This window comes from Lycium barbarum, chromosome 6, assembly GCF_019175385.1.
Source record: "Lycium barbarum isolate Lr01 chromosome 6, ASM1917538v2, whole genome shotgun sequence".
Lineage (NCBI taxonomy): Eukaryota > Viridiplantae > Streptophyta > Magnoliopsida > Solanales > Solanaceae > Lycium > Lycium barbarum.
In genome coordinates, this window is record NC_083342.1 from 115,887,041 (window position 1) to 115,956,535 (window position 69,495).

General features: G+C 33.6%; 5 protein-coding genes across 13 annotated transcripts; 3 read left to right on the forward strand and 2 right to left on the reverse strand.

Moving 5' to 3' along the window:
* Positions 1-969: 969 nt before the first annotated feature.
* Positions 970-4,508, reverse strand: LOC132645713 (LRR receptor-like serine/threonine-protein kinase GSO1). Its single transcript, XM_060362863.1, has 4 exons — positions 3,952-4,508; positions 3,068-3,328; positions 2,085-2,939; positions 970-1,806 (listed from the first exon to the last, which is right to left on the reverse strand). The coding sequence occupies exons 1-4, from the start codon at positions 4,403-4,405 to the stop codon at positions 1,322-1,324; spliced, it is 2,055 nt and encodes a 684-aa protein (XP_060218846.1). The 5' UTR covers positions 4,406-4,508; the 3' UTR covers positions 970-1,321.
* A 12,952-nt stretch (positions 4,509-17,460) lies between these two features.
* Positions 17,461-19,690, forward strand: LOC132645716 (small ribosomal subunit protein uS15). The gene is made up of 5 exons (XM_060362870.1): positions 17,461-17,598; positions 17,679-17,751; positions 18,461-18,599; positions 18,695-18,881; positions 19,463-19,690. Exons 1-5 carry the CDS (start codon positions 17,576-17,578, stop codon positions 19,494-19,496), a joined length of 456 nt encoding a protein of 151 aa, XP_060218853.1. The 5' UTR covers positions 17,461-17,575; the 3' UTR covers positions 19,497-19,690.
* A 1,275-nt stretch (positions 19,691-20,965) lies between these two features.
* LOC132645717 (uncharacterized) lies at positions 20,966-23,252 on the forward strand. 4 transcript variants are annotated; one of them, XR_009584168.1, is made up of 5 exons: positions 20,966-21,233; positions 21,330-21,437; positions 22,057-22,204; positions 22,496-22,585; positions 23,230-23,252. XR_009584168.1 is itself a non-coding variant. In XM_060362872.1 (4 exons), the coding sequence occupies exons 1-4, from the start codon at positions 21,076-21,078 to the stop codon at positions 22,514-22,516; spliced, it is 435 nt and encodes a 144-aa protein (XP_060218855.1). In that variant the 5' UTR covers positions 20,967-21,075; the 3' UTR covers positions 22,517-23,025. The 4 variants fall into 4 exon arrangements, 1 of the variants encoding a protein (XP_060218855.1); XR_009584167.1 differs by lacking the exon at positions 23,230-23,252 and adding an exon at positions 22,669-23,025; XR_009584166.1 differs by lacking the exon at positions 23,230-23,252 and adding an exon at positions 22,682-23,025 and having other exon boundaries at positions 20,967-21,233.
* A 2,254-nt stretch (positions 23,253-25,506) lies between these two features.
* On the forward strand, positions 25,507-31,053 carry LOC132645714 (uncharacterized). Of its 6 annotated transcripts, none has more exons than XM_060362865.1 (10): positions 25,507-25,576; positions 25,650-25,722; positions 25,922-26,128; positions 26,225-26,332; positions 26,950-27,097; positions 27,389-27,478; positions 28,135-28,189; positions 29,518-29,640; positions 29,984-30,040; positions 30,392-31,053. In XM_060362865.1, the coding sequence occupies exons 3-10, from the start codon at positions 25,971-25,973 to the stop codon at positions 30,514-30,516; spliced, it is 864 nt and encodes a 287-aa protein (XP_060218848.1). In that variant the 5' UTR covers positions 25,507-25,576; positions 25,650-25,722; positions 25,922-25,970; the 3' UTR covers positions 30,517-31,053. The 6 variants fall into 6 exon arrangements, with proteins under 6 accessions (XP_060218848.1, XP_060218849.1, XP_060218850.1 ...); XM_060362866.1 differs by having other exon boundaries at positions 25,512-25,576; positions 25,784-26,128; XM_060362867.1 differs by having other exon boundaries at positions 25,519-25,722; positions 30,372-31,053.
* Positions 31,054-32,897: 1,844 nt separating this feature from the next.
* Positions 32,898-35,179, reverse strand: LOC132645718 (UDP-glucuronate 4-epimerase 3). Its single transcript, XM_060362873.1, has one exon. It carries the CDS (start codon positions 34,703-34,705, stop codon positions 33,395-33,397), a length of 1,311 nt encoding a protein of 436 aa, XP_060218856.1. The 5' UTR covers positions 34,706-35,179; the 3' UTR covers positions 32,898-33,394.
* Between the last annotated feature and the right edge of the window lie 34,316 nt (positions 35,180-69,495).

A 69,495-nucleotide genomic window follows, 5' to 3' on the forward strand; every position in this document is an offset into this window, starting at 1 on the left:
GTCTTGACTGTATTTCCTCATTCTTTTTTGTAAAGAATGAAAACCACATGATGAAGTTTGTGAACTTCAGCCTTGTCCTAAGGTAAGCAAGCATGCTTGGACGATAATTAAAATAGTAAGTGTAGACACAGAAAAGAGTCAAGTCTTGCTGCAATGCTGGTCCAGGGATTGGAGGAGCATTATTGTCCTGTTTGGTTCCAGCCAAAACTTATCAAATTATTTACTTGTTTGGAATTTCTGGCGGTGGAATCAAACGTCAGAAGATCACATGTTCGGATTAGAAGAATTTGGATCTTAGCTCGAGTAAGAAGTTGTTTTGCCATCTTGATTTTGGTTACATCACATTCTGGAGAGTAAGTTGGACCATTCAGGTTTGTCAATTTGAAGTGCTCAAATTGATATGTGTCCAAAATTTATAGCCTAGGATACTCCGTATCATTATGTTCTCTTTCTGTTTTCTTCCATTCCCTTTTTCCTTTTTGAGCTTACTGATGGGGGTAGAAATACTGTTTTATGAAGCACATTTCATATAATTTTGTGATCTCCTAGTTTACTTCTTGTAGACAAGACATACTAAACAACCTGTACCCTCACTAGTTGTTTGGTTGCTGTTGGAGTTATGCAATTAGTTATGTAAGGTTTAGTTATGCAGGATTTAGTTATTCATTTATTATCAGTTATTGCATCTTCTACTCTGCATAAAATATTACATAAAATTTCTCATAACTTATATTACATATAATTAGTTATCTGGGATTGTAGACTAATAAACAAACATTGTACTTGATATGCTGAATTTTATACATATCAACTAAAATGATACCAACCATGTTACTAATTATGTTGATTCTAATGTATGAACAATTCACTTCCTAACCAACAACCAAACGACCCCTCGGTTTTAATTGTTGAAGACCTTTAATTCTGTCGTTAGTAAATACAGAATTGATCGCTGGTTACAAAAGACTGTTCGACAAAATATGATACTATGAAAGTAGTATTCCAATAACAAGAGGTCATTTATGATACTTGTAAAACAGAAATTGAAGTTCTGATACACTAGTTTGCAAGTGGAGAAATCTGCTGAGAATCATGGCTAAGTGACAATAATACAAGAGAACTGATCTCTCAAGGCTATCTACGTCGAGGTGCATTAGTTATAAACTATGTGGAACAGCCGCTGAAATTCACATGCATTGTCCTAAAGCACAAGTCGTGCAGGACCGAAAGGATGGGAAAAGAGTGCCAACTCCTGGCATCAGTAAGCAGTTAGTATCACGCTCCTAATGGTCATTTGGGAATTTGGGTTTTACACGAGCATTCACGACTTGCTGGAGGTCAAGTCATTCAGTTCTTGCATGACGATTTCAATGGTTGGCCTCTGATCTGGTGACTCGTGCGTGCAAAGTAGAGCAACCTTTGCCATCTGAACTGCCTCCGCTTCAACAAAGTTGCCCCAAAGATTCGGGTCAACGAAGTCTTCAAATCTGGACATCTCTGCCCCTTGATGGTTAGAGTTTGTGATTCTACGTCTTCCGGAGAGAATCTGGAATATAATCATGCCAAAGGCGTAGAGATCGCTCTTTTCGGTGAACCTGCCAGTGGTTGTATACTCGGGAGCTAGATAGCCCATTGCAGCACTTTCCTTGAGTGTTGAGAAGACAATGTCATCTGCTAGTAGTTTGTGCAGACCAGACTCTGAGAGCAATGGGTTGTAGTGTTGGTCAACAAGTACTTTTTCAGCTGATATATTTCGATGGACTAGGGCAGGTTTGCCTCCCTTGTTTCCATGCAAGTAATGAATACCTGTTAAACAACACATGAGATTCCGTTATTCAAATAACAAGGACAAGAAAAAGTATTAACCACAAAAGATTATAGGCAGACTGTTATCAAATCCTATAGAAATACTTTCGGGAGGAACACAGAGCTCAAGGATAAAAAAGATTAGTTTATATTCATTCTATCACTTCAAGAGGTAAACCATGTTTATTTCCTTCCATTGCTAAGATCTGATAGAGCATAAATTTGGTTGTCAAAGAGCTATGATGAGAACATGAGACAATAATCAAACAGTAGCTCACCTCTAGCGATGCCTTTGATTATAGAAAGTCTGGTAGACCAATCAAGGGCCTTTCCTTTTCCATCCTTCACGTCAAGGTACTGCAACAAATTTCCATTGGGGACGAAATCATAGATCAGAAAGCATTCTCCCCGACCTTTTGAACAGCAAAAGCCTCTCAACCTCAGAAGATTTTCATGTTTCAATGAAGTCAAGAGCTTTAGTCCCTTGAGAAATTCAGTTTCATCAGACTTGCAGCTAGTCTTGGAAATGCACTTAATAGCAACAATAGACCCATCCCTCAATGTCCCTTTATAGACGGCTGTGAAATTACTCTTGCCTAACAAATTTGCCTCAGAAAAGTACTTTGTAGCAGACTCAACTTCATCCAAATTGAACATAAAGCTCTCAAATACTTCCTGAGAGAAAGCACTTCCACCTCGGCCTTTGCCCAATGGATCCCAACCATTGGAATACTCCAGGCTGATGAGGGGTGACGCGCTTCTTCTAGAGACTTCCTTCACTTCATTAGTACTGAGTCGCCTATCCGAGGAATCAAGAGTACCTCCAATTTTCTGCTTCCGACGGCGGTACCATGAAAATGTGAAAAGCCCAGTTACTGCTACTGCAACGAAGAGTGCAATAACGCCAACGACCACAACAGTTTGTGATTTTTTGGACTGATTCATTTGCGTTGCTTGCACGTTTGCAGATTCTGGGATGTCTTTTTTGGGGAGACGATTCGAACCAGGTCCAAATGGTTCTGGTCTGTTTTGGTTCAGACTAGATACAGTGCAGAGTTTCAAGGAAGAAAACTCAACTCCACATAAGTCTGGATTGTTTGAGTACTGAAATCCTTCATTCAGTCTCTTTAAGGCTTCAAAAAGACCAAACAGAGAGTTAGTAAACATAGGGATTCATATTTGGGGGAATTAAAAAATCTAAGATTGCTGCATTTCTTAAGCATAGGATTAACGATACTATCAAGCAATCAAATTGAATTACCTAGAGGGACATTGCCAGAGAGGGTATTATTTCTGAGATCAAGAACTTGTAGCTTTGGAGCATCAGCGAGTTTTACTGGAATCGAACCGAAAAGATTATTGAAGCTCAAATCAAGCCTGGTTAACATCTCCAAGTCTCCCAAGCTTGCAGGAATTGCTCCAGTTAACTGATTGACTTGCAAAGCAAGAACACTGAGCTTCTTCAAAGCCCCAAGTTGATTAGGTATGCTTCCAGTCAACTGGTTGTAACATAGTTGCAACACTGTGTAAAATCGGAAAACAAATGAAGCTCAGTTACTTTATTTGAGATTTCACTTAACAAATAAAAAATTGCAGAAAAAGGACAAAGCCACCTAAATAAAGGACTACGAAATTTAAGTTTGCCAGCAAGGTTGGAACTTAAGTTTGCCAGCAAGGTTGGAACTTTCTTCAAGAATTAGCCCATATTGAAGCTCAATTCAATGGGGAGAGTGACTAATTACACAGAAAAGCTAAACATAAAACCAAAGATAGAGGCTTTTTCAAGTGTTTCATGTTCTAATGTAAGTACATAGGAAAAAAAATCACCTCATTAAAGAAACTTCAAGCAACCTCTTTAATATAGACTCATAGTGACAAATGAATAGTAAAAAATCGAAGCTTTTTCAAGAAAAAACATAGGCATTGTCAAATGACTATCAACTAACAGCAAATAATTAGCCTCCAAGAAGCATTGTCACTTCTTAGGCTCTTCATTGAGCTACCCATTTCAGTAAGAGAGCTATAGATCTATTTGGCAAGGTTCAAAAAATTCATTCAAATTAAGTCAATGTTAGGCATAAAGACTTAAGCTTTTTACACCATAACTAGTCAAAACAGCAAAGATAGAGAACAAAAAGAACATACCTTGAAGATTAGACATGTTGCCAACCTCAGTAGGAATAACACCAGATAGATTATTCACATTGAGATACAAATCTGAGAGCTGAGTTAAGTTAGCAATTTCTTTAGGAACAACCCCATGTAGCTTATTGAAGTGCAAGTACAACCCAGACAAGCTATGAAGCTGACCAATCTCAGGTGGTATTTTTCCAGTAAGCTCTTTGCCTTGTAAAGAAATGTTAACAACTTGACCAAACTCATTACAAGCAATACCTTCAAAAGAACCATTGCATGGGTCAGTTGAATTAGCTGACCATGATGAAAGTTTGAGGTTTTTTGGGTCCAAAGAAGCTTTGATAGTCATAAGCAAAGATAAAGGAGTTTTAGTAACAATGGGTTCACAAGAAACTCTTTGTTGTGGGTATGTTAGGATTAAGATGAAAAAGAAAATGGAAGAGAGAAAAGAGAGAGACCCCATTTTTGGTTGGCAAGAAAGTATGTGGGAAAGTTGTTTTTGGTAATAATCAAGAAAGGAGTGTTGGCTTATGGCTTTTGTGTGAAGAAGATATAGAGATATAGCAAGTGTGTGACTAATGAGCAGAAAGAAGAAAACTCCAAGAATCCAATTTGAATCTTGGTAACTGGTGTAACCAGTAACCGGTAACTAGCTAGCTTGGGAAGACTATTATTTTCAATAAAATTTTGTCTAAATTTAAGGAATTACCTCCGCTGTCCTAATTGATGTGTCTGACATTGCGGGAGTCAAGCATCTTAATTTTAAGGGAAATGGTCAAAAATACTCTTTTATTTTGGGAAAAAGTTTAAAAATATCCTTCATTATAACATTGGGTCAAAAATATCCCTTCCGCCATTATAGTTTTCAAATATACTCCTGTTTTAATGGAAATTTTCAAAATAACCCGATTTCATTTTTAAACATGTTCCATTTAAACCGACCCAACTAAATAAAAAGCTCATATTGGTTACCCGCCCCTGTGCCTAGTGGCTCCAGATGTAGGATTCGGAAAGAAGTTGATCGCATATGAACTTTTTATGTAGTTGGATTGAGTTTAAAAATGAAATTAGGTTATTTTGGGAATTTTCATTAAGACAGGGGTATTTGAAAACTTTAATGACGAGAGGGGTATTTTTAACCCAATTTTGTAAAGGAGGATATTTTTAGCCATTTTCCCACAATAGAGGGTCATTTTTGACCTTTTTATAATATGTAACAATTTAAAAGGCATATAAAAATATTACGATTAAAAAAAAAAACTTGTATGCCTCTCGAAATACAAATACAGCCATATAAATTGAGACGGGAGGAATGCATATTTTATTGAAAAGAAAATTTACATTAATAGAAATTAGAGGTAGTGAAATTATATATGAAATTTTTTTAAAGATATTTTGTTGATTTTTTAAATAATAATAGCGTCATGTAAAATAAAATGGAGGAGTATGCTTGAGTATATTTTCCCCTTTTGAGGGATGAGCAAAAGGTTTTGAGTTACTAAGGTTTGGGATTTTATTCATTTTTGTGACTTGTTTTCTAATAGTACTACTACTTAACAAGACAGTCAAAATAATAGAGGACTACTGTCTTCTGAGTTCTGACTAGTTGTAGGTACTACTTCTCATAATTGTAAGTGGTCGTTTGGTAGGTAGTTAAAATTATACTGAAATTATAATTTTGAGATTATTTTATTTCATATTTTGGGATTATTTTATCCCATTTAGGAGATGGGATAAAATAATCTCAGTATAAGTGGAATAAGAAAAGATATCTCAGTTTATACCATAAGATGCATTTTAGATTTTATTTGGTACAAGGTATAAATTTATACCTTCTACCAAACATGGTACAAAAAATTAGTGTTGGGATATACCAGCTTATACCATGCACCAAACGGCCCCTGAGAGATTAGGTTGGTTGGGTTTGAATTTTAAAATTTTGTAGCTATAGGCATTTAATATCTGTGTCATTTTGAAACTTTTGTGCAGTTATTTTTCCAAATCAAGAAATGCTGATCTCAGTCATTTATTTCAAAAAAAAAAAAAAAATTGTATTCCATTTTTTATTAATCTTATGAAAGTATAATAGTTACGGTGCCATTATTTTTTTAGTGAAAACTTCTCTGATAACAAAACAAAAGAAAGGGAATCTTCACAGTGAGATTAAAAAAAGAAGATCTGATATGAAAAAATCAATTAACACGGAAATATACAATGATGGGTTACTTTCACGAATTGCCAAGAAAATACAAAAAGACAAAATATAATTAGTAGTAAATTAATTATGTTCTGTGAACGGAATCACATGGAAAAAATTCTTGTTTTGTCAATAAACTTTAGGTGATAGTCATTTTCATGCGTGGAAGACAGGGTCTGGATACAGAACTCTTTTCCAATGCCTATTTTGTGGGAAAAGAAAAAAGAAAAGAAGTACTAATAATAAGAATCAAACAGAAAAAGGAAGAATGATGAGTAAACATAGAAAAGGACCCATAACAGGAAAAGGCATGGAATTGAATTCACAAGACTCCTGGTCACATCTTAACCAGATATTTTTTCTTACTTTTTTATCTACTGCCACCCATAATGCTCCCCGGTTGTCCAAAGATTTTGAAATTAGAAACTTAAAATTTAAAAATTTGAGTTTTTGAAGTTGTGATTTTTAAAACTTGAAGTTGTGTTTAGATATGCATATTATTTGAAAAAGTTTTGAAGTTTTGTGAGTGAAAGTCCCAAAAACCCAAAACTATGATTCAAAATTTGAAGATAGATTTTCAAATCTGATTTAAAATCTATGGTCAAATAGATATTTGAAGATAAACTTTTAAAATTTGATCCAAAATTTATAGCCAAATGCTAGCTATAAACATGTTACGAGAACTCCCAAAAAAAAAAAAACTGGAGAGGACCTAAAATTTACGACAGTATGTATGTTGCACCATGCTACTTCTATTACAAGCACATGTTAAAGAATTTATTTGTTGTGAATATCGCCAGCATTTGCTCTAAGGTGTCGTTTGGTCATAAATATCAAAAGTAAATTCACTTTTTTTGGAATATTTGAAGTTAGAGTTGTGTTTGGCCATAGTTTTTGAAATTGTAGTTTTTGGTGAAATGTAATTGTAAAAAAGTGGAAAAAGTGGGGAAAAAAATTGAAAAACAAGTTTTTCTTGTTTTTGATATTCCGGAATATAACTTCAAGTTGTATTCCGACTATTTATGGCCAAATGCCCAAAAGTAAAAAAAGTGAAAAAAATCCAAAAAAAAATGAATAATTTTTATGGCCAAACGGCTACTAAAAGTGAATTATTTTTATGGCCAAACGCCCAAAAGTAAAAAAAAAGTGAAAAAAAATCCGAAAAAAAGTGCATAAAGTTTATTTGTTGCATATATCTCCTTAACCAACTCTCAAGTCTCAAATCGTGTAGTTGTATTTCTTTGGAAAAGGAAAATTGTAAATGTTTGTAAGTTAAATTAGTAGAACATCTCTTTAAAAAACACCTTCAATTTATTTTAGAAGGTAGTCCAAGTGTACCACTAATATTTGCGATTTACTTTATATATGTCCTCCATTTATCTTTCTTCTTATAGGAGTTCCCATATTGTCTTTCATTTCAAATATATCTCCCCCACTAATGGTTTTTCACTATGTAAAAAATGATCTAATTTGGTTAATATGATGGAATACAAAAAAGGATATATTTGGACCATTTTCAAGTGTTCAGAGGGTGTTTGAACCTTTTCTATTGTTCAATTACATGTTTCAAATTATTGCAGCGGGTATATATAAATCATTTTAATAGTTTATTAGTAAATTTTGCCTTTTGTATGTCTACGTGGCTTCGACGTGGAAAATGTCCAAGCAAAACTGGAATATCATTAAAGAAGATATATCTAAGATGTAAGATAACCATGAGACTTTTATGAGCTGAAAGATAAACGGAAGATAAATCGCAAAGGTTAAGGGGTAAATCTGAATATTTTCTCTAACAATGGTATATAATGGAACACTATCTAGAAAGCAACGAGAAAAACATAAAGCAAAATGAGAGTTTTTTTCTTTTTTCTTTTCAAGATGGGAGTGATGGATCAGAATTTCACCAAAAGGAGCTAAAGAATGAACTTCCAAGCTACTTTTGTGAAAGTGGAATGGCCAGCAAGTGAGTAGTGATTATCTTTTTGGTTTGGCTTTCACATACAGGTAGCTAGTAAAGAGTGAAAAGGTGCTGCTGGTGTGTGGTGTGTTGTCCTTACCGGAGGCGAATCCAGAATTTAAATTCTAGGAGTTTAACCTTACATTTTTAGGATTGAACTCATTATATTTTTAAAGTTATGGGTTCATATCTACTATTTATTAGAATTTTAATAATTTTTTACACATAAATTTATACTCCGCGTCGAAAGTTATCCCCATTTACTATGCTAGATACGCCACTGGTCCTTACCAAGCACATATTCCACATTTGAAAACTTGTGAATTTTATGTTTACTACTCACATTCATTACTCCATTTCAAATTCTATAACTTTCTCTTTCCTTTTTTTGGTTTCCAATTATGCTACCAGGCTTGTGTTCTTTCAAAAAATTATAACCTTTGGCTCTATAATCATTGTACTGCCCACCAACTTTTTTCATTGGAAGTAGCTGGAGTTCACACTTCATGGTTAAGAGATGGCCAAAACCAACCCCTCCCCCCTTAAAAATCTAGTCGCATATAGTGTTTACATCAAATTATATTAATTTATTATGATTAAGTGAGAAATTATGATAAAAATATATTATTAATTAATTATGATTTAGTGATAGCAGTATCATGTATTTATTAAATTAAACACCGAGTGCAATACAATTTTTCTCTCCTTTCACCTCACCCTCAACACAGCCCATACACAGGGAATTTGTTTGGTTATTGGGAATTTGGGATTATAAAAATTTCAATATAAACTTTGATAATTTTTGTTTTTAATTCAAGTAATACTAATATAATTATATAATGCTGACTGAATGTTGTAATTCGCACACCATATAAAAAATTATAATTCAATAAATAATGCATATCGCTAGTACTAAATAATCCAGGGTTATTATTAATCAATAGTAGAAACTGCGTATTATAATATGATATGTATAAAAAGAATTGTATGTATAATTCAAATCAAATTAAGATGTGACCTGTGACCTTGAGGAAGCACAATAATGGTTATTGCACAGCAACCTCCATTAACTCATTTTTCCTTTTCGTCAGAGAGAAGTGATACTACAGTCCTCTCATGTGGATATTTTCACAGTTGGGAAAATAATGATACCTTTCGGGCCTAAAGAATTTATTTGACAGAGATGCTACCTCTCGTGTCTTGTTTATTTTGGTTGTTGGACAAAACAATATAAATGGGCGAAGATTTCAATTTGTTCGAGTACTATTCATAAATGGTTGATTTTGTTCTATACTAGTACATTTTTATTCATTCATGACACTTTGCTGTTAAGAACTCGTGTGTGTATATATATATATATATATATATATATATATATATATATTTTTTTTATTATTATTATTATTATTATTATTATTATTCTTTGTAATAATTAGGAATTTCAGCTATAAACGGTGAACTTCATAGGTTCAAATTATTCGAGAAAAAAGGGAGTTTCAAAATTACTCTTGTACTAAACTTGTATCATAATTTTAAATTACTCTAAGGTTGGAAGCTCCTTCCGAGGTCAAGAATAAAATTGAAACTATTTTCCTATTAATAAGAGTAATATTAACAAAAATATTTAGCAAAATTGCTTAATGATGCTAAGGTATATTTTATATTATTCCCAATAAAAATCTCCTAGTTGATATCACATTAATAAGTACAATAAAACACTAACTTTTGGATATGAAATAAATAGTCAGGATCCAGTACAATAACGCATGACATCATTTTTTTAAGGGAAAAGTATCAAAAATACCCCTCTACTTTGAAAAAAGGGCTAAAAATATTTTCCGAACTTATTTTGGGTCAAAAAGACCCTTCCCGTCCTTAAAGTTTTCAAATATATCCCTGTCTTGACGGAAATTATCCGCCAAAATAACCCGAAATTATTTTTTAAACCCGCTCCATCATTTAAACACGACCCAACTAAATAATAACCAATAGGATCCCCTTATTCCCCCAATTCCCTCAAACTTCATACCTACGTATTGGGGGAACAAGGGGATCTTATGGGTTATTATTTAGTTGAGTCGGGTTTAAAAAATAATTTCGGGTTATTTTGGCGGATAATTTCCATCAACGCATGGATATATTTGAAAACTTTAAGGACGGGAGGGGTCTTTTTGACCCAAAATAAGTTCGGAAGATATTTTTAGCCCTTTTTCCAAAGTAGAAGGGTATTTTTGACCCTTTTCCCTTTTTTTAATACCTTTTGTGTTTCAATTTATATGTTCTACTTTTATTTTGTAAATTTATTTAAAAGGAATGTTACTTTATATTTAATAACTTTTAAATTCTAATATTTCACATGATATATTTAAAATTACAAAATTCAATTTATTTAATTTTTGTTTTTTTGCATAATATACATATTTTAGTTTAAGATCGTGTAATTCAAAAAATCTAATTTTCATAAGTATTTTCTTTGCACATCTACGAGCAAACATTCCCAAAATCCAAAGGGCAATTTGGCCTTCTTTTGGGGTGGTCTTTAAATTTTGCCCCTCATATTTGAAATCTTTAAAATTTGCCCTTCGCCTAAAACCCATGGGTTCCAGGTTCAAACCCCCACTCAGTCAAACATTTAAAAAACAATCGCAAGGCAGAGTTTAAATTTCGCCATGCCCCCACCGGCATACACTTGTTAAGGAATTACCAAAGTTATGCCGGACCCGGCATACTTATGCCTTATGGGCAGACTTGGCATAAGTATGCCGGATCCGGCATAACTTTGGTAATTCCTTCACAAGTTTATGCCGGATCCGGCATACTTATGGACAAACTATTAGTTAAGCCTTAACTAAAAGTCTTTTCCCAGTTATGCCTTATGGGGCAAACTTTTAGTTAAGGCATAACTAAAAGTATGCCCCATAAGGCATAACTAAAAGTATGCCCCATAAGGCATAACTTTTCCTTAATACATAGATTTTGTTCAATTATTCAGATTTCTTTCACTTATATGGTGCCTTGGCAAAGAATTTGGCACTTTGCTTTGTTACATAATCTTTTGTGTGTGTAAATCTCCCTCCCTTAAAATATCTTACCAACCATAATTCTTGAACGAGAAGTAAGTACAGAGATAAACCTAATGCGAATATATCTTCGTCAAATAAGAAGACAATATAACATAATGATCCATGCGAAGTATTTCTTTTTCAAAAGTTACTTTAAATACACATTGAACTTCAAGTATACTGTGTTAGCTCGGTGCTGGAGTTTTCAGTGCTTATTGTGCTGTTTGAAAACATTGCCAAAGTTATGCCGAACCCGGCATAAACTTGTTAAGGAATTATCAAAGTTATGCCGGACCCGACATACTTATGCCAAGTCTGCCCATAAGGTAGAGTATGTCGGGTCCGACATAACTTTGGTAATTCCTTAACAAATGTATGTCGGGTCCGGCATACACGCGACCCAAATCTTGGCTTGCAATTTTTTTTTTTAATTTATGCTTGAGCGGGGGTTCGAACCCAGAACCTCATGATTTCTGCATAAACGCTCAGGGTTGCAACGCAAAGGACAAAAATTAAAGACCAGCAATATGAGGGGGATAATTTAAAAACCACAAATATGAGGGGCAAAATTTAAAGACCACTCCAACAGAAGGGCAATCCGCGCAAAAAAATGAAATCCATAGAACGCAGCATGAACAGTTCGTACCACAGCCCTTGAGTTTAGTGGCCCAAGTGAGTGGGGATTCATAGCCTCACTTCTAAATGGGCTGAAGAAACCTTAGCCCAATCCTAGTTAATAAACAAGGGGTCATTCGCACAAACATTTTTTTGCACGGATTGTCCTTCTTTTGGGGTGGTCTTTAACTTTTGGCCCTCAAATTAGTGGTCTTTAATTTTAGTCCTTTTCCTAATACTTCGATGTTCTGGGTTCGAACCCCACATCAATAAAAAAAAAAAAAAAAAAAAATCGCCAAGGCAGAATTTTGCCTTCAAACTCGGCCTTGCGATTTTTTTTAAAAACATTTTTACTGAGCGGGAATTTGAACCCGAAACCAAGGGGTTCTAATGAAGGACAAAATTAATGACCACTAATTTAATGGGCAAAAATTAAAGATCACCCCAAAATAAGGGCATTCCTGCGAATTGCCCTTGCACAAACGCCTTATTCGAGTGGTCTTTAATTTTTTTCTCCTCAAATTGTTGGTCTTTAATATTTTCCTTTTGGCACTTTAAGTGGTCGAAAATACCCCTAAGATTCTGGGTTCAATCCCAACAAAGTATATATTAAAAAAATTGCAAGGCAGAATTTCGTAGCAAATTAGGCCTATTCGAGTAAAAGTGATGTAGAATCCCAGCAGAGTAAAGAAAAAAAATCATAAGGCAAGTTATGCCTTAAGGCATAGTTCATATATAGAAGTTATGCCTTAAGAAGACATAACTTTACCCCTTGTTCGGCATAACGTAGTGTCACAACCCAACCCCGTGGGCCGCGACCAGTGCCCGAGCTGGGCACCTATACGTACCCGATACCCCAAATTAGCATATTAACAGAATAATAATATAATAATAATATTAGTGGTCGCTACAGAACTTAGCAGAAAAGCAGACTTGGCACACATAGGCCGATAAGGCCATCACAAAACAGAATATCCCAAACATATGTACAGAACCCACACAGATGTATCCACAGACCTCTACAGAACATATCATAATCATAAGACGGGACAGGGCCCCGTCATACCCTGAACAAAGTACATATCCAGATAGCAGTGACAGACTGTACCAAAAGATGGGCTCTGTAGAAGAGAGCGCCCCAAATAGCAGAAATAGGATCCTAAACGTGTGGATCAGCAAACCTGTCGTCTGTACCTGCGCGGCATGAAAACGCAGCCCCCGAAGAAAGGGGGTCAGTACGAAATATGTACTGAATATGTAGAGCGGAATCACAGAAGTCAAATCATAATGATTACAGAAAATGGGTACAAAATCTAGAGTGTCAAATGCATATTTCCAAATCAGACAGAATGTGTACAGAAACATATGTCATATCATATCCGATCCCTGCCACGGGACTCGGCAGACAAAACGTGGTCACCCTCCCGACACTGGTGCCACAATACATAGGAATCAGAAAAGGGGGCGTGGCCCCGTATCATAAAATGTCATATCAGAATGGCCATAACAGATCAGATCAGAATAGGCGGACATGGCACATCATACTCCACAGACCCATGTACGCGTATACCTGCCCCCTCACATCGGGGCGCGGCGAACAATGCAGAGAATTACGTTTGACAACATATCCTGGCCCGGGCTCAGTGTGGGAAACATTGGGACATCCACGAATGGAGTAGTGAGAGACTAATGCAATTTAAAAATATCATAAATGTTTTCAAAGACTCGATGAAGCGTATCAAAGACAAACCAATCCAATGGAGTCGGACGGAATCATAATAAATGTATTTCGGATATCATAATAAATTACAGAAGTATAACTTTCCCGAAGTCATTCCGAGTGTCAAAATAATTTATAATATTTAACAGAATATTTAAAATAATATTCGTTAAGCGATTAGTAGGGTAATTAAAACAGTTCTTTCAAAAATCGCTTAAAAAGGAAGCTTTAACACATTAGGGGCAAAACCGTAAATAGTGGGCCCGCCTTGGGACAAACAAGGCGGCGGGCTCAAATTGTGCCCTCTAAGCATATAGTATCACCTAAAAAGGTTATACAAACATTCTATGATTTTCTGAATAATTTAGAGCAAAATTGCATAATTTCAGAAAAAAAAAGCGTATCAAAATGGTTCAATTCTACTGAAGGAAAAACTGAAATTTTGTCTTGCGGATTCCGAGGGCCAAGAGGTCCTTCGAGGCCCGGATCCGACCCTAACACACTAGGGGCATGCCAAGGGAAGAATTGGGTTTACTTTACATACCTTTCACGCTCCTTAAGCCTTTCCAATCTCACTTCCCGTTTCGTCGAAAAACTGCAATTGGTCAAGTTTACCAATTGTGAATTATTAATGCCATTATTTCAACTTTAAGCATATTTGGCTACCGAAATTTCGGCAGCACTTCCCCTATACATATGACACCCCGAGAATTCAACTCGGCTATAAATCATCAACAACAACCCAAACGACAACAACAATATCAACAATGAACATTAAAAACACAAATATCCTTCAACTAGTCATTTTTCTCACAAGTTGACATAATCTTCAATTCAACCCAACTTTCAACTAAGATCAATAATTTCATATTCAACAACCATCATGATCATCACCATATAGTTCTAGAAACATTTCATATCGTTTTCCTTAAGATATACACTCGATATACATGATATACAATCTTCCGCCAAAATCATAACTTATGCAAAACATCAAATCTTTGGCATACAACTTCATAACAAGTTTCCAACTTCCAAATTCATCAACCATAATCATAATTCACATCTTAACAACTTCATTTCCATAATATCACAAAATTATTCTAAAGTGACATAATCATCTACATTCCAACTTCAACCAAAATTCATTCAACTTTCATTCCCAATATAATTTCCATCATAACCACAACTAGAATGCAACATAAAATTCAACTCATATATGTATACAACATATATACACCCATGGCTACATATATATATATACATACCCACTTTGCAAACTTCTTTATTTCCATAATTTCTACTCATTTCCACATACCACAACATAAACAAACCTTCATAACATAAGAAAAAGGAATTGATTCTTACCTTTTTCTACAAACTTCTTCACTTGAACAAGTTGTCAACTTGAAGAAATAAGTGCTCCTTCTTCCAAAACAATTACACCAAGTTGTAGAGGACACTTAATTTAGTAGGAATTCAACAAGAAAATAATTTTAGAGGCAAGATTTTGAGGGGTGATTTTTCTATGGCCAAACCCGAAATGCCCTCTTTTTGTTCTTGTTTTTCTCTTGTTTTTCCTCCTATTCTTTCTCTTGAAAGTTCTATGGAATTTGGATGATTAAGTGGTCTTTTATTCATTGACCACATGACTTAATTCCATGGGCTTGGATCCTTTTTATGGACCATGGCCGAATGGCTCCTCACTTGGGCCTGATTTTTTTTTTTTTCATTTTTTTGGGCCAACTCGGTTGGTCCCGAGTTGGGCCTAGCCCACTGACCTTTCGACCTTAAAACGTTCATATCTCCTTGTACCGACGTCACCTGAGAACCCACGACCTATGGATGGAAAGCTAATTCAATTATCTACAACTTCTATTTCAAGGTATTTTCGAAATTCCAAACTTATAATACAGTTTTTGCCCCCCAAAGTCAGGTCACCCGAAAACGTTTTCTTAAAAATATTCGTTTGGAGGGTTTCCACTTTGATTTGGTCCAAGGGTACTTCATGAGTTGTGTTTAACTTTACATATGTGATTCATATGACCTTTCAGATGTTCCAAAAAAAATCTCGGTATGTGGGCCCCACCCCAGCAGATGCTCCGAGGTTCAAAAATACGGGATATAACACTTAGAACTACAGAAGTTATGCCTTATAAAGCCTAACTTGGGACTACAACATAACTATTTTTTTTTTTACTCAGCCGTGGTTCGAATCCATATCCTTGGGATATTTTCGGTCACTTTTTAGGTGAAGGACAAAATTAAAGACCAGTAATTTTAGAGACGAAAATTAAAGACCAGCGCGTTTGAGGGACAATCCGCGCAAAAAACAAATGATAAATAACTGCACTGGGCCGGCCTGACGGGCCTAACAGATTTTCACACATTTTGACACTAGGTCTGCTCCAAGACCAAACTTGTGCATGCAATGTTATTTTGCACCATGATCAATTTTGTCCCTCTATAGTATTTAGAATGAGATAATTTTGTCCTTGTTTTGTTTTTGGCACAAGAGTATCATCGCCTTAGAAGCAACTCACGATTGTCACTAGTATTGAGATCGTTACTATCATCTATGTTGTACGACTATTATCAATATCTATTTCATAAGAAAATCCCTTTAGAATTATTAGTCAGGAATATGGTACTGTGTCCATACGTATTTTGCTAAGATTGTTCAATTCCTATACAACCTATCTCCTATAACAAAATTACTCCCAGTAAAAGATAAGTTCAAGTGGAGCGAAAATTTGGTGTTGATCTATAATTAACTTTTTTGGTCAATACTCGACGTAATTAACACAAAATATAAAAATTCCAAAATTTTCGTTCCAATCAATAATAGGGTAAATCTATAAGACATACAAACTCACATACTTCACAAACAATGTATCTTTTAAGGGAAAATGACATAGGGTACCTAATTAAGATTCTTTATTATAAATATATAGATAGTTTTCCTTATTTACAAAACATAATGATATTTTACGAAACATGACGGATTTTCATATATTTTTCGTTTTTTCTTTCCAGATTTTTTTAAAAAATATATTTTAAAAAAAAAATATTTTTTTAAAAAATATTTTTTTTTTGCCCAAAGGCTTAAAAAATTACCTCAATTTTTTGTGTATGAAATCTGTATGTGTGAGCGAAATTTTTAACATAATTTTCATACGCAAAATTGTGAGCGAAAATTTTAAACCTTGAATATTGTATGAAAGTTGTTACAATGTTGTTGTAGTTGTACTAATTTTCCAGAAACCTAATATGAACTTTATATACAAAAAATGTGAATGAAATTCTAAGTCTTGAGCGAGATACACACATTTCATACCATTCTCATACATAAAATTTTGACCGTAATGTTTAAGCCTTGATCGAGATATACACATTTCACACGTTTTTCATACACAAAATTTGAGCGAACTTTTTAAGCCTTGAGCAAGATATACACATTTCATACACAAATTTGAGCGATTATTTTACGTCTTGAATGTTGTATCAAAGTTATATACAATGTTGTTATAGTTGTATTAATTTTACAGAAATCTAACATGAACTTTATATACAAAAATGTGAGCGAAATTTTAAACCTTGAGCGAGATACAAATTTCATACGGTTTTCATACACACAATTTTGAGCGGATTTTTTAAGCTTTGAACGAGATATATACATTTCATACACTAAATTTTGAGCGAACTTGTTAAGTCTTGAGCGAGATATATACATTTCATACATAAATTTTTGAGCGAAAAAAAAACTAATTTAAAAAAAAAAAAAACAAAAATGTATTAAAAAAAACATGTTTTATATAAGGTTTGTAATGTTATATTTTGTAAATAAAAAACTATATATATATTTTAAACCAAACTATATTCGGCCTCATAACCGTACTTAAAATGATGGGGGTGCAATATGTAATATGGTAAAGATCGAAAATACAATATAAAATAATAAAAGGACCAGAGTGGAAATAAAGAAGGTATATATATATAAAGCGAAAACCCTAAGGCCCTTGCAACCTTGTCATTTTAGAGCTAAGCGGAGCGCGGCAACCAACCAACCCCAAACTGTAACCATGGGTCGTATGCACAGTCGAGGGTTCGTATACTCTTTCCTTCGTCCTTATCCCCCAAACTGCATTTTACTTAAACCTTTTATTTTGTGTTGGTTTGGTGCAGTAAGGGTATTTCAGCTTCTGCTCTTCCATACAAGAGGACTCCACCAAGCTGGTTGAAAATCTCTGCTCCTGATGTAAGCTATATTTTCATCTGATGTTGGGATTGTAATGCTGCCTTGTCTCATTCCTAAATTCTCGATGAACATCACAAAGATTGTATAAAATGATGTATACTTTTGGCTGCTGAACCCTAATAGCTCAGAGTTGATTGATTGATTTGTGTATGTTTAAAGAATTTTGAATAGCCAGTTGACGATTTTGTTATCAGATTGGACCTCAATGCCTAACTAACTATATATACCTAGTGCATCTTTAGCTTGAGTAGTGTGTGGGCGGATTTTAACTACATTTGCCTTTTCTGTCCGACGTCTGTAGTTTTGCATATACTGTTAGGGCTTGTTTGGTTGGTGGGATAAGTGATAGCAAATGCGGGATTATTTTATCCTGCGTTTGCTTATTGGTTAGTATTAACTAGTCCGAGGAACTATTTTGTATTAAAAATGCTGGGATTAGCTATCCCATATAGAAGGTGGGATAGCTAATCCCATTGGGCATCCTTGTCTATCCCAACCCAGTAACCAAACAACTCCTTAAAGATAGACCATGTGCCGGTACCTTGTTTTTGGGGGGTTGTATTTTTTTTTTTCTAAAGTTGCCTATTTTAAGTGGCACCACTTATTTCACTGTTTACAAGATTGGTGTTTGGAGTTACTCTACTCCTGCTATTATGCTCCATTGAAATGTGATCCATTCATTCAGTTTTTCTACTAAATTTTGCTCCAGGTTGAGGATAACATCTGCAAGTTCGCCAAAAAAGGTTTGACACCTTCTCAAATTGGTGTTATTCTTCGTGATTCTCATGGGATTGCTCAGGTGAAGAGTGTCACCGGTAGCAAGATTCTCAGAATTCTGAAAGCTCACGGTACTTGCTTGTCTTTTTGTGTATTTAAGCTGCTCATTGATACTTGTAACTTTTCTAAAATAATGCTTGCTTAACCTATTGGTGTTCCCAATCAGGACTTGCTCCTGAGATTCCAGAGGATCTCTACCACCTTATCAAGAAAGCAGTGGCAATCAGGAAGCATCTTGAGCGAAACAGGAAAGATAAGGATTCCAAGTTTAGATTGATTCTTGTCGAGAGCAGGATCCATCGACTTGCTCGCTACTACAAGAAAACAAAGAAGCTTCCACCAGTCTGGAAATAGTAAGTTCATTCTTGCATATTCTACTTTAGTGGGTAAACTGCTTCTGATTTAATCATCTAGAACACAATTCATTTTTTGTTTTGCATGTTTTAGATGAGTTGCAAGTTAAAATTTTATTTTTGAATTACTTATTTGTCTAGGCATGTTAAATAATTGTCTATAGGGAAATTTACTTGCTAAATCACTTCTAGCTTGAAGACTCTCTGCGGTTCCACCAAACATTTTATGTAGGTCTATGGAATGAAGCGGTGTATTAGCTCTGTGTGGGGACTAGTATTCTTCCAAATAAACTAAGGAGTTTTTTATGCCCTCCTTACACTTTAGCTACTTCATTGGCTTGATGTGCAAAATCAACCAAACTTTGCACTGTAGATTTTTTATTTTCACTGATGAGGTGGAATGTTTTATTTGCACTTCTTTTTGTGCACAATGTGATCCGAGTGTGTTATAGTTGGTTTAGGTTGTATCAGATAAATTACTTTGTCCTTAATAGCCTGCCCCTTGCACTCCTCCTCCCTATTTCGTTTAATTGTACAAAATCTAGATAATTGCAGTACTGATATCAGTTTTTGCCTTGCAGTGAATCTACCACCGCCAGTACTCTTGTGGCTTAGAGAAGATATGTCATGGAATTACTAGTTTCTTGGTCAAGTTCCATCTTCAAATTTATAGACCAAGTTGTTTTTGTATGGCCCAGTTATTTTAATGGAACAAATTTTGTTTTATGAGAGATGATAAGGGAATGTTTCCTGCTTTAAATTGGCTTCTGATTCCCTGATGACTTATGGTATACTTGTGTTTAGCTGCTTGTCAGTTGGATGGTTTGACTTGCTCATTATCATCATTATCATTCGAATTAGTGCAATGTTTGGATGCTCTCTGTGTAGGCATTTGGTATTTGAAATTTATTGGCTACCTAATTTGAATTTACTTCAGTAGCCCTTTAATGGAGGCAGGCGCCTTGGTTGCAAAAGGGTTCAAGTGAACCCACTTTGTAGGAAAATTGCACTATAGATGGTTAAATTTATACATGTATATACAGTAGATATTGAATATTTTGAACCACGTTAGGTAGAATTTTGGCTCCACCACTGAATGGAGTAGTGTTTTTTCTAGCAATAACTTTGTTATCTTATAAACTGTTGGATCACATCCTTTGGTGCCTGCAATGTTTGGAGTCTACTCGCTGTTGGTGCTGATAAAATGGCTAAATTCGTCGACCGACTAAAAACGGGTTGGATAAATGATTCGTTTAAACTGTACCGGATATGAATCAACCCACTTTACCATTAGAAAAAAGAGTGGATATTATAGATATCTTTAAAGCTAGTGAAGAATGCAGCGGCGAGAAAGGGAAGCAGATAAGGAAGTTGATAGAGAGATGAGTGTGGTCAAATTGAATCAAATGACGACTGCGATTGTAACTATGTTTCTGATACAGAGTTTCACTGGAGCTAGCAGTTTAGCTTTAACCAACATTCGACATCCTCTGCAACAAGTCATGGATAATATGGGTGGGTGTCCCGTTTGCCAGCACTGGAGCTGTCAAATATGACCTTAATGTTACGGATCAAATAAGCAAAATAATGAGCAACAAGGTTAAGCGAGTACAGCAGGAAAATTTACTGGAATCGAGAACGGAGAGGACGCCAAAACTAAGAACGTATCTACTTCCCAAACACATAAAGTTAATTCTCAACTGATAAGTAAGTTAACAGGATGAAGTCGATTATCTTCAAAAGCTTAGGAGCCATACTGGAAAGTCCCACCAAAATACAGGTGTCTCAAAGCCCGACGAATAGGCAACGCTAATAGCAAGGCGATGCCATCAAAATACCCCTAAGTCTGTACACCGTAAAAATATATACTTTCTTTTTTAATCTGTTTAAAAAAAATGATATATTTATATATTTAAAAATAATTTAACTTAAAACTTTCTGTTAATGAAATAATTTACAGTCATTTATGAATTATTTTAAATCACAAGCTTCAAAAGTATTTCTTTCATTTTTAAACTTTGTGCCTAGTTAAAATAATTTATGACCATCCATGAATTATAGCTTTATATTCTGACGCAATAGTCGAATGAGTCAGCAGGAGGAGGAAGAACACCTTATTGCTGCTTTGCGTTAGACTTCACCGTTGGGTTTTTATTACGGGTCCGACCCAGAGATCCAATTGGAGCTTGTACCCATGTTCACTTGTATACGACTTGTACGTTGCCGCTTCCTAATTGTTCCTTCACCTCTTTTCACATCCTTCATCTCTTCTTCTTTCCCTTCTTCAATGGAAAACACGGGTGGTTTCCACAAGCCTTCTTCATCCTCTGCCTTTTCTCATTCCAATCCAAGGTAAATAAATAAATAAAAAATCCTCTTTGTTGCCTATGGTTTCTCTGTAAAGTTTCAATCTTTAATTGGAAATTTTTGATTGTGAATCAATGGCAGCGGTGGTAGAGGAAGAGGAAGAGGACTGGACACGAGGGATAATAAGGAAAGATCAGGGGGCCGTGGCGGTGGTGGCAAAGATAAAATTGATGCTCTTGGTAGACTCTTGTATGTATTTCTCCATTTTCCCTTCAGCCTTATTTGATCTTTATTTATTATCTTGCCTATGCTAATCAATCATATTAAACAACGAAATTACTTGTTAAGCTATATGAATTCTATGTTTAGATTTAGCTCTTTTTTTATGCTGCCACAACTTTCCAAATTTATGTGACCCATCATAGTAAAAGAAAATGTAATCAGTCAATCCCAATTAGTTGGCTTTGGCTTTATCAATCCGGTGTGCCTATTTTGCTTTATTTTAGGCCTTCATTGTTCAATCATTCATTAATTCAAAGGTAGATTATTTTGCACTTTAACTAACACGACCCTCGTCTTTTTATCCTGGTTTGGGACTCACAATGCTCATAGCTCATTTGGGGCTTAGCGGGAGTTAATAAATGAAAACGTACCAGTTAGAAAATAATTTCTAGCCATGATGATCGCTAGAAGTGATTAGTTCCAGGCTTCTAGGTAGTAGGCGTATGTACGTATTGAAGTGTTTGGAGATATAGTTCGTCGAGAACCAAGTGTCACTTGCCTTAAACTTTCTAAAGTTATAAAACCCCAAACTTTTTCTAAACTAAAATGATTCTCACGAATATTCGGTAATGTTTTTTATCCTCAGGACACGCATTTTGCGGCACATGGCCTCTGAGCTAAACTTGAATATGAGGAATGATGGGTATGTGAAGGTGCAAGATATGTTAAAGTTAAACTTGAAAACATTTGCAAACGTCCCATTGAGGTCTCACACAATTGATGATGTCAAAGAGGTTAGTTGTGTGAAGCTTCATGCTCCTCTAATTTGTTGCCTCTGTTCTTGTATGATATTGATGAAAAGTCTGATTTGCTTCTTGTTTGGATTGCAAAAGGTTTTCGAATTAATTTAGTTGACAAAGATTGAACCTTCTGATACTAAACGGAAATTTGACAGTGGCTGGCTTTTCATTGTCACAACCCACAATTGAATGAACTTCCTTTCTTTCAATTGAATTGATTGCTCCTTTTTCTCTTATTTGACATTTCTGTTCCATGTAGATGAATTTTTGCTTGCTTTCTTATAGGCAGTACGGAAGGATAACTAGCAAAGAATGGGCCTTTTGGAAGAAAATGGAGAGCTTCTGATACGTGCCAACCAAGGCCATACAGTAAAGGTACTTTTTTCTCCGTAAAGTGGATTAATGTTATTTCCTTGGATATTTCAGATGGAAATTAGTTGGATTAATCTGTCTATAAGTTATGGCATTCAGAGTGGAGGAGCCTCTAGAGGGTACTTCTACTATAGTTGGATGAATTCTGATGAATGAAGAAGTTAATTCTCAACGTAATTGGAAATGAGAAGAGAAAGAGGGGGAGAACGAAAGGCTGGAACGTGAGAGATCGAACATGGATTTTATTCTGTCCGTGCACATTAGTGGAGTTTCTTTTATACCTCTAAGCATATTTCATTTAATGCAAGAAATTACACCCTTATTTTGTCACCTAACCGACGAGACAACAGTAAAGAAACTAAATACATTTAGACATTTAAATATGCATCTTTTCTGCTAGAAATTTGTATTAGCAATGAAACACTATGATGTAATTCTCGGTGCATCTGTGTGTTACTCTTGATTTTAAAATTCCAATTCCCATCTTTTCATCATTGAAAGGCTCATGATGTGCAGACCAATTTGATACGTATTTTGTCCTTGTATGAAAAATGAAAGTAATATTGCAGACATCCAATTGATGATATTCAGCTCACAAGTTAGCAGTACCATTGGTAGCTGAAAAATAATTGTGTGCCACTTTGCAGATAGTTGAAACTGAAAGCTTATTTTTTTTATGCCTGAGCGAGGGTTCGAACCCAGAACTTCATGTATTCGTCCACCTTTCCAAGCAAAAGGAAAAACTTAAATACCACAAATTTGAGGAGTAAAATTTAAAGACCACCCCAAAAGAAGGGCAATCTGCGCAAAAAAATGAACTTTTTTTTTTTGCACGGATTGTCTTCTTTTGAGGTAGTCTTTGACTTTTGGCCCTCAAGTTGGTGGTTTTTAATCTTAGTTCTTCTCCTAATACTTCAATGTTCTGGGTTCGAACCCCACATCAGTAATAAAATTAAAAAAAATAAAATCGCAAGCCAGAATTTTGCCTTCAAATCGGCCTTGCGAATTTTTTTTAAAATTTTTACTGAGCGAGAGTTTGAACCTGAAACCAAAGGGTTCTAACGAAGGACAAAAGTTAAAGACCACCAATTTAATGGGAAAAAACTAAAGACAACCCCCAAAATAAGGGCATTCCTGCGAATTGCCGTTGCATAAAGGCCTTATTCGAGTGGTCTTTAATTTTTTCTCCTCAAATTGCTGGTCTTTAATATTTTCCCTTTGACACTTTAAGTGATCGAAAATATCCCTAAGATTCTGGATTCAATCCCAACAAAGTATATATTAAAAAATAATAACAAGGTAGAATTTCGTAGCAAATTAGTCCTATTCGGGTAAAAGTGATGTAGAATCCCAGCAGAGTAAAGAAAAAAAAATCATAAGGCAAGTTATGCCTTAGGCATAGTTTATATATAGAAGTTATATCTTAAGGAGACATAACTTTACTCCTTGTTCGACCTAACTTTTGCCTTAGGCATAACTGAGAATTACATAAGTTATGCCTTATAAAGCCTAACTTGAGACTGCAACATAACTATTTTTTTTTCACTCAGCCGTGATTCGAATCCATATCCTCGGGATATTTTCGACCACTTTTTAGGTGAAGGATAAAATTAAAAACCAGCAATTTTAGGGACGAAAATTAAAGACCAGCGCGTTTGAAGGACAATCTGTGCAAAAAACAAATTATAAATAACTGCACTGGGCCGGCCTGATGGGCCTAACAGATTTTCACACATTTTGACACTAAGTCTGCTCCAAGACCAAACTTGTGCATGCAATGTTATTTGGGAAAATGACATAGGTACCCACATAAGACTCTTTATTACAAAATATATAGATAATTTTCTTTATTTATGAAATATAATAATATTTTTTCGAAACATGATGGATTTTCATATATTTTTCTTTTTTTCTTTCCAGAAAATATTTTTTTAAAATATAATTTTAAAAAAAATTAAAATTAAAACATTTTTTTAAATAATTTTATATTTTTTATAAAATAATTTTTTTTTGCCCAAAGGCTTAAAAAATTACCTCAATTTTTTTGTATATGAAACCTGTATGTGTGAGCGAAATTTTTAATATAATTTTCATACATAAAACTGTGAGCGAAAATTTTAAACCTTGAATATTGTATGAAAGTTGTTATAATGTTGTTATAGTTGTACTAATTTTCCAGAACCTAATATGAACTTTATATACGAAAAATGTGAATGAAATTCTAAGTCTTGAGCGAGATACACACATTTCGTACCATTCACATACATAAAATTTTGAGTATAATGTTTAAGCCGATCGAGATATACACATTTCATACATTTTTCATACACAAAATTTGAGCAAACTTTTTAAGCATTGAGCAAGATACACACATTTCATATACAAAAATTTGAGCGATTATTTTACGTCTTGAATGTTGTATCAAAGTTATATACAATGTTGTTGTAGTTGTATTAATTTTACAAAAATCTAACATGAACTTTATATACAAAAATGTGAGCGAAATTTTAAGCCTTGAGCGAGATACAAATTTCATACGGTTTTCATACACACAATTGTGAGCGGATATTTTAAGCCTTGAACGAGATATACACATTTTATATATTTTTCATACACTAAATTTTGATCGGACTTTTTAAGTCTTGAGTATACATTTCATACATAAATTTTTGAGCGAAAAAAATAATTAAAAAAAAAACTAATTTATTTTAAAAAAACAAAAAATGTATTAAAAAAAAGCATGTTTGGTATAGGATTTGTAATGTTATATTTTGTAAATAAAAAACTATATATATATTTTAAACCAAACTATATTAGGCAACATGATGGGGGTGCAATATGTAATATCCTAAAGATCCAAAATACAATATAAAATAATAAAAGGACCAGAGTGCAAATAAAGAATCTATATATAAACCGAAAATCCTAAGGCCCTTGCAACCTTAGAGTTTCGCCTAATCGGAGCGCGGCAACCAACCCCAAACTGTAACGAGGGTTCGTATGCTCTTTCCTTCGTCCCCAAACTGCATTTTACTTAAACCTTTTATTTTGTGTTGGTTTGGTGCAGTAAGGGTATTTCAGCTTCTGCTCTTCCATACAAGAGGACTCCACCAAGCTGGTTGAAAATCTCTGCTCCTGATGTAAGCTATATTCCCTTTTTTTTATTTTCATACGTCTAATCTGATTAATTAAACAATGTAGGGATTGTAATGCTGCCTTGTTTGAATCCTAGTGCATCACAGAGACTTTTTGAATAGCCAGTTTCTTCTAATGACGATTTTGTTATCAGATTGGACCTTAATGCCTAACTATATATACCTTATTCCTGGTTTGCATTAGACTTCACCTTACAGGTCCGAAAAAGGGTTCCCAGAGATCCAATGTACCCATGTTCACTTGTATACGACTTGTACGTTGCCGCTTCCTAATTGCTCCTTCACCTCTTTTCACATCAGTCATCTCTTCTTCTTTCCCTTCTTCAATGGAAAACACGGGTGCTTTCCACAAGCCTTCTTCATCCTCTGCCTTTTCTCATTCCAATCCAAGGTAAATAAATAAATAAAAAATCCTCTTTGTTGCCTATGGTTTCTCTGTAAAGTTTCAATCTTTAATTGGAAATTTTTGATTGTGAATCAATGGCAGCGGTGGTAGAGGAAGAGGAAGAGGACTGGACACGAGGGATAATAAGGAAAGATCAGGGGGCCGTGGCGGTGGTGGCAAAGATAAAATTGATGCTCTTGGTAGACTCTTGTATGTATTTCTCCATTTTCCCTTCAGCCTTATTTGATCTTTATTTATTATCTTGCCTATGCTAATCAATCATATTAAACAACGAAATTACTTGTTAAGCTATATGAATTCTATGTTTAGATTTAGCTCTTTTTTTATGCTGCCACAACTTTCCAAATTTATGTGACCCATCATAGTAAAAGAAAATGTAATCAGTCAATCCCAATTAGTTGGCTTTGGCTTTATCAATCCGGTGTGCCTATTTTGCTTTATTTTAGGCCTTCATTGTTCAATCATTCATTAATTCAAAGGTAGATTATTTTGCACTTTAACTAACACGACCCTCGTCTTTTTATCCTGGTTTGGGACTCACAATGCTCATAGCTCATTTGGGGCTTAGCGGGAGTTAATAAATGAAAACGTACCAGTTAGAAAATAATTTCTAGCCATGATGATCGCTAGAAGTGATTAGTTCCAGGCTTCTAGGTAGTAGGCGTATGTACGTATTGAAGTGTTTGGAGATATAGTTCGTCGAGAACCAAGTGTCACTTGCCTTAAACTTTCTGAAGTTATAAAACCCCAAACTTTTTCTAAACTAAAATGATTCACGCATATTCGGTAATGTTTTTTATCCTCAGGACACGCATTTTGCGGCACATGGCCTCTGAGCTAAACTTGAATATGAGGAATGATGGGTATGTGAAGGTACAAGATCTGTTAAAGTTAAACTTGAAAACATTTGCAAACGTCCCATTGAGGTCTCACACAATTGATGATGTCAAAGAGGTTAGTTATGTGAAGCTTCATGCTCCTCTAATTTGTTGCCTCTGTTCTTGTATGATATTGATGAAAAGTCTGATTTGCTTCTTGTTTGGATTGCAAAAGGTTTTCGAATTAATTTAGTTGACAAAGATTGAACCTTCTGATACTAAACGGAAATTTGACAGTGGCTGGCTTTTCATTGTCACAACCCACAATTGAATGAACTCCCTTTCTTTCAATTGAATTGATTGCTCCTTTTTCTCTTATTTGACATTTCTGTTCCATATAGATGAATTTTTGCTTGCTTTCTTATAGGCAGTACGGAAGGATAACAAGCAAAGAATGGGCCTTTTGGAAGAAAATGGAGAGCTTCTGATACGTGCCAACCAAGGCCATACAGTAAAGGTACTTTTTTCTCCGTAAAGTGGATTAATGTTATTTCCTTGGATATTTCAGATGGAAATTAGTTGGATTAATCTGTCTATAAGTTATGGCATTCAGAGTGGAGGAGCCTCTAGAGGGTACTTCTACTATAGTTGGATGAATTCTGATGAATGAAGAAGTTAATTCTCAACGTAATTGGAAATGAGAAGAGAAAGAAGGGGAGAACGAAAGGCTGGAAAGTGAGAGATCGAACATGGATTTTATTCTGTCCGTGCACATTTGAAAGCACATTAGTGGAGTTTCTTTTATACCTCTAAGCATATTTCATTTAATGCAAGCAATTACACCCTTATTTTGTCACCTAACCGACGAGACAACAGTAAAGAAAGTAAATACATTTAGACATTTAAATATGCAACTTTTCTGCTAGAAATTTGTATTAGCAATGAAACACTATGATGTAATTCTCGGTGCATCTGTGTGTTACTCTTGATTTTAAAATTCCAATTCCCATCTTTTCATCATTGAAAGGCTCATGATATGCAGACCAATTTGATACGTATTTTGTCCTTGTATAAAAAATGAAAGTAATATTGCAGACATCCAATTGATGATATTCAGCTCACAAGTTAGCAGTACCATTGGTAGCTGAAAAATATTTGTGTGCCACTTTGCAGATAGTTGAAACTGAAAGCTTATTGAAACCGATCCTTTCAGCTGATGAAGTTCCAGGTAAGATAATTTTGTCCATTTAATGACTTATAAAAAAGAAAAAAAGAAAGAGGAAACATGTTTGGTCATGGCTCGAGTATAGAAAGTGATACTTATATCATAGAACCTTGTCATGTAACTGGTCCTCGGTAACATCTTAGTAACCTATAGCAATTTCATAAGGATCTTAGTAACATGTAGTATTGAAGCTTTGGCTCCTATGTATAATGAATGCCTAAAACGCGTCATAAGCATTGTGGAGAACTTTACTAACAAAATATGGAAGGCGTTATTAAAATATGTCCTGTTGAGAGATGATGCTTTGGGATTGATCTTTTCTGTTGAGAGTCCACTACAAAGCAATACAAATGTACAGGAATTGACAAAGAGGCCTACCTTCTTTTAACTGTGACATCATATCTGTTTTTTCCCCTAGGAAATCTCTATATCTTTTTATCGCCATATGATTGCTCCTCTCTTTACCCAATGCTCTTGATTTCTATGGTTTTTCTTCTTTTAAGATTATCGACGTTCAAGTCAACCTCTAATCATTGATAAGTAGTATCTTTGAGGATTAATTTTGAGAAAAGGAACATATTTGAACTGAATGCTTGTAGCAAGTTGTTGATTATTGTGTCTTTGTAGTGTAAATTTACTCCCGCCGTCTCTGATTTTCACTGGCTTGACAGTCAATTCTTGACCAATTTTGGATCAAAGTTCAACACGGACTGGTTAGGATTTTATAATGTTAGTGACTCAACAATTTTACGGAAATACCACTACCAAGAATTTTCCTTCCTTTGGGTAAAATAGAGTGAATTTGGACATGTTACCAGTTTCAAAAAAAAAAGAAAAAGAAAAAACAAATAGAGTGAATTTGGATCTTTCCTCTCCTCCAACTCAGCTGTCAAAATCTGAAGTTGTCAACAGTTTTCCTGAAAAGATCATGCTTTTCCCGAGTTACTTTTTTGGATAAAGTACTAAAATCTCAGTATTAATGTTAATTACAATGTGTAATATATATTTACAAAAGTTCTGAGTTTCATTTTCAAGTTCTCGCTTTATATACGGTAATACCAATACCAAATTGGATGATATTGACCTCAATAGAAATGTAATGTATGTTCACAAAATTATTCAAGATTCATTTTTAAATTCTCATTTTGAATATTGTAAAACCAAGACAAAAATGGTTGATGTTGACCTCAATTAATAGTTATATATATAAAATGATATCATTTTCTTGTCTAATGCTGAAGAATAATTTTTATATCAAAATCTTCCTGGACCTTTAGAATTTTTCTATCTCTGACTCTGAAGCTGTGGTTTTCATTTGTGGCAATGTGCAGTTTGTGTACATGGCACTTACAAGAAGAATTTGGAATCAATTTTGGAGCATGGGCTCAAACGCATGAAAAGGTTACATGTTCATTTCTCATGTGGCTTGCCAACAGATGGCGAAGTAATTAGTGGTAAGATACCTTATAGGAGCCTGAATCTGTTGCCATCTTCACAATTTACAGATTCGTTGGATTTCATGCTACTGTCATAAATCCACCTACTCTGATTTTTTTCTTCTTCTGGTATGAAAACAGTAGTTGTTCTAGGAGAAACCTAACATGGTGCACTTTTAAGAATCATTTCTTGCAATTTCTTAGATATTTGGCTTTCTGATCTCCATGTGTAAACTTATGGATTATTGTTTATCTTTGACCTTCAGTATCTTCCTCTATCAGCAGAGAACCCTTTCTTTTAGGCACTTCACCCGAACTTCAACATTCTTGGTTGACTAAAATATTCTTTGTTGCTGGACAGGAATGAGGCGAGATGTTAATGTCCTCATCTTTCTTGATGTGAGAAAAGCTTTGGAAGGTAATTGGTTTTGATTTGTCGGATTCTAGTCAAGTTTCTCTAAAGTATTATGACAATCCCAATAAAATGGAACCAATTAAAGTATAAGTTGGATCAAACACATTGGAACTTATAATAGGTTCTCAAGTAAGTAATATCTATGATGAGATATGAGGAGACAACATTCTAACTCTCTTTTCTCGAAGTGAAGTCTTAAGCTTATTTTTGTAGTGTTTCTCGATAAAAAAACTAACCTCAAAATCACAGAAAGTAAAAAGTGTATTTCAGAAGTCGATACATGTGTGAAAGTCATCAAAATTCGAAAACCCTACTTTTTCGTTGTTTCTCACAGTTGGTGTTGCATTGCTTCAGATGGGATGAAGCTTTATATCTCAGAAAACAGAGTTATCTTGACCGAGGGTATTGATGGTGTGGTGCCAGTGAAGTACTTCCAGAAAGTGGAGTCATGGCCAGATAGAAAACCTTTGTCATTATAGAATAGAACGTCACTTTTCACTCTTTTCTTTCCCTTTTGCACCAGTTTTTCTCTTACTCCCATTCGCTACACCGAGCCCTCCATTCCCGGAGGAAAAAGCAAACAGGTTTAGTGCCCTTTGGTATTCTCCATCCTATTTCCCTTTTATCACCATGATGTCCTTAAACTTTTATTGTGATTGGTTCATGATCTAACGCATAATGTTGTGAAGTTGAGTAGTTAAGTTCTACACCACAAAAATGAACTCCAGCTCATCTTGGGTAGAAAGGAAGTTTATATTTACGGTGAAGGGTTCAGAATACTGGCAGGTTGTTCAAATGCTTGTAAACATTGTGATAGAAGAAAAGAACCCTTTCAATCAAAGGCAAGAATAACTGACAAAAGCATCCCACGAGCTGGTTTATCTGTTTTTATTGACGGGAAAAGAGAAGTGCTAATAGAATTCCTGATTGAACTCCCGCAATCTGTGAATGTATGATTACTGTTTGGACATTGTATTATTTCACTATTTAAAATACTCAATTTTAATATTCGCAAATACTATTTTTGATATAAAATACTCAATTTTAATATTCGCAAATACTATAGTGAAATACTAAGTCTTCAGGAATAAGAGGGGTATATTAAGTGATACTGATTTCCACTCACATATCTATTAACTTTCACAAACTTTTCCTTTTTTTTACAAGTGAAGGCTATACCCAAAAACAACTTCCAATCAATTTTGGAAGATCCTTTAACACCTTAGACTTTTATCACTTCTTTTTTAATCTTACATCATACATTATCCAAACGCCTTCGTCTATTAGAATAGGCAGGCAATCAAGCAACAAAATGACACTACCAAAGATCCAAAAGCAGAGTTATTGGGGATAATTACAAAAGGAACTTCAACTACCAGGGTTAGGAATGGCAAGTTGCATAAATCAAATAGATGACAATGCAAATGCTTTGTCAGTTAACCATTTGCAACTGTCAAAAACCTATCCGACAAGTGGCTCCAGAATGGAAACAAGAACTATACATTGTCTATTTTTGAATTAGTCTGCTCAAGCTGAAAATAATATACGCCATTTCATGAGATACTTAAACTAAAAATGGTTAGGCCTAACATTCAAACTGCTCAACGGGAACTAAGTGCATAATTAGACAGGATTTGCAAACTGACAAGAATGATGGCGATGTGAAAGATGCACAAACTTTTCATTGCTACAGATGCCAAAAATGCTGTATGTGATTTGTCTGAAAATGGGTTGAAGCATGAAATCCAAGGAAAGCTCTTGCTACAAGCTCCAAGAGGATCCCAAATATTTGTAAATGCTTAGAAAGAGATTGAAGTATGGGGAGATCTTTCACTCTAGCGTTCAACATGAGATATCTCATGAAATGAAACGGATCAAAACAAAGTGCGGATGAATTCTAATGCAAACGTTAACGTCATGAAAGGACAAAAAGTTTAGCTGAATCCTTCTATTTACTAGAATTTCCAAGGATCAGGTTTGAGGAGGTAAATGGATTACGAATGAGCACATAAGCTTTCACATCCGAGTTCCCAATTCGGAAATTCTCATTTTCTATTTGACAGATAAAAGATCTCAAATTACATTACCGCATCAGCATCTTCGTCCGCCTGTTACAGAGGCCAGAAGTGCAGCTTTCTAGAAGTAAAGTTGATAATACCTATACAGAACTTCTCAAAAACAGCTAATACCTCCAAGAGAAGCACATTCATAGCCATTCGATAGTCTGGTTACTTCTTCAAACTGACTGACAGCCGTAACTATCCAAATAATCAATGGAATGGACATTTTTGTAAAATAAAATGACTTTTAGCGGAAGATAAAGGTCGAAGCTAGTCAGACATGCTTGATGCTACTTCCTCTCTTTCCATTGAAGAGGAGTAAAAATAGGTCCAAGACATAATTTGTATGAGCCATCAACAAGGTTCTGTACAATATCAGCATAAGAAAGATTGTGAAAGTTAAATTCCAGAAAGGATGAGTTGTTCATGGATATAGCACATTTCTTGAGGTATGAGTGTTTGCATGTTACTACTGAAGATTGTCCAAAAAGGGAATCTAAAATGTAATAGGTAGAAGGAGATGAAAGGCAAATTTTGTCTCCTTGATCTTGTACTAACTAGTTTGCTAGTTAAGCGCTAGGGTGTTGCATACTCAAAAGGAATGGAAAAATAGAACCTATAGTAGCTGGAGTGTATCGGGGGTTCTCTTCAGGCATCTTAACTATCTGTTTCTAATGGTGCTTCTTATTCCTTGCCCACCTTTATCGTAAAGAAATACTAACAAACAGGGAAAAGAACAATGGAAATAATCTAATTCTAAACGAGTCTAAATAATCAACTTCCAGTAATAAACCACAAAATACAGAATGACAAAGTACGGAATCTTATTTAACCGCCAAAATAAGAAATATACAACCTCAGCATTCATGTAGAAGGATGATCTCAGAAATGTCCTAACCAAATAAATCTAAGGAAGAAAACCAAATGTGGAACTATCGTGTGCTACTCTTATTAGAAACTTAATGAAGACGATACATCCGCTGTCCATCAATCGGCAGTGGTCTATCAGTCATGAATTCTAAATTGATAAAACTACAACAATTACATTCCAAAAGTAATAAAAGTTGGTTTCAGGTTCCATTTGATACAGATCAAATTGCCCAGGCAAACAATGTGCATCCACCACAAAACTTCATCATATCATCAGGGGGATCTGATGTGCTCCATATATGGCATCATCGATCAAGATTTAGAAAGCAAGAAAGTGGAGGCAACGACCGCAGATGTGTTAAAAAACAATCATAGAATCAAAATGAACAAGAATTGAATGGTCCTACCGCACAATTGAAAGAATGTATCACCGGACACTCTTCTTTCCATTACCATAGTAATTGAGGTACCATCGAACAAATTTCTTCAATCCCGTCTGTAGATCTGTAGTAGGCTTATATCCAAGCTCCTTCTTGGCCGAACTTATATTCGCGTGGGTAAACTGCACATCCCCATTCCTTGGCAACTTCATCACCAATCTCTTTGCCTTCACCTTTAGCAACCTCTCCAAAATGCTGACAAGATTAGAAACTGGCACAGGGGACGTGTTGCCTAAATTAAACACCCGTAGTTGAGCAGGGCCTTTCTTCTTCCCACCACTTCCGGTACTCTTCTCAGCAGTATCCAATGCTGCCAAACAACCCTTCACTATGTCATCGATGTAGGTAAAATCCCTAGCTACCGTGCCATGATTAGCAGCCTCGAATATAGAAATCGACTTTCCCTTCAAGATATCCCTAGTGAAAAAGAAGTAAGCCATATCTGGCCTACCCCACGGTCCATAAACGGTGAAAAATCTCAATCCAGTTAATGAAAGCCCATATATATGATTATATGTATGAGCAATTTCTTCACCTGCTTTTTTAGTTGCAGCATAAAGACTAGCAGGCTGATCTGTCCTATCCCTCTCAGAAAAGGGTACCTTAGTATTCAATCCATAAACAGAACTAGATGATGCCCATACAATAGCAGGTTGAGGATCAACACTTTTGCAAATTTCAAGAACATTAACAAGACCAGCAATATTACTATGCACATAAGAACCAGGATTTTCCATAGCATAACGTACACCAGCCTGTGCAGCTAAATGCATTACATGAGTAAATGGAACAATATCAAAAAGTTTCTTTAAGAGGGTGGCATCATTGATATCACCCTCAACAACATACACACCCGTTCGCTCTAAGAGCGCTTGACGAGCTCTTTTAAGCGAAGGATCATAATAATCATTGAAATTATCTAAACCCAATACACCATCACCACGACGTTTAAGAGCAACTGAAACATGAGTACCTACAAAACCAGCAGCACCAGTAACCAATACAGAAATACCATTACGTGACCTTACTTTAGCTGAAGATTTAATCCTTTTTTCCCAAGCTGGACCACCATAAGAGCTTGTTCTAAGAGATCTTCTTGAAAGATCTGAAGAAACAGGGGATGATGATGAAACTGGTGATCTGTAAAAGAATACAAAGATCAAACCCAAGAAAACAAATGACCAAAATGTGAGCTTGGCTAAGGAAAAATGCATCCTTAGCCTATTGTAAGGTGATTTTTCCATCTTGAATTTTCCTGGGGTTGATGGGATATTGTCAATGTGCTTCATTTGGGACATTAAAACTTGCCAAATCTTGAAGATTTGAGCAATACCCACTTTGGGTATTTCTTGTTTTTTCAAAGGAAATTAAATCACCAAATTCTGTTTTGGATTTTCTTGGAAAATGCTTAGGGTTAGGGTTTGAAAAAAGACTCTTTTTTTTTGTTGTTGTTGGCTTGTAATGAAGGATAGTGGAAATGGAGATAAGAAAGAAAAAGGGGTGGCTAGGAAGGTGGTGATGATGAGGGTATTGGAACTTTAGCGCTATATTTATGGGAATCTTCTGGTTTCTTGGAGGGACTGGTTGTTGTTGGAACAAAATGCTACTAGTAAAAAAAAAAAAAAAACTTTTTTTTCTTTTCTTAATTTTGTGGGTTTTTTTTGCATTTGGTTTTAGAAGAAAAGATTGATGAATGATTAAGATATGGGTGATTGAAAGAGAGAGAGTGTGTATGTGTGGACTATATTTGAGGAGGGAGAAGAATGTGGTTTGAACAATTTAAAAAAGGAATAATGAAGATTGGAGGTGGACTAATAGCTCAGAGGTTGAGTTTTGCGTGGGTGGTGGGGTTGGTAGGTCAAGGACATTGTCAAACAAGACTGTAATTAATGAAAAGGATTAACTTTCAGTGTAAAAACTTTGAGTTAAAAGCTAAAAGAACCCTAATTATCATAACAGTGCAAAAGCTGACAAATAATACTTGTTGCCAAATTGGTAAGTAAAGTATAATTATACTCTTTTTGGGAAGAGTTGGTTTTTGTCTTATTGTGGAGATGGGAGGAGAGAGGTGGGTGGTTATTGCATTGATTGCTGAAATAAAAAATAAAGGCGATGAGGTTAAGGCCTTATTTTCATAAAAGTAAGTTTATTTCATAAAGTTATTTACTTTAAACCAGATTTTAATGAGGGGAGTTACTTGATTTGGGGAAAAACCATTAAGGTTTGGGTGTTTTTGGAAGTGTGAGTAAATAGGGGGTGGTTTGTTGGTGATGCAATGGACGAAATTTTTGGGTTAATTATGAAAGGTTCTTGATTTTTACCCATTTTGGATGGTGGGAGAGATTTGTGGGTATCTAATAATTTATTGAATCTCCTCAATCTATTTATATTTTCTAGTCTTTAACTTCTTTCTGGTTATTTTTGTCGTCGTGATTACTAACAATAATCGATCCAACATATTTGTTATTTTAAAAATGTTGAGAAAAATTAATGTGATGAACGAAGAAGTAGTATTAAATTAAAATCAAAAAATAAAAAATAATTTAATCAAATTATTTATTTAGTTAGTTTCTTAAGGGACGTTCGAAAGACAAAAATAACAATTAAAAAAGATCGGAATTACTTATGTTTTCCTTTATTTACAATAGCACATAAATGTATACTATATCCCGTGAAAGATGTATCGGCTTATTATTCTGACTTAAAATTTGTTTGGTCAAACTTTTAAAATTTTCTTATTTTAAAAATGTGTTTTGTTAAAGTATTTTTCTAACAAATAGTTAGTAATTTGTGTTTGAATAATTCATCTAGAAAACACTTTTACAATTATAGAGCAATAATTTATGTTTGTCAAGGTTCCAAAAGTACTTCTAGGAGAAAAATACCTTTTCAACTTCTAAAAAATAGTTTCTACTACTACTTAAAAATACTTTTTTATCCCTAAAAGCTTGGTCAAACACCTCAAATCTCTAAAATAAGCACTTTTGATTTCGCAAAAGCTTTAGCCAAACACACTATTAGCTTGTATATGGAATTTTTTTAAAGTTTTATTTTGTATATTTTCAAGCAATATCGATATATTATATACGTCATACATATTATTTTTCAATATTAAATACATTTGTGCATTTTTTAAATGGAAGCAGTATCGTATGATATCCTTATAGAAGGGGTTTTCCGCCACTAGTGCAATTATTAGAAATTAAGGAATATCTCAATTCAAGAAGCTTTAATAAAATGGAAGTCTTGAATATTTAATTTAAGACGTAATTCTTTCTCAAAATTCCTTGTATTAGTCCACACGACACATACTGCTAGTTCTTGGCACTATTCGACATGAATCAAAATGTACCAATTATGAGAGTACAACAACGACTTCCTTTTTCGTCTAAGTTAAATTCTTATCATTTTATGTTATATTTTACATGGATCTTTTTTTTTTTTTTTAATTTGTTTATATCAAAGAGAAGTAGATTTTGTAGAAGAATCAAATAGCTAAGAAGTCCTCTTCAGTTTGAATATTTTTACTTAATTTTACCTAATGAAAGCTATATTTTTCTCGACATGAAAGCGTACAACGGCATCCATGTGTAGCTAAAAAGGTACTTGTCGTGCTAAAGGAATTATGACTTGCTTAGAAAAGTTAATGCGTGACAATTATTCATAAGATATTACTTACCTTTTTCAGATTATTTTTTTTCATTATTAGAATGCATATTATTTAAAAAATCACAGTTCCAACTTTATTTTTCGGACAAAATTATGACCTAAAGTGGCACGTTTTTCACCTTTCACGACATTTTTAAAACTTATTTTGCTCTTTTTGTTTTCCTTTTCTTCTAGATATTCGCCTTTTGGGTCAATCAGAAGATTATTTTGGCCACATGCAATTAGATCGTGATGAATCGTATGTATATTACATGGTAAAAACTTATTCGCATTGGATATTTACGTCAAACTAAATAGATGCATGACATGTGTTAGAGTATATATAGCTATCACTTAACCATGATAAGTTAATGTATAGGTTCACTCAATTAAATCACTTAGCTATGAAAAATTAAATTGATTTGGTGTAAACACCCAATACAGATAAGTATTTATCATATTACACTTCTATATTTTTTTTCTTTTTTCTTTTGTGGATTTGTAATAAGCATGTACTTCTCTTGTTAATGAGATATATGCTCCATAGATTTTACTCCGAGAATCAATTGGAGGAACAAAAACTACCCTTTTTTACTCAACAGATAAGTAAGTTTTCGTTCACAACCCACTTTATTGCGACACGGAGGAAAAAAATGTGTCAAATGAGTGATTAGGCCTCGTTTGTCCATAGATATAAAAAAAAAATCATTTTTTTTTGGAATTTTGGAGTTGGAGTTGGAGTTGGCCATAATTTTTGAAATTGTAGTTTTTGGTAAAATGTAGTTGTAAAAAAGTGATTTTTTTTTTGAAAAACAATTTTTTTGAGTTTTTGATATTCCGGAATACAACTTCAAGTTGTATTCGGAATTTTCATGGCCAAACGCTGATTCTGGAAAAAAGTGAAAAAAATTTCGGAATAAAGTGAATAATTTTTATGGTCAAACGGGGGCTAAGTATATGCTTCTCCCACTAATGCATTTTTTGGGACCCATTGATATGGACAAATAAAGGTAGGTTTCTTGTCTATTGATTTTTCATATCCTTCCACATGGCATTTGTTCTCTAAAAATGCTAAAGCAAAAAACAACATCAGAGGCAATGACACTCTATTTTTACATGGGTACAATCTAGTATGTATCTATGGAAAAAGACAAACAAAATTTTATCCCAGAATAGGGTAAGGGAAGTCCTTTGATGAGATTTAGACTACAGCTCCATTAAATATAGTGAACAATTTGAACATTATAAACTCAAAATTTTAAAATTGTTAACATCAAATAGAAAGAAGTTAGCTTTTATAACATTGATCAAATCCTCATTTTTCTCCTAAACGCTAATGTTTGCTTCTTTACTTTCTTTCTCTTGATCCGAAAAAATAGACCAATTATTTTAAGTTAATTGGTGCAAGCTCCATTAAATATTTGCACAATTTGAATCATATCGAATCTATTGTATACATTCTTACAATGCATTCTTCTAGAGATTGTTTTCACAACTCGAATATGACCTTCTATTCTCACAACAACTCCTTACTATTCCACCAAAACTTTCCTTTCGTCATGTTAAAGGTGATAAGGATCCATACTTTGCATCTACCCTAAAAGTGTGGAGGTATAAAAAAAAATGAGGGTGAGGTGATGAGTTAATGCAAATGCCAAAAAAAGAGACAAAGTCATGTGAAAGTTCACATAAGTCTGCTCGTAATAAGGCAACCTTGAAAGCAAGGCAAAGAAAACTTCTCTTTTTCAATAACACCTCTCCTCATATTCAGTGGCTTATGTTCTAAAGTTTGTTAGGCGAGCTATCATGTGAAATTGTATTTCCATTATTATTAGCCTCACAAAATTACCAAGACCAAACTCTACTCTTCCTCCGACTAAAAGTTTTTTTTTTGCCTAAAAAGTAATAACATTAACGAAAAAAGACACAAGAATATAGTAAATACTATATATGCATGAGGTCTGATTTCATGATGATATTATATATGTCCCTCCCACTCTTCACCATCTTTAGTTTCTTCTTCTAGTGTTGCTAGAATCATCATGACACAATATTACATATTTAACACATTATATATATATATATATATATATATATATATATATATATATATATATATAGTTATGCTTCAGTAGCAAAATTATGGTCGACTATATGCCTTTACTTATCACTATGTTTTTTTCACTTAAATCCATTCCAAACATGACAATATTTTATATTCAGTCAACTTTAACCTGAATAGCAGAAAATTAATAGTGAGTCCCTACTTATCTCTAAATGTGACTCAAACTCCTAATTCGTGAACAGGGGTGGATTTAGAGTGTTGCGTGTTAGTTTACGAGAATTCAGTAGCCTTTATTCAAACCTTGTATATGTGTCAATATATATTCACTTACATCTATAAATGTTTGATCGTAAACTCAACTTTTATCATACATTAACTTGAAGCTGTTGTAAGAACTCATAAATTTCAAATCTTGAATCCGCCTCTGCATGAACAACAATGTATTCAAGTCAATCACTCTCGTCATAAACATTTATGGATTAATCAAAATGGAAATTCTAGTCCATTGACATTCGAATGTATCCTCTTGGACTTTATTAGAATAATTATTCTGCCCTAATTGGGCACCTTAATTTGAGATAATAAAATCTTTTTTTTGAGTAAATAATTGTGATGCAGAGTTTTAGGGGCGGGAGGGGCGGTGGGAAGAATTAAAAAAAGCAATGAGGGAGGTGAATAGTTTAATAATTTTATAAAGCTTATTATTTTCTGAAAATGTAGTGAGTATAATAATAACTAGGAAAGCAAAGAACATGATGCCAGCAGGTTATAAAGAAACAAACTGTTGGGACATGGTTTGCCTTACTTCTTTAGCAACTTGTTCACATGGAGCTGGCGGTTGCCTCTCCATATACTAATATTTTCTTTTTTGTTTCCAATTATATATGCATTTTTAATAGAATTTATTCTTTAACAAGTACAATTCTTAATCTTGGATTTCTTGAGATTCAGCGTTGCAATTGGTGGCTGTAATTTCGTGCCGCACCACTGTTATTTAGGACATGATTCTCCCTTTTTTTAAAGGTTTTTCACTCTGTTCAATATTAGTTCTGAGGCCTAATTAATCCGAATTTGTGTTACATAAACTTCATTAAAGGTGAAAGCACTCATAATTTTTGTCATTTTTAGGGCCCGAATCCGATATCTCTTATCTAGACTAGAAAATTTTTATTCATCTTATCACAACCTATGGTGATAGGATAGGATTTCAATCAAACTTAAACATGAACTTTCTCACTAGACTATTTTAATATTTGAAAACGTGGACACCAAGTCTTGTCCAATTCTATAGTGTGATTTATCTTTTCTCGTGTGCAATTTCTAATATCAACACATTGCCATCTTCTATCTTCCCTAAAGCAACCTTATACAGATTGCGGATGCTGTATCATTATTCCTTAAGATTGAAACTTTCTAGTAGTTAAGACTAAAAAAGACTTAACATGAAGAGAAATAAACTTGAAAGAACTCTACTTGTATGAATTGTCAATTCAAATAGCTATCATGTGCTTCCTTATTATTATTGTTCTCTTCAACAGATCGATTTGGATCTCACCTCGAGTCAGGTAACAAACTTTGAGTCTTCCAAAATATTTGAGTTTCATGCTACTTTTTATTTTGAAATGTTTCAATAAGTCTAACACAATTCTAGCTATCGAATTTTACAATTTTTAAGAATTTAAATTTATTAAATTATTCAATCTATGACTTTGATGTAGTATTTTCTCTTTTTCAACCATTACTTTACCGTTTTCTTTCATCATCACACAAATATATATATGCAAGTTAAATTGACATTTACATTCTATTTTTAGTCAAATGCCATATAAATTTACAAGAAATGAGTATTATATAGTGGATATAACTAGTTAATTAAACAAGTAGTTGTCAGGACACGGAAGAGATCCGATAGATTAATTCAAGACATATTAAAATTTATTAAATGGAAAAGAGCGAAAAGTCAAAAACTTGATGTGTTAGTTTGTTAAGATCCTATAAATTTGCTTCTACGAGCTACACGAAGAAGGCATTTAATTAGTTCCCTTTAGACTTGTGTTATTTAGAAAGTTTATTGCTGCCTCTTCCCCTAGTGAATACGAGAAGAAGAAATCCATTAGAATATTAAATGTTTACAAAATAAACTTATAAAAAGTAAGGTAGAATAATAATGGATAGATATTTCGATCTCAAGTATATAACTTCTATATTTTTGGATGTACGTTTGTAAGACATAAAACACCCATTTATATAGGGTGCAAATCCAAAAATTAAAAAAATACATCAATGAAGTTTAATTAATACATTTATGTATAATGTCAAATGGGCGTCCGTTTAGTTGAATGCATTGAATTTATAACAAAATATCAATTATTTATTTTCTTAGTATGCATCAGAAATCAAGAATTTAAGCTTCTAATTAATTGGTGGGCTGAAAAGTGGGTCGTAATCGTAGCGGGCCAAAAATGCCAAACTAGCACCATTTTTTTGCGCGGATTGTCCTTCTTTTGGGATGGTCTTTAAATTTTGTCCGTCAAATTGGTGGTCTTTAAGTTTTGTCCTTCACTTGAAAATGTGGCCGAAAATACTGAGGTTCTGGATTCGAACCCCCGCTCAGGCATAAAAATAAAAATAATTTCGCAAGGCAAGGCTTTGAGAAAAGTCTGCCTTATGCGGCATAAGTTGCCTTAAGGCATAACTAAAGTTATGCCGGATTCGACATATGTTGTTATGCCTTAAGGCAACATATGCCAGATCCGGCATAACTGACAACTTATGTTGTCTCCGCCAAGTTATGCTTCGAGGCAATATATGCCGGATCCGGCATAACTTTAGTTATGCCTTAAGACAATTTATGTTGTCTCTGGCAGAGGTTGTCTTAAGGCATAACTAAGCCTTAAGGCATAAAAGTTTGCCTTATAAATTGCCTTAAGGAATAAAATTTATGCCGGATCCGGCATAACTTTAGTTATGCCTTAAGGCGCTTATGCCGGATCCAGCATAACTTTCCTCAAGCCTTGCCTTGCGAAATTATTTTTTATTTTTATGCCGGAGCTGGGGTCCGAACCCAGAACCTCAAGGTTTCTACGCGAAGGGGGCAAAAATTAAAGACCAGCAATTTAAGGGACAAAAATTAAAGACCACCCCGAATGAGGGGCATTTCTGCGAATTGCCCAACTAGCGCGACCCTATTATTTTACACAGCCCAGCCCAAGGAAGTAATGGGTCATTTGCGCTTTTGTTCCCCATTTTGTGCTGGTCTTTAATTTTTATCCTTCAAAATCGAACTAATGCCTAGAGGGTTATAAGTTAGCATCAAAATATCCATAAGTTATGCCAACTCTCTTAAAGAACTTATGCCCCGCTAGGCATAAGTTCGCTTCTGAAGGATAAAAATTAAAGACCAGTCCATTTGAAAGGAAAAAGTGCAAATGAACGCAATCCAAGCTCCTTATTTAGTGGGCGTGACAGGCCGGTTTCATACTCCAAGGAGCACGTGACTAGCACCCGATGCCTTAAATTTTATCGAGCGAACCACCTAGATATAACTTACACATAACCATGAACATGCATACTTAATCATCTTAAGAGAATCATGAACTTTAATAAGTGAAAATATATGGACCAATGACCTATCATAACTCCGTAAATAATAAGTGCAGCTTTAAATCCTCAAAAGGGTGTACATGTATCGGGTTGGTTTGGATTTTTCAAAGAGAAATCTACATAGAATAACTAACTACTAGTACAATTGATATTTAGTAGCTATAGTTTAAATTAATTACATCCTATAGCTAAGAGTAATATGTTAAATACAATCAATAGCTACGTATGTATTTAAAGTAGAATACTTTATTTTTATTATTTATAATTTTTTTTTCTTGACTGTTTTTTCTGCTCAGCCGACGGACAGCCAAGAGCTCCGGCGAACGAGCTCCCCGGAAATCGTCAAATCTAGCTGAAAACTGTATTTTTGAATGTACAGAAGAGCAGTTTACAAAAGATTGAAGAAGATTTAGCCCAAGCAAGAGCAGCAATTTGGAAAGCTATTCGTTCGAAGAATTATACGTCTGATAAAGAAGAGAGGTTCATTCCAAATGGATCTATTTATAGAAAATCATATGCCTTTAATCAGTTAAGTTTATTGGAACATTAAACATTTCATTCGTTTCATTTCAATTTAGAGTTTAATTTCTATATACTTATAGTACTGCAAAGCTCTTTTAGTATTATCATATTATCTAAAAAAGATAATTATATATAATCGTTCATAAGAGATAAAACTAGTAACCTGAAAAATTAGACAAGTCACCTACTCCACTAACTTAAAATACATTAATAGTGTAACATTCGTTACACTATTCGTCACGTTATCAGGCAAATTTTGTATTCTACTATGATTTAATCTAACAATTTCTATGAAATTCTCAGTTAGTAAGTTTCTAAATAAAAAAGCATAATTTTGACACTATATATAAAACAAATATTACTCAAATCAATGTAATTTAAAACTTGTTGCAGCAAGTTACTTGCCTTACTGTTACTAATTCCTTTTGTTAAAGGGATTATTTGTAGTTGTCACTGCTAAAACTTTTTGTCATATATCCCAAATTTCTGATGGAAACATCCGTTAGAAGTTTTCATTTTTCTATTGTATATCTTTAGGTGATCTGACCTGATAATACTAAAAAATAATTTACACGGTCAATATATAGAAGTTAAATCAATGTTAAATCTTTGTGTTTTATTTATTAATGGACAAATCTTGCATTAACTTGTTGTAGGAGTCATACAGACCCTTTTTAGCATCACATCCTGATGAAGCTCATGCCTATTTTATACCAATTAGTGTTGCATACATTGTTGAATATGTTTACTTGCCAATCATCACCAACTATTCTAAAGAAAGGATTCAAAGGGTTGTTGAAGATTACATTCATGTTATTGCTAACAAATATCCTTATTGGAACAGAAGCAATGGTGCCGACCATTTCTTGGTTTCTTGCCATGATTGGGTATCTATAAATGTTTTGGGCTTTGCTTTAGGGATGGTTCGAGCACACTTGGGTCAAATAAAAGATTATTCAATTTTTTGCGCGGAGTGCCCTTCTTTTGGGCTGGTCTTTATATTTTGCTCCTCATTTATGTCTTCTTTAAATTTTGCCCTTGCCGCCTGTTTAATGAAAGTTTTTTGACAAAATTACCCTTACCCCATTAAAATCCTTTTTATTTCGGCATTTGCCCTTTTCTTTTCTTTTTTTGCTTCTTCTTTCCTCCTCTGTTTTGTATTTGTCTCATCTGTTCTAAAACTTAGGTACGAATTTGGATCTTTTGCTCGTTTCAATATTTGTTTTTATGTTAAATTGTTATTTGTTGAATTGAAATCCTTGTCTTCATCGTTTTTTATATTTAATTGATCCTTTTTTATTTACAATTATAGTGTTTTGTTATAGTGTCTGTATGATTTTTTGAACTTTAGTTTCATTCCCCATGTATATATTTTGGTTTTTTGAATGTCGTAATATGTTTTAGTTGATTTTGATATGCGTTTTGGTTTTCTCTTTGTTGAATCGTTGAAGTTTTGCCTGTGAACAGTTGTTTTATGTTGTTGCTGCTGTTTTTATTTAATAATCTGGTTTTTGTGAAAAATGTGTTTGTCTGAGGCAACATATGTCGGGTCCGGCAGAGTTCTTGGTTTTTGAAACTGAAGTTATGCCGGTTCCGGCATAAAGTTATGCTTGTTCCGGCATAACTTCATGAATTAAGTTAATTTATGTGTGCTTGGTTTTTTGGTGTTGTCTTGTTAATAATTTTGGTTTTTATGCAATCTTATGTGTTTTTGGTGTTTTGTTAATAATGTTTTGTTTTGGTTATGAAAAATGAAAGTTTGCCTCTCACGACATACTTTGTAATTTTGTAAACTGAAGTTATGCCGGTTCCAGCATAAAGTTATGCTTGTTCCGGCATAACTTCATGAATTAAGTTAATTTATGTGTGCTTGGTTTTTTGGTGTTGTCTTGTTAATAATTTTGGTTTTTATGCAATCTTATGTGTTTTTGGTGTTGTTTTGTTAATAATGTTTTTGTTTTGCTTATGAAAATGAAAGTTGCCTCTAACAGCATACTTTATTCTTTTGTAAAGTGAACTTCTGGCTCCTCCGGCATACTTTTCTAGTTCTTAACACTTGCGTAAATTTTTGTTTTGCCATGAAAATAAAAGTTTGCCACTAATAGCATACTTTGTTCTTTTGTAATGTGAACTTCTGCCCCCTCCGGCAGACTTGTCTAATTCTTAACACTTGTGTACTTTTTTATTTTGCTTATGAAAATGAAAGTTGCCTCTAACAGCATACTTTGTTCTTTTGTAAAGTAAACTTCTGCCTCATCCGACATACTTTTCTAGTTCTTAACACTTGTATACTTGATGTTTTGCTTATGAAAATGAAAGTTTGCCTCTAACAGCATAATTTGTTCTTTTGTAAAGTGAACTTCTGCCTCCTCCGGCAGACTTGTCTAATTCTTAACACTTGTGTACTTTTTTATTTTGCTTATGAAAATGAAAGTTGCCTCTAACCGCATACTTTGTTCTTTTGTAAAGTAAACTTCTGCCTCCTCCGGCATATTTTTTTTCTAGTTCTTAACACTTGCGTAAATTTTTGTTTTGCTCATGAAAATAAAAGTTGCCTCTAACAGCATACTTTGTTCTTTTGTAAAGTAAACTTGTGCCTCCCCCGACATACTTTTCTAATTCTTAACACTTGTATACTTGATGTTTTGCTTATGAAAATGAAAGTTTGACTGTAGCGGCATACTTTGTTCTTTTGCAAGGTGAACTTCTGCCTCCTCCGGCATACTTGTTCAGAACTTTGCCTGATTATTTTTTGTCAACTGAAGTTACTATAATTTCAAGTCTAAGTCATTGAGCATTGTATACTAATCAAATGGAACGCATAAACTAATCAAAATCAGAACAAAGCAATAAATTTGATCAATTTTATGTTGTTGAGTAAAATTATGATTCGCAATGTTGAATCTCAACTGAATATCAGTTGTTTAGTTCATAAAAGATGATTTGTTGTTATTTTCAAATATTAACAAATCTAAACTTAATAAAGCATCAAATTGAGTTGAATTACGTTCAATTGAAACGCTATATATTATGTATTTATCTTTTCCGATGTTGTAGCAGCAAAATCAATGGAGATTTCTCCGGTGAAATGTTGGAACGATGGAACGATTGAAAGGTTTGTTGTTGGAATGATGGATAGGTTTAATTGGATGTTTGAGGTTCGTTACAGACTTTCAGGTTTTTATATGTGATGGGTAGGGGTAGTAACGTCTTTTCTTATTATTTTTTTAGCTTAGAAGGGCAAATATTAAAGACCACGCATTACGGGGGCAAAAATTAAAGACCAACGCATTTGAAGGGCATTCGCGCGAATTGCCCAAGATTATTCGAGCCAATCTTTAGGGATAACAAAACTTGGCCCAGAACCCCCTTTAAATGTAGCAAGCCCGTTGATTTCGGTATAGGCTATTTTAACGCATCAGTTTAAGTTTTGACCCTATTTAAATAAGTTTACAAAAATAGCTCGTGGGTCAAAACTTGACCACAAATTCTAGCATATTGCCAGAAGTTCTGATGGATAGACGAAGACTTACCTTGCCACAATTCCTAAGAGATTGTTAGGATTTTAGTACAATGGTTTATAACTTCGGAACAAATTGTTTACAAGTTCTAGCAATTCGCCGGAATTTCTGATGCATGGACCAAGATTGCCTTGCCACAAGTCCTGCCGAATCGTCAGGACATTAGTACAAGTTATGTCTTAATTTTGATTCAAAATTATTCACAAGTCCTGACAAATCACAAGAAGTTTTGATGGATGAGCAAGACTTGTCTTGCAACGAATCTTTGGCGAATCATCAGCACTCCAATACAACTTGTGTCATAGCTTTTATGCAAATTATTTACAAATCAAGAAAGCTTGTTAGGACTTGCACATAAATTTTACCAGCACATTTTTACTTTAATATTGATCCAAATTAACTTCAAATGACTCCAAATTTGATATTCAACCTTTTAATACAAATCATAAGTCTCAATGGTTAGATTCAACTCAAATCTTCAAAAATCAACCGACTCACTTTGTTTTCTTAACCAATCAAGCTCAACAATTCAACTTAAACAATTCATTTTTACCCTTATGACGAGTTTTTACAACCACATAAATGTTATGGCATGTTTAAGGCCTCAAATTTTAGAAGTTTAACAATCACAAAAATGCTATGACATGTTTTAAGTCATAAATTTTTAAAGTTTTTATTTCTTTTTAACTTTCTTGTCGATGCAAATTATGCCACATAATATTGTTGCATGTACGTAAATTAAATCCTTAATGGTCGTCGTGTTAATTAGATCATTATAACAAAGATGACGTGACCTTATTAAAAGAAGTTAAGAGTGGAATAAAGACTTGGTCCAGTGATTAAGTCAAGGTACAATATTTCAAAGTCATTTTCACCTTGACTAAAAGTGGTAACACTAATCAATTACAGATATTCATAGGGTACTTAATAGTTTAACCAAAATCACTACTGGAGTGAATGAGCTGCCAATTACGTTTTAAGTTTTGGTAATTTCGTATCACTATTTACGCGTTTCCTCAATTCCCATGTGAGATAATAACACAACTTTGTAGTAGTAACTATCTTAAGCTTTATTTATTTTCTCTGTTATAGTATGGATAATAAATAGATACTTTTTGAACACAAACTTCTATATAGATCATATACAAGCTGTCTGCTTTCTTTTTATAGCAGTGTACAAAATGCATAATTAATACTTTTTATCTTCCTCCTTTAATACAGCAGACGAATCCAACCAGATATATGGGAAATTTAAAAAGTTAAGATGATTTGAGGATACTGTTTATATTTTGTTCGTGCTTAAGGAAACTTTATAAAAAAAAAATGATATTAGCGTTTTAGAGGAAATTTTCAGTCGAAAGATGAATAATTATTCATGTTTCAAATTTTTGTTCAATTTTATATGTCTTCTCCCTGTCAATGTTGTAAAAGTTACGTTATTATGAACTTTTAACTTCTAAGGTCCGTAAAAATTTATATAATCAACCCCAATTTGTATGAGATTGAGACATAATTGTTGTTGTTGTTTAGCTTCGATATACTAATAAAGTAATAATGTAATTAATCGGGTCACTTAAAAAATTAATAATATCTGATCATAACTAATCAGTAACCTGAAAAATAAGGTAGGAATTTGATACAACAATTAAAAATAATACCCATTGTGTAAAAAAATGTCTAGTGTAATGTATATAAGTTTTAAAAAAAGGATTTAACTTATACCCATCGATAATATAAATGATTTTTATACATTCGATGTATTTTAATGTGTTGTAGCAGATAGTTAATCTACTTTATCTCTCAGGTTACTAATTTCACTTTTTTGTTATTTACAATACCTAGACTATAGTGGACTCTTTGAAAATGTTGTCAGATGCGTGTCAGATCCTCCAAAAATAGTGCCTTTTTGGAGAATCATTCAATTTTGTAACACAGGATGTGGCCTTTAATTTAAACTAAGAATATGTTTAGCATGCTATTTCAAAATTTGATGCCTTTATACCTCCCAATATATACAAAAAAAAAAAAAAAAAAAAAAAAAAACAAGAAGAAGAAGGTAAATGGTAGTAGTAGAGTTATCAGTTTGTATGTAAATGTTGTAAAGTTTTATCATGTAATTAGTTGTGAACAACTACAAGATACATTTTTCATGTTGTTAATTTTTTTTTCCCCTTGTCATGAAGATTCTTTTGTGTTGTAATTTAACGCTCAAAATTGAATTTGATCAAAGTGTATTTCGATCAGTTCTATACTCTATAAAGATTGTACCTGTGCTTTCTAAGTTCCCGTATTGCAGCTCTTATTCAATCCAATTTGAACCTAATTCACAAGTTAGAAGACAACAGAAAAGACGGCTAAAACCATCACTATCTTGGAAAATTGTTAGAAGAAGGTGTAGAAAATTTCTGAAGTATGTGTTACGCGTAGTTCAATCTCACTAATGTCACACCCCGTTTTAACCGGGTCGATTTAGGAGTATGACGTTTTGGGGATTCCTATTTATTTTATTTTAAGGAGTCGCCACCTAATTAATTTAACGGTGAATTAGGACACCTAGATGTTAACTAAGGTAAAGTTAAAACTAAACCTCTGTTAATAGTCTGCTTAATCAGTGTGATTCTAGGTAAGGGTTCTATATTATCCTAAAGGGAAGGTGTTAGGCGTCCTTTAGAATCCGTTAACTACGGTTATCCGGCCAAACTTAGGTTAATTAATGAAGGTGAGAATTTGTATAAAAGAGGACTTTGAATGCCATTTAAATAAAACTATAAATATTGCTAAGTTTTAAATAATAATGTTATTTTAAAAATGAGACTTGCAAAATATAATGATACGCATATAAATAGAAGCTTTTAAGAGAAGACCTAGCCAATTTAAACTTAGGATAAAATTACATTATATGAGTATAGTAGTGTAGAAAATCTAAACTTATTTTTTATAAATAGAATGCAAAAGATAATGAGTTTTCTTTCTCTTTTATGTAATTATACTTGGCTATAAATATGTATAATTGGATGAATCTTGAAACAGTGTTTATAAAATATACTTGAGTTTATATTTGCGTATTAGTGACGTTTTAAAATGTATATGATAGTAAGAATAAAATATGATTCCCTTTACTTAAAATATATAGTCATGTTATTTTGCAAATCAATTGTTCCAAATAAAATAAATATTAGACATTATAAATAGTTTTAACATGAAAAGAAGAGCATAAAACTTATGGAATTAATTATTGGTTTACTACCCATTACTAAGACTAAACCCCACTAATTTCACTACGGTTCATCTAAATTAACAAGTGTTAGTCATGCGATACAAATTAAATGCATAAAAAATAAAATAGAGGAGTAAATAAATTAAATGGGCTCAGCCCATTTCATGGCTGCTATGATCAGATTGCTATTGGGCTTCAGCCCAGTAATTTCATGGTATTGCTGTGGCCTGCTGCTGTATGGGCTTGGCCCAAAATATTTTTTTTTATCTGCTGCGGACGTAGATTGACCCGAGAGGAGATTGCGTTGGGCTTTTAGCCCAACACCGAATGCGGAAGAAGACGAGTCACTCGGACTCGTATGCGATGGTCATGCATAAAACGAAAGGAGAAAGATTAGTATATAATCAACGGATGAGGTTAAAACATGTAAAATATAACTCAAAACAAGTCAATAGATTATATATATACTGTGTATATTTTAGTATATCTTATGTATACACAAATCAGCCACCACACACTTATCACATACACCAATCAGCCACCACATTTGTTTCGACAGCAAATAGGTCATATTACTTATTTCTTAGTTTTCAGAAGTAGTTCCCGACATATTAGAGTTAGAGAAATAGAGTATGAGAAAGGGAGGTTTAGGTACAGCCATGGAGCAGTTCATGCAAACTAAAAAAAATGAACAAATGCTGATAAGAGAAAACTGATCATCAAGGGAAAGTATCAAATCGGGGGTTGGCCAAAGTGCAGGCAGTAAATCAGTCCAAAAATGAGGTGAATATGGCCTAAAACATAGTAGAAAATGGCCAAAAACGCAGCAGCGTTGGCCTCAAATTGCAGCAGCAAAATCAGTCCCAAAAATGAGGTAAAAATGGCCTAAAACACAGTAGAAAATGGCCAAAACGCAGCAGCGTTGGCCTCAAATTGCAGCAGCAAAATCAGTCCCAAAATGAGGTAAAAATGGCCTAAAACACAGTAGAAAATGGCCAAAAAACGCAGGCAGTAGATCAGTCCCAAGATGGGGTGAAAATGGCCTAAAACATAGTAGAAAATGGCCAAAAAAAAATGCAGCAGCAGTTTGGTTAGAAACGCAGCAGCAAAGGACTTAAAGACACAACAACAAATGGCCCGAAAATGCCATAGTGGCTGCCTCAGGTACAACAGTGATCATCTGCTCAAATGCAACAGCAAAGGGGCTAAAGAACACAGCAGCTCATGATCCAAACTTAGCGGCAACGCGGCCAAAAGGCAGTAGCAACTTAGTTAAGTTAACACAATCATGCAAAGCTCAAGATTTAGAGTCTAAAAATAGGTGAGCACATACTACGACTTCTTGTTCCAAGTTGATGACTTATTTCATCATTTCTTCTCAAAAATTAAAAAGAAAGGGGGTAAGGCAAAACATATTTAGGACTGACCAAGCAAGTTGAAAAGTCCAAACATTTTCCCCATCACTGGTGTTTTAAGAACACACTGGACATGAATCATTTTTTATTTTTTTTATCTAAAACATATTAGTACTTTAAAATCCAAATGGACATTGTTTAAACTGAACACATATTTGAGGAAAAGAAAGGACAGAACAAGGACTCATGAGAGAATATCGAAACCTATCATTTGAGACTAAAAAGGAGACAAATGAATGTAGAACTTGTTCACACTATCATTTGACTGGAAAAACACTTATTCATGTTCCACATCAGTTTTTAACAGAGGAAATAACCGAAAGTAGGGCATTACTTATAAAAATCATTTTAGGGACCCCAACTTAGAACCTACTAAACAACAAGCGAGCAAGGAGGACTAAACTAAGTATCAAATATGACCATGTCACATTGTTGCAACAGATGCTTTATCTAAACGCTCAAAGTATGCTGAATTTAGCCTTTTAGACATGTTGACACACAAGACCAGACTCAACTTTTGAAACCATAAGGCATGCTTCCAAGATAAAAAAATTAAAGTGTTTAAACCTGTATCAAGTCTAAGTGAAACTTCATCTTGAAGAGAATGGCAAGTTACTTATTTTTAAAAATAAGAAATAAAAGCCAATGCAATATGTAAACTAATGCAGATTTTCAGAAGAACAGGGATAGCATATTTCCAATTAGATTCAATACTACTGTTTTAAAATCCTTCTCTAATCCCAAAAGAGAAGTGCTAAAATGATTTGAAATTCCTAAACTCTCCTTTGGAAACCACACTTAAGATTCAAAGAAACCAATTGAATTCACAGATTCTACAGGCTGCGTTTCAAAATCTCTTAAATCCTTCCACATACACCCTAAGATTCTAGAACCAAACCAAATCGAATTGAACTCACGTCATAGGCTTTATACTTCGGAAACAGAACCACGGGAAACATGTTGTAGTCTTGGTCACTCTCAAAGCAAATAAATGTCATTTTAGTCTTAGCAAACTCATCTTTAATCTCGTGGGCTTACGGGCTATATTTATCATCAATAGAACACTATAAAGGCAGTATTGAACAACACATCGCAGAGGAAAGAAACATACTGTATCTAAGAGAGATCACAAGTGATTTTAAGCTCCAATACTCGAACAAGTATATAAGCGTGCTTCAAATATCACATTGGTCTAAAAGAAAAGTCAAACTTAAACGAACTAACACACCCTACTTAGTCAAAATATATTAGGTTAAACTAACCTATCAAGCACATTTAACCAAAATTAGACTTGACACAGGAATATGCTTAACCCCATAGATTAATCACGCTAACGCATAACATGCTTAACTGATGCTAAAATTAGTATCAACAGATAGGGACCGGTAATTTAAACTAAAATAGAAGGAATGCAAGCGAAATAAAAGGGACAGGGGATTACCTTCTTCGGGTGCAGCGAAGTGGGAGCGGGGTTTCGATATCTACCTCGAACACTTTGAAATTCGGACTTGCGTGTGCTCGGACTAAAAGCGACCCAGAAGCAAACAGAAAAAATAGAAAAATTGATTTAATGTTCTTGATTCGACGTTTAGAATTTCTTATCACTGCTAAAACTTGATATATATCTATATTTGGAGAATTTTAGGGGGCTTCAAGATCTTTAATTTTCAGGGAATTTCCGGCGGCTAAACGACTTTGATTCTTAGGGGGGGCTTTCTACGGCTAAAAGAAAACCGGTTCTTGGAGGAAATTTATTAATCGAGCAAAGATCCTCTGTTCTTGAGGAATTTCACCAATCCAAAAATCCTCCAGTTTCTTTGGGGTAATTTCATGAATCCCAAAAAAATCTCCCTGTTCTTGACTTGGAAAACGATTATATATAGGGCGAATTTTAGGGTTTCTTGTGACGAAGAGAGGGAGGAGCGGGGGGGACAGGAGAAGGTGGAGGGAACAGAAGCGTGGGGGGACACGGGGAAGTGGAGAGACAGACGTGGTGGGGAACAGAAGTGAGTGGAGGGAGCGTGAGGTGAAGGAGGAGCGGCGGAGAGGGGAAAAGAAAGAGAGAGACGGTGAGCTGAGGGAGAAAAAGAGGGAAAAGGAAAAAAAAGACAAGAGGCGGCTGAAGGGTTTTAGGTTAGAAATAAGGGGATTGGGCCGGACCGGGTCGGGTAAATAGTGGGCTGGACCGGGTATTGTGGTGTGGGCTGGTCCGTTAGGTATTTTAGTTGGGTTGAAAATGTGGGTTGGGTATTAAAATGTGGGTTGGTCCGAAGTGTTGGTTAATTATTTGGGCTGGGATGAATTAAATTGGGCTGGTAAATTAAAATGTGGACTGGTTTTGTGAATTGATCCGAAAATAGTATGGGTTGATTGGGCTACTACACTTAAATAAAAGACCTATTTAAATAAACTTGTGTTAAAATGTTACTTAATATAAAATATGCAATTATTGGTGCTCAGATAAAAAATGGCGTTGTAATAGCCATGCAATAATATTTCAAAAATCCACAATAAATAAACACTATTATTTAATTATGCAAAGATAAATGTGATGTGTGTGCGTAAGCTGGTAAAATGCTGAAATGATAAAAATTGTGGACTATAATAATAGTAATAAATAATAATAATAATAATAATAATAGTAACTATAATAGAATAATGAAGTGCCGGTATTGATAAGAGGCTAATAATTATAGTAAAAAATAATATGTATTTTTTATTTTCCCAAAAATATTAGAAGCGTAAATAGGTATTTCGGAGGAGCGGCGGGACAAAATTGGGTGTCAACAACTAACAAGTTGGAATCCAATGTATATGGGGTAGAATTTTGTCTGCAGTCACATTTCTAGTCTCTCGTGGGACCATTGAATGATCAGTTTTTGGTAATCTTGATGGAGCCTTCCTAGTCTAATTTTTCTTCTTTGAAACGTCTTCTGGAAACTACTGAATATCCTTGTCCATGGACCACTAGTTTTGCAGAAATTTTCGTTCCAGTGTGCATTAGGCATGGTGCCATCGTCAACATTAATATTGGCGTAAGTCAGTCTCTGTGGTGAAATTAGATGGTAATCCTAAGTTAGGAGTTTTATTGTTCTGATGCAAAACCATCTCTAGTCTCTTATAATTTTTTTTTTGTCTATACTGAGTTATCGATCAAAAGTAAAATTTATATCAAAACAATTCTTAAAAAAGATTATTGTGATATATAATAAAGTATGATCCATTTATCCAATACAAAATTTCACTCCAAGGCCTAAAATTGACTTATTCAAAGTTTCACGAGACAATTACAATAAGTTTTCATGTACTTGCATTCAAAAATTAGCCCTAGAGTCTTTATACAAAATGACTTGAGACTTGGAAGTTATCGTCCGCACATTAATTAGTGCTAGTTGGATCAAAGTAACCCATTTTCTTTGCCGGATCGTTTTATTTTTTATTGCATACCCGATTATCCTATCAAATTAACCATGAATCCCAACCTTTGCATCATGTTTTTTTTTTTTTAGAAAAAAGAAAGACTGAGTTTTCTTACATACTCTAAGTAGATGGAGAAGGAATTGAAGTTACATAATATGTCTTTTTCTCACTTGACTTAGTCAAGCAATAATTTCTTACATACTCTAAGTAGATCCACTGTCTTGCTAACGCGCACTGCAGAGGAAATTCGTACAGAACCCGTGTTGGGTGTTTAGCATCCCTTCCTTACATATGTTGCTTCTCAAACATAATCAATTCAGGGAAATAGTTGATGACCTCGAAACGAACACAACACTAGAGAAAATTAGGATAGAGGGAGTATTGGTTTGTTAATTCTTCTCCGTCCTTTTGAAAGTCTTGTAGAATACTCCAAAATATGACTAACAAGTTGGACGACAACTGAATAATCAATCTTGTAAATTTGTTAGAAGTCACTTCTCATCCATGGACCACAAGTTCTTTAGTTGTGATGTAGCTCATTTTCTCTCCATACAATTAGCATAACATTTTCCCAATAAGAAAATTTTGAAGTAGAAATCCATCTCATATAGTGCTTGGAAGTGTCTTTTCTTTGAAAGGTCACTGCAGAAGAGACTGCCTAATACCATCACTATATCATCCGTGGACCACTAATTGGTTCAATGACTTCCAAATTCCACACAACATTATTAACTTAACCAGCTCCACATACTTTTTATGATTGTACAAATTTCATGGTAAAATTGCACTATATGGCATTCGTACAACTTGACACATCATGTCTTTATTGTTTGTTTCTCTTTTCTCACTTGACTTAGTGAAGCTATATCTAGTTTCTCTCTTTGTGCAACATCTTTGCTATAGCAATCAAAGCCTATGTCATTTATGAGAAGAATTTGTTATCTAAAGACCATAATATATCAGCAATAATTATAACTTATTAGTTAGTTTTTTTTTTGTTGGTTACTAATTCATCAGGTACTATAAATAACTATACCCAACTTGATTTTTTGTAATCCGATTGATGTGTTATGTTGGTAGTATTTTCCGATACTACATGCATCTACTCAATTAAGATCTTATTGTAGACTTCCATCTTCACCTGGAAAAATTTTTTTAACCCATTTCTACTTAAGTTGTTGTCTCCAGTCACAAACTCTTACGCCACCGCTGCCTACACTGTCAAAACCTAATAAATAGGATGAGGGGGGACCCACATAGAAAATTGTGGTGTTCGAGCACCCATTAAACCCGTGTCGGAATGTATATATTTATATATAAAACTGTGAAAAATAGATATATAGAATCGGTAAGCACCCATTGCACAAATGTGCTGATGGGTGCTTTGGTTTGAAAGTGGAACGTGAAATTCCATTTTCGTGTGAGGTTAGGTGTTCGACCCTCCACTAAGGTTGTCTTGGAAACTTGTTGGTTCTTATTTCTATGTCTCATTGTTTCTTTCTTAATTTCTTTTAATGCATATTCTCCTTTTTTTTGTTTTTACTAGTTGATTTCACTACTTACTTTGCTTTTTTTTTTCTTTTTCCTTTCTAATTTGTCAACTTCATTGTGGCAAAATCCCAAGAAAAAGAAGAAGAGAAACATTATCAATTCCTAACCTGAATAGAGTAATTTTTCTCTATTTTGGTTTGCCTTTCTGGACGACCGTTATTTGTCATTAAAGGCAAGCACCCAGGACCGTGAAATCCTGGATCCGCCACTGAATAGGATTAAAGGAAACCTTTCTTTCCTCTGTATTGTACATGTGCTTTTACGTTTCCCTATTACAGCTCTTAATTCTAAGTTGAACAAGATAACTATTGTATGATTGGTACTAGCGACCAAGTCTTAAGACTAGAGTCTTTCTGAAAATTGACTTTACACAAATTAGTTAGTGCTAGTTGGAGCAAATTAGTTAGTGCTAGTTTTTCAAAATGATGGACCATGTTGTAAAACAAACATTAATATGCAAATAGCATATCAAAGTTGATATCAAGGGCTTATTAAAAAATTTAAACTTGACAATTGAAAATATCACTAGGGTCTGGAGTATTGAGCAATTTTGTGTAATTATTAAAGAATAGGTAGGCCCAAACCACACATGGGATTCCCAACACACTCTTTTTCTTCATTTCTCAGAACTTTCTGTTTTCCTGAAGTGTTCATTACTCATGCTGTTTTAAAGCTGCTCCTGAAGTCTTCTAATAATATTGACGTAAAGAAAATAGTAGGAAGAATTAGTTTAAAGCTATTTTTTCCAATTTTTAAAGAGATTTTACAAAAAGCCTCTATTTACATGTACAACTCGTGGGTGCCGTCCGGATCGGACCTTCAAATAAAGACTATTTGTTTTTCGTTCTTATTTTAGTAATAGATTTTGGTAGTACTCAAAACTTGAATTTTGAATTTTAGTAACTAAATGTTTGTTCATAAATTAGACGCTTTTTAGTAGTCTTCTTTTTCATTCTGCAGTAATGTTGTCTTTGAGCGATCCTGAACAAACTTGTCTCTACCCACTAAATATGGGGTAAATTTCACATATGGTTTACACAACTATGATTTTTTTTCCTTCTAAAGTCACTTATCTATGTTATCTAAAACAAAAGTCACAAAACTTTGCCCTTACTAAGAGCCTGTTTGGATGGGCTTATGCCTATAAGTTGTTTGCAGCTTATAAGCTAAAAAAAATAAGTTGGGGTAATCTAACTTATTTTTTTTTTGGCTTATAAGCTGAACAACTTATAAGTTGCTCTAGATAAGCTAAGTCAAATGGGCCCAATTATTTTTTTGAGCTTATTTTAAGCACAAAATGACTTTAAGCTGGCCAGCAAAACACTCAAAAAACCTGAAAACAACTTATAAGCAACTTATAAGCCAATCCAAACGGGCTCTAACACAAAAGTTACATATGTCGGAAAATCCAACTTCCAACGGGTGATAATGTTTTACTATTTTATTTATTTTTAACTTTCAACTATTTTATTTATTTTTAGTTTAATAAATATTACAAATTTAATTAAAAAAACTCAACCTGACTCAATCCAAAACTCATATCTCACAGGTAATAATCTTTTTCTCTTTCTTTTAAAAAAAGATTAGTTTAATAAATACAAATTCAATTAAAAGAACCAATCCATAACCCGACCCGACCATAATTCATATGCAAAAATTAAAATACTCTTCTTCTTGTTTAGATTTTTGCTATATACGAAACATATTATATGCCATATCAATCATATTTTCCAGTAAATATAAAATCGTATTCTCATATGAAAAGAATAACGATATGTTATTATTGTTTTCAATTAGAGACTCCAAAATTTCACTTGATACAGCCATTCCTATTCAAATCCCTTCTTTAAATTATTATCTACTTTAATGTAAGTATCTATTAGGGAACAAGAATATAAAATCAGTTCATGCATATGTTATTCTGTTTACAATAAGGAATTTTAGAGGCCGGAGTGAGAAATTGAGTTTTAAGGACTAATAGTTACTACTACTTGTATCGAAAGTAAATATTTTGTCATATTTTATTTGAAAAATTTATTCACCCTTTTAGTATTGTAATGGGCAAAAATGGTTGATATACAGCATATGATATGCTTCTTATAAAGAACTCTAAATAATAATAAGAGTATTTTGATTTTGCATATGAATTTTGTTCGGCTCGGATTAGATCGGTTCTTTTTAATTGAATTTGTATTTATTAGACCTATTTTTTTTAACAAAGAGTAAAATATTATCACCGGTGAGACATGAGTTTTGGATTGAGTCGGGTTGGAATTTTTAATTATATTTTTTCTATTAAACCAAAAATAAATAAAATAGTAAAATTTAAAAATAAATAAAATAGTAGTAAAATCTTATCACCCACGGGAAGTTGGATTTTCCAAACATATTTGACTTTTGTGTTAGTAAGGGAAAAGTTTTGAGACTTTTGTGTTAGAAAACATAGTTAAGTGACTTTGGTAGGAAAAAAATCATAGTTGTGTGACCATATGTGAAATTTACCCCCTAAATATGTGGACAATATTTCTTTCAAGGATACTGAATTTATTTACGCTTCAAAGTTTTCATTCAATTTTGGATTTTTGTTTTCAACATTAGAAGCCCCAATTACTAAAAGGTCATAGTTTTAAGTATCTTGGAAATTTGTTACAAGAATAGGTAGAAATTTTCTGAAGTGTGCCTTATACAATGGTGCGGTCTCTAATTGCCTTATACAATGGTGTGGTCTCTAATTATATTGACACATGTCAACTCTCTTGTGAACATTAAAAGCCCTGTAAGTATCTTGGAAATTTGTTACAAGAATTTTAGAAAATCGATGTATTTTAACTTGTAGCTATAATAGCGTGCTTTATTTTTTGGCATCATACATAAACGAGCCCTCAAACTTGGTCTCAGTTGACAAGTATGCCTTCCAACTTTAGGCGTGCACAAGCAGACACCTTAACTTGTCTCCACTTTGTCAGTTGAACACTCCAACTTACAAAATGATCATCTAGACACCTCCAAATTTTACAAATCACCTCAGTGTCATGTCAGCATTTGTGTCTACGTATTTAACTTTATATAAGTTTAGATGCCTACTGGTGCACACCCAAAGTTAGAGGACATACTTGTCAGCTGAGGCCAAATTTGAAGGCCCGTTTATGTATTATGCCTTATGTTGACACCCAATTTTGTCCCACCCTTTCTCCGAAATATTTATTTACGCCTCTAATAGTTTTGACAACTTAAGAAATAATTATTTTACTATAGTTATTAGCTTCTTATTAATACCAACGTTTCATTATTCTATTGCAGTTACTAGCTGTTATTATCATTATTATTATTATTATTATTATTATTATTATTATTATTATTATTATTATTATTATCATCATCATCATTATTTTATTATCAGTATTGTTATAATTCGCATTTTTATCATTTCAGCATTTTTACCAGCTTATGCGCACGCATCGCATTTATTTTATGCAATTTAATAATAGCGTCTATTTACTGTCAATATCGCATGGCTATTTACGACGTCATATAATTTCATTTTTTCTATCTGAGCGCTAATAATTACATATTTTATATTAGGTAATATTTTAGCACACGTTAGTATGTAGTTAATTAAAATAGGTCTTTTATTTAAATTTGGAAGCCCAAATTGTTCCTTTCATTCAGCCTATATTAGCCCAAATCCGAGCCCAATCAGTCTATATTATTTTTCGGATCAGTTCATAAACTCAGCCAATAAATATTTTCGGACCAATCAGCCCATTACCATTCAGCCTATTTAATTACCCCAAATGTGCAATGACACAGCCCAATATTTTCACATTACCCGACTAGCCCACATTTATTCACCAGCCCACTACATCAATCGGTGACCCGACCCGACCCAATTCTCTTTTCAACAAAAATGAATCACTAGGGTTCCATTTTTTGATCACCGCCGCTCCCTCCACGCTCTTCCTCTCTCTTCTCTCCTTCTGTTCCACGCCTCTGTCTCTTCCACTTCCCTCGGTCCCCCACGCCTCTGTCTCTTCCACTTCCCTCTGTCCCCGCGCTCCTCTCTCTCTCTTCTTCACAAACGAAAAAAACCTATAAATAGTGGCTAGTTGAATCGAAAAGAAAGTTTTTCCAGTGGCAAAAAACCCCCTAAGCAATATTAGTACATCAGCTCTATTTCTGAATATCGAGTCGAAAAATACTAAAACAATTTTTTCTGCTTTTCATTTGCTCTGTTGTTGCTGTGAACCCGAGCCTCGCAAGCTCGGATTTGGCAGTCTTTCGAGGTAGATCTGAAACCCCCCGCACCCCATTTCGCTGCACTCGAAGCAGGTGATTCTCCTTTCCCTTTCGCGTCTTTTTATTTTATTTTAGGTGTGTTTATCCTGTGTTGGTTTATTTTACTGCCTCTATGGATTTGTGAATTCAGTACCTGTATACGTGTTAGGACAGTCGGGTTCTGTGTGCGAATCATATTCGTGTTCAGTGCGATTTAGTTAAAGGGAATAGGATTATGGGAAAGAATTCCCCTAGTTATTAAACATGCTAATCAGGTCAATAATGTTATTATGTAGGATGATTAAGTCTGCTTGATATGTTAAGTTAGTTTAACATGGTCTAAGCCCTGTTATTTAACTCTTAAATAGATTGATGTTATTTAGCTAAGCGTGTTTGAATGTCTTGGTTCTTATTCATCGCTGGATGTTTATATGGTTAGCCGCGACTAGTTGCTATGCCAGTGTAAATCTCTTCGTTTCATTTGTTGAAGAATTGTATCATGTTTAGCTTGATCTGTTTTAATAAAGATGATATACCTTACTTTGATTTGTTTGCTGAAACTGCGATCGCAGTCGAAAGAAAAGACCCTTTCTGTTTTGCTCAGTATTTGAATCATCTAGCCTGCCTAAGTTAGCTTAATCCATTGAAGCCTTATACGATGAGTTATTTTATAATTAAGCATGACTGTATGTTTGCCTGCTTTAAACCTCCTTTAACTGCATGTTTTAGCTTAAGCTTATATGAACAAATTCTTTATTTATAAAGGGTCTCGTCCCTCCACTGTTTCTTCATCCGAGATGAGTGAAAGTATGATTTGTAAGAGTGAAAAATAATTCTGTATGTTTAATGGGAATCAGATTTCCAGAAGTTGTTCTGTGCTATCTCTTAATGTCTTGCTTGTCCCTTACTTAGCCTGTATCTTTGGTTTATTGGTTATGCATCTGAGAAAGAGGATTGCTGGACTTTCCTGATTGCTAGCTGCTGCTTTGTTAAGCCTTTCGTGTGGCTCTTAGCTGCTTATGTTATCTTTGAAACAATGTGACTCGACAAGTTCTTTGAGCAAGAAATAAATTCCTAGATTTCAAATTAAAGAGTTAGGGACTGTTTTGGCTTTACTAGTCATTTTAAACTGTTTGTAAAACATAAACCAAAGTACGACGTTTAAGCAAGCAAGCATCTTGTTAGAACTCTTGCGTTTTTTTTATACTCATTCTTTATCTCCTCTTTCTTTTTGCATGTACGCTTTGGGAGCAAATGGAGTCTTAAGTCGGGACTCTCGCAAGGTGGAGTCTCAAGATGAGACTAGATATACTCGCATTTGGAATCATCATCATCTTCCTTAGATTTACTTGTGTGTGTGTGTGTGTTTTTTTTTTTTTTTTTTTTTTTTTGGTATTTTATCTCATCTTTGTTTGGGTTGTTCACGATAACGTAGGATTAGAAAGGGGTAAATTTTATCGTTTAGGATTACCGCTTTGAACATTAAGTACTTATTTTCACCATATAGAGTGCATCATTCATATAATCATGTTTTAAACTTTGTTAGTTATAAGTTATCTTTTTTCTCAAAGCTATTTTCTTAAAATTTAGACCTTAGAATTAATTAACCTAAGTTTGGCCGGTTAACCATAGTTAACGGATTCTAAAGGATGTCTAACCCCTTCCCTTTAGGATAATCTAGAACACTTACCTAGAATCACGCTAATTAAGCAGACCATTAACGGAGGTTTAGCTAGCTTTACCTTTGTTAATAAATTAGGTGTCCTAATTCACCATTAAATTAATTAGGTGGCGACCTTAAAATAAGCAAGATAGGAATCTCCAATATGTTGTACTCTAATTTAACCCGGTTAAAATGGGGTATAACACCTTATTTTCTAATTTACTAAGTATTTCCAACTTTTTATTTTATTGACGGTACTTGTTGTTACCTTTAGGATTCCAGGTGTGTAAAAGAAATTACATCGTGTAAATATAGAAATTAAACTAAAAAAATAAAATAAAATAAAAAGTAAAGAAAGGTAATAAGAGACATATTATTTAAGAAAATGTATTAGACTATATATAGAGTAGTAGCATTTGCTTTCATCTTCATAATATTCATCACTTAAAGCATACTGAATTAACTAAAGAAGTTAGTAATGTGTGCTTATTATTCAAGCTGTGGAACCTCATTGATTCCCCTTTTTCATTTCTTATGATCTTCTTCTACTTATCTTCACTTTTGAATTACCAAACTGATAATTCCATCACTTTTTTGTCTTTCTCAAAAACCCCTCCAAATTGCTGCTCTTGCTCGGGCTAAATCTTCTTCAACTTTTTGTAAACTGCTCTTCTGTTAAATTCATTCAAAAACAGTGTTAAAAAAACAGAAATATAAATGTTTGAAGATTGTTAATATAAACTAAAAAAAAAATAGGAATTAGCTACGAAATTCATTGCTAATCTATCGCTAAATAGCTAATAACTAACATGATGTTTTGATAATCAGTGGCTGATGATCATTGTTAAATATTATTTGCAACGAATTTTTTTTGTTTAATGATAGAAGTTGTTCGTCACTGATTCCTATTTTTTGTAGTATATTTTTAATTGTGTGATAACTTTTTCTTCTTCCCAATCATTATTATGTGAATTAATTATTACAAAATCTAATGAATTAAACTTAAAGTAAAGTAACAAAGAAAAGACTTTATAAGGTAAATGTTCGCTTTAACATCCAAAATTAATTAAATACACTTCAACAAAATCTAAGAAATGATCAAATTCGAAAATCATTTATAGTTTGATTCTATAAAAAATTAAAGTTTTATTTTGTAATGTAGTTAGATAATTTAGTTCTATATTCATAACATGGTAAACCATAATCATATATCAACAAGTCAAGAACAATCTAAAGAAAAAATAAAAGTACCTTAGCATGAGTAGCAAGATTTTGTTCTTTGTTGTTGTTTAATGGAGGGGTTTCTGAGAAAGACAAAAAAGTGATGGAATTATCAGTTTGATAATCCAAAAGTGAAGAATAGTAGAAGAAGATCATAAGAAATGAAAAAGGGGAAACAATGAGGTTCCACAACTTGAATAATAAGCACACATTGCTAACTTCTTTAGTTAATTCACTATGCTTTGAGTGATGAATATTATGAAGATGAAAGCAAATGATACTACTCTATATATAGTCTAATACATTTGCTTAAATAATATGTCTCTTATTACCTTTCTTTAATTTTATTTTAATTTTTTTAGATTAATTTCTATATTTACACAATGTAATTTCTTTTAAACTACCTGGAATCCTAAAGATAACTACATGTACCGTCAATAAAATGAAAAGTTGAAAATACTTAGTAACGTGGAAAATAAGGCATAATACAAAAATATGCCCTCAAATTTGGCCTCAGCAAGTATGACCTCCAACTTTGGATGTGCACAAGTAGGCACCTCAGCTTATATAAAATTAAACACATAAACACAAATGTTGAGATGACATTGGCGTGAGACGTAAAAATTTGAAGGCGTCTAGATGATCATTTTGTAAGTTGGAGTGTTCATAACTGACAAAATGGAGACAAGTTAAGGTATTTGCTTGTGCACACCTATATATATATATATATATATATATATATATATATATATATATATATATATATATATATATAAATTTATATATATAAATTTGGCCTCAGCTGGCAAGTATGCCCTCCAACTTTGGATGTGCACAAGTAGGCACCTCAGCTTATATAAAATTAAACACGTAAACACAAATGCTGAGATGGCATTGACGTGAGACGTAAAAATTTGAAGGCGTCTAGATGATCATTTTGTAAGTTGGAGTGTTCATAACTAACAAAATGGAGACAAGTTAAGGTATCTGGTTGTGCGCGCGCGCGCGCACACGCACACACACACACACACACATATATATATATATATATATATATATATATAAATTTATATATATAAATTTGGCCTCAGCTGGCAAGTATGCCCTCCAACTTTGGATGTGCACAAGTAGGCACCTCAGCTTATATAAAATTAAACACGTAAACACAAATGCTGAGATGGCATTGACGTGAGTCGTAAAAATTTGAAGGCGTCTAGATGATCATTTTGTAAGTTGGAGTGTTCATAACTGACAAAATGGAGACAAGTTAAGGTATCTGCTTGTGCACACCTATATATATACATATATATATGTATATATATATATATATATATAGGGAATATACATAAAAAACTTGAAGGCGTCTAGCTGATCATTTTGTAAGTTGAAGTGTTCATAACTGACAAAATGGAGACAAGTTAAGGTATCTGCTTGTGCACACCTATATATATATATATATATAAATTTGGCCTCAGCTGGCAAGTATGCCCTCCAACTTTGGATGTACAGAAGTAGGCACCTCAGCTTACATAAAATTAAACACGTAAACACAAATGCTGAGATGGCATTGACGTGAGACGTAAAAATTTGAAGGCGTCTAGATGATCATTTTGTAAGTTGGAGTGATCATAACTGACAAAATGGAGACAAGTTAAGGTATCTGCTTGTGCACACCTATATATATATATATATATATATATATATATATATATATATATATATATATATATATATATATATATATATATATATATATATATATGTATATATATATATATATATGTATGTATGTATATATATATGTATGTATATATACAGGGAATATACATAAAAAACTTGAAGGAGGATAAAATATAAATAAATTTTTAAAAATAAATTTTTATTAAAATACAAAAACTATTTTTACTGCTTTCACTCTCTATTAATTTTTTTTGGTGCCACGTCAGCCAAAAAAGGTACAAAAATACAGAAAAAATAAGGTCAGGGGGGTAATAGGTCGCTCGCAAAGGTTGAGTGCGTCATAATTAATCTGAGTATACGTTGGGGGGTTATATATATATATATATATATATATATATATATATATATATATATAGGGAAAATAGTTGAGACCAAGTTTGAGGGTCAGTTTATGTATGATGCCAAAAAATAAAGCACGTTACTATTGCTACAAGTTAAAATACATCGATTTTCTAAAATTCTGTAACACATAAGTAAATATAACTTAAATTGTTTATTAGTTTCTTTTTTCCAGTAACCATCTCAAGTCCCCAGTTGGGTTCTTGAATTTATTGAGTTTTTTAGCTTATATAATGACAGTGTAAAAAAAAAAAAAACATATTAGGAGCATTTTTTAATTTGTTAGCAAGTTCGTGCCTTACTATGGGCAGTTATCTATGATTATCTTCCAAGCAATTTTATTTATATTTTATTAGTATAAACAGTAGAAGTTAAACAACAACAACAATTACGTCTCAACCCCAAGCAAGTTGACATTGTTCTACATTAGCACGAAGAAGATAAAAAGTATTAATTATGCATTTAGTAGACAGTCTCTGGAGATGATGGAGTTGGAAGAGACTGCCGTTGGAATAAAGAGTTCCACCAAGCTGACTACAACTAAGGTCCAGGCCAATAACATGACCCGTTAACAAGCCACAAATAACTTCATCCCAAGTGCAGCAATCTCTACTCTCATTCCAAGATGTTTTTTTTTTTTAGGAAAGAAGTAGAACACCCATAAGAGTGGAAGACAAGCAAAGCAAAAGCTTCACTGGGAGAGCAAAGATGATGCACAAATGATGAAGAAAAGCTTTGACTTAGAAACACAAAACAGAGAAGTGAATAAAAGAAAAAGAGACTTGCCATTTTCTTTTATTTATTTTTAGCAAATAACAAAACGTTTCTTACAAAATCAATTATCACAATCCTTACGTCATCCTTGTTCACAAGAGAGTTGACTTGGGTCAATATAATTAGAGACCGCACCCTTATATAAGGCATACTTCAGAAAATTTCTATAGATTCTTGTAACAAATTTCCAAGATATTTAAAACTATGACCTTTTGGTAGTTGGGGCTTTTAATGTTCACAAGAGAGTTGACTTGGGTCAATATAATTAGAGACCGCACCCTTGTATCAGGCACACTTTAGAAAATCTCTTCAGATTCTTGTAACAAATTTCCCTTTTGGTAGTTGGGGCTTGTAATGTTCACAAGAGAGTTGACTTGGGTCAATATAATTAGAGACCGCACCCGCGTATAAGGCACACTTTAGAAAATTTCTACAAATTCTTGTAACAAATTTCCAAGATATTTAAAACTATGACCTTTTGGTAGTTGGGGCTTTTAATGTTGAAAACAAAAATTAGCAACCAAAATTGAATGAAAACTTTGAAGCGTAAATAAATTCAGTATCCTTGAAAGAAATATTGTCCACATATTTAGGGGGTAAATTTCACACATGGTCACACAACTATGATTTTTTTCCCACCAAAGTCACTTAACTATGTTTTCTAACACAAAAGTCACAAAACTTTTCCCTTACTAACACAAAAGTCAGATATGCCAAAAAATCCAACTTCGAGTGGGTGATAAGATTTTACTACTATTTTATTTATTTTTAAATTTTACTATTTTATTTATTTATAGTTTAATAGAAATAAATATAATTAAAAAATCCAACCTGACTCAATCCAAAACTCATGTCTCACCTGTAATTATATTTTACTTCTTGTTTAAAAAACAATAGGTCTAATAAATATAAATTCAATTAAAATGAACCGATCTAACCTGACTCTTATTCTTTTTTAGAGTTTTGCATTATAAGAAGCATATCATATGATGTATATCAACCATTTTTGCCAGTTACAATACTAAAAGGTTGAATAAATTTTTAAAATAAAATTATGACAAAACTTTTACTTTCGATACAAGTATCAATAACTATTAGTCCTTAAAACTCAGTTTCTTACTCCGGCCTCTAAATTCCTTATTGTAAACAGAATAAGATATGCATAAACTGATTTTATATTCTTGTTCCCTAATTGATACTTACATTAAAGTAGATAATAATTTAAAGAAGGGATTTGAACAAGAATGGTTGGATCAGGTGAAATTTTGGAGTCTCTAATTGAAAACAATAATAGCATATCTTTATTTTTTTCATATGAGGGAATAATACGATTTTATATTTTACTGGAAACTATGATTGGTATAGCATATAATATGTTTCATATATAGCAAAACTCTAAACAAGAAGAAGAGTATTTTAATTTTTGCATATGAATTATGGTCGGGTCGAGTTATGGATCGGTTCTTTTAATTGAATTTGTATTTATTAGACTAATCTTTTTTAAAAGAAAGAGAAAAATATTATTACCTGTGAGATATGAGTTTTGGATTGAGCCGGGTTGGGTTTTTTTAATTAAATTTTTAATATTCATTAAACTAAAATTAAATAAAATAGTAGAAAAGTTAAAAATAAAAAAAATAGTGAAACATTATCACCCGTCGGAAGTTGGATTTTCCGGCATATGTAACCTTTGTGTTTGTAAGGGCAAAGTTTTTTGACTTTTGTTTTAGATAACATAGATAAGTGACTTTAGTGGGGGCGGGGTAAAAGTCATAGTTGTGTGATCATATGTGAAATTTAACCCATATTTAGGGGATAGAGACAAGTTTGTTCGGGATCACTCAAAGACAAACACTACTGCAGAATGAAAAAGAAGACTACTAAAAAGCGTCTTATTTCTGAACAAAGATTTAGTTTGGAAAAGTGATCTTTCTCCCCTTTTCTCTCTGTTTGGAAAATTTTCCTAACACCAAAAAATCGACACGAAAGAAGAACGTAACATAGGAGATAAACTTTCCCAATAAATGACCCAAAAAGTATTCCGCAACTTAAATGACCCAAACAGTAGCTGTAGGGATCAAAATAACCAAATAAAAAAAATGTTAGCAAAAGTCACTAAATTAGTGTGCAATAGGACCAAGCTGCAAATTTACAGTTAAGTCCTATTGGCACTAATTTAGTGCGCAATAGGGGTTGTATTTATTTTTTTTCAATTTTAAAGTTTGAAATTTCACGTTTTTTCCATACTTTGACCAAAGATTAGTCAGGTTTCAAAACGCCGGAATGTCAATATTTTATATAGAACCTGATACCATTTTCTGCGAACAATAATGTAGGCTCAATACATCAAGTATACGTAAACGTTTGGATCGTCGTTTTAGGGGTTATAAAGTGCCCCGAATTAAGTTTTGTTTGTTTGAAAACTTGTTATCTTTAGGTTTCAAAAAAAAATTGTTTGAATAATACAGTAAATTAATGCGTTATGCAAGTCCCATAATTTTTTTATCCAGTAGACCTAAGTAGTTATATAAATTGATAAGATAAAATTATCAAATAATGAGTATAGGGAGAAAAAGTAGTTTAGTTGTAAATTGGTGAAACTTTAAAAGGTCATAACTTTGCGCTCGGACGTCCGATTTAGGCGATTTTTTTTATTTCGCGTATTTTGACGACCAATTTTTAGAAAAAAATCCTTTTTCCCATCCAATTTGAATTTTTCCCCAAATTGGTGCACAATTTTCATTCATCTTTGGTAAAAATCTAGTGATAAAAAATATATTTGAAGATGGTAATCCAGTGGTAGTGATGTTTTGAATGTCAATTTCAAGGCTCGAAATTCAATTGATGAAAATAAGTTAGATACAAATAAAAAGTGTCTACGTTGTTGCTTTAACCAACTTGGCTTGGTGGTTTAGCCATCTCTTTTTTATGCCAACCACCTAGGATCAAACCTAGGTGGGAGCTGAGAAAACAACTTGGGTGCATGATGCATGGTTTAAGTAAAATTTAATTTAAGTAAAAATTAAGTATACTTTTTGCGTATCTACTTTTAATAATAAATATCATTTTACTTTTTGTTATCTTATCGTATATAACTAACTCGCGTGACATCCT

What these genes read in the sequence shown, in the direction of transcription:
- LOC132645713 (XM_060362863.1), bottom strand. Translation starts at nt 4,405, where the DNA reads ATGGGGTCTCTCTCTTTTCTCTCTTCCATTTTCTTTTTCATCTTAATC. An exon ending in CTCTGGCAATGTCCCTCTAG is followed by an intron (nt 2,940 to 3,067) that starts GTAATTCAATTT and finishes GTCTTTTTGAAG; the next exon opens with CCTTAAAGAGACTGAATGAA. An exon ending in AATCAAAGGCATCGCTAGAG is followed by an intron (nt 1,807 to 2,084) that starts GTGAGCTACTGT and finishes GTTGTTTAACAG; the next exon opens with GTATTCATTACTTGCATGGA.
- LOC132645716 (XM_060362870.1), top strand. Translation starts at nt 17,576, where the DNA reads ATGGGTCGTATGCACAGTCGAGG. An exon ending in GGTCGTATGCACAGTCGAGG is followed by an intron (nt 17,599 to 17,678) that starts GTTCGTATACTC and finishes GGTTTGGTGCAG; the next exon opens with TAAGGGTATTTCAGCTTCTG. An exon ending in TGAAAATCTCTGCTCCTGAT is followed by an intron (nt 17,752 to 18,460) that starts GTAAGCTATATT and finishes ATTTTGCTCCAG; the next exon opens with GTTGAGGATAACATCTGCAA.
- LOC132645717 (XM_060362872.1), top strand. Translation starts at nt 21,076, where the DNA reads ATGTTCACTTGTATACGACTTGTACGTTGCCGCTTCCTAATTGTTCCT. An exon ending in TTTTCTCATTCCAATCCAAG is followed by an intron (nt 21,234 to 21,329) that starts GTAAATAAATAA and finishes AATCAATGGCAG; the next exon opens with CGGTGGTAGAGGAAGAGGAA. An exon ending in GATGCTCTTGGTAGACTCTT is followed by an intron (nt 21,438 to 22,056) that starts GTATGTATTTCT and finishes TTTTATCCTCAG; the next exon opens with GACACGCATTTTGCGGCACA.
- LOC132645714 (XM_060362865.1), top strand. Translation starts at nt 25,971, where the DNA reads ATGTTCACTTGTATACGACTTGTACGTTGCCGCTTCCTAATTGCTCCT. An exon ending in TTCAGCTGATGAAGTTCCAG is followed by an intron (nt 28,190 to 29,517) that starts GTAAGATAATTT and finishes GGCAATGTGCAG; the next exon opens with TTTGTGTACATGGCACTTAC. An exon ending in AGATGGCGAAGTAATTAGTG is followed by an intron (nt 29,641 to 29,983) that starts GTAAGATACCTT and finishes GTTGCTGGACAG; the next exon opens with GAATGAGGCGAGATGTTAAT.
- LOC132645718 (XM_060362873.1), bottom strand. Translation starts at nt 34,705, where the DNA reads ATGTCCCAAATGAAGCACATTGACAATATCCCATCAACCCCAGGAAAA.